The 72,089-nt window shown below is 40.2% G+C and overlaps 2 protein-coding genes across 2 annotated transcripts; both read left to right on the top strand.

Moving 5' to 3' along the window:
• Positions 1-38,806: 38,806 nt before the first annotated feature.
• PENK (proenkephalin) lies at positions 38,807-42,052 on the top strand (the record flags this gene model as incomplete). The annotated part of the gene is made up of 2 exons (XM_079533432.1): positions 38,807-38,944; positions 41,387-42,052. 2 exons carry the CDS (start codon positions 38,807-38,809, stop codon positions 42,050-42,052), a joined length of 804 nt encoding a protein of 267 aa, XP_079389558.1.
• An 11,985-nt stretch (positions 42,053-54,037) lies between these two features.
• On the top strand, positions 54,038-61,774 carry LOC306945005 (epidermal retinol dehydrogenase 2-like; the record flags this gene model as incomplete). The annotated part of the gene is made up of 6 exons (XM_079533686.1): positions 54,038-54,361; positions 56,879-57,010; positions 58,352-58,451; positions 59,945-60,089; positions 61,039-61,161; positions 61,681-61,774. The coding sequence occupies 6 exons, from the start codon at positions 54,038-54,040 to the stop codon at positions 61,772-61,774; spliced, it is 918 nt and encodes a 305-aa protein (XP_079389812.1).
• Between the last annotated feature and the right edge of the window lie 10,315 nt (positions 61,775-72,089).

A 72,089-nucleotide genomic window follows, 5' to 3' on the forward strand; every position in this document is an offset into this window, starting at 1 on the left:
TTCTAAACATCTTGGGTGGATTTGAGTTCAGACTCCCTGAGGGCTATGTGCAAGTTTCCTAGCACGGTCAAAATGGAAAAAATTAAAGTGCATGACTAGAAAGCTTGAATCAAATTATCAACAATTCTTTGATTAATACTGAAAAGCAACATCTCTGTTCATGAGAAAAAATATTAGTCTCAGTTGCAGAGTTTTGCTGCCCATCAGAGATTATTTTTTTAATTTTATGTATCTGGCAGTATTATGTGATTCACATCAGTGCATTTTTTCCTCAGGAATAGTAAATCAAAACAGTTTGGATTATTCTGGTGCTGGAATTTAAAAAATAAAAAGGGATTTTTATTTCACTACAGGGAAAGAAATTAAATGTCTAGGAACTATTTCCATCCTGAAATAGACAAAATTCAGTATCTTGAAAAATTTTTATAAAACTAATATTTTCCAAAATTCATATGAAACCAAACAAAATGGTGTGCTTAAAATAATGTTAAGATAGTTCACTTTGAGTATGACATGTTCTTTAGAACTTTGCCTTGCTTATAACTGCAAAGTCAAAAATATAGGCTGAACAAAACACAAAACTTCTCATTCTGAAAATATCTGAGAAAGATAGTCTGATTATTTGGAAAATCTCCACAAGTGTGAACCATGGGAAAACTGAGATTTCTTTATGAAGCATAATGGATTTAATAAAATTACATTTTACAGCAAATGGAACTTTGCTTCAGAAAAATTCCTGAGGGTAGTTCCAAATGTAGTAATGTAGGACAGAGAGGTTAAGACAAGCAAGAAAATTCACTTTTCTGGAAAGTTTTTGTTTGAATTTATGTTACAGTTCCCCTAGGAGTATTTAGTTGCCAATGAATCATACATTTCATCCATATCCATGATAGAATTGGTGCTATATCCCCCCTAAAAAAAAGAAGAAAGGAAAAAAAAAACAGATATCAAATACTTTTGAATCCTATGTCTGCATGCGTATCACACGGGAGGCAAAAGTTGGTGCTCCTGCCTCCCCCCACCCCATGCTGAATTTAAAGGTGTGTTTCAGTGCTTCTAAGATTCTAATTACAATCGCTAGATGAAAAGTAACTGCAGAAATTGCTGCCTCTGAGCTGGAGACAAACCCATTCTCCAGCAGCAGGACAGAAACAGATGAGGAAAGGAATCAGAACAGCACAACTGCAGTTCAGGCTACAGCATCAGGTGATCAAATTGACCAGGAAAGGAGGAGGCAGCAAGCATGAGAGCCCCAGATCACCTCAGCTCTCTGCTAGGATGGGTCTTATGTCACTGTACATGTTTGCATAGCTCTCAGCACAAGTCCCCAGCTCCCCAAGTGGAGTTTGGGGAGGTGAGAGAAGGCTTACCTGACATCTTGCCCTACCCTGCCCTGTTCCATATGACCCCAATATAAAGGGAGGCCCACCCAAGGGTGCTTGTTCTCACATCTCTCATCACACAGTTCAGAAAAAGCACAAATTCATGGCACATTTTGTCGACAAAAAAAGGACATAAATCCCACATTTTCTAGTTATAAAACATAGGAATGAAGGTACTTCCAAGAGCAGCAGGAGCATAAGCTGGACCAAAGGAGTTAGTACTGGTCTAAATAGCAGGTTCCCTCAGCTTTTTATTTGCTGTTAATTTAATATTTTCCCTCTCAATTTCAACATCTGCAGAACCATTATCCAGCTGAACAGTACTGAGACAACTGCTGTTTGACAGTTTATCTTCCATAGTCAAACACAGCTTTTATTTTTACCCTGCCCAAGATTAAGCACAATAATCCACATTAGAGATGGATTTCTGACATTAGCAGTCAGATTTGATAACTGTTTACAATTCCAGCTGGGCAATTAAACAGTGTTAAGTTTTGGAACCCCACTTCATTCAGTAATATAACAGGCACTTTTCTGATTAATAAGGAATTAGACTATCCATAAACTCTCTGCTGGATGCTAAAAGCTTTGTGGTGACAAAAATCTTTCACTGTGTGACAATTAATGCATCTAATTTCCTAGTTTCCAAATCTTCCATATAATGTTAGATTCTTTTGTCGTCGTTATGTCCACAGAAAGCACATAATGTCTTCTCATAGACACGTGCTCAGTATCTGACTCAGAAAAAGGCTCCAGGAAAAGTGTCATTACTTAAACTTCACTTCTGAAAAAAATATATATTTAACCCAATAACAAGGACAATTTACTTTGCTGAGTAAAATCACACGTAGGTACAAGGCTGCACTCCACCAATTTTTAAGGCTGCAACAGTGATCACTACACTCTTTCTCTCTTATCAGTTGGTCTTAATTTAACTGTTCTTGGTGTTCACGACTGACTTGATCTTACTCCTTATATGAGAAACTCCTACATGAAGTCAATGGTAAACAACTACAAAACAGGTAATTAATAAGAAATTATATCCCACTGTTTTGCATACGATAAGGCTCAAATGAGTTTTCTGTATGGAAAGCAGGTGGGCTAACAAGTAGAGCTGATCTGATAAAATAACCAAGTCCACAACTTACTAAGGTAAAAATTGTTCTAGTTTTGTTTTTTCGGTTTTTGTTTTTTTATTTTTTTTATGAATGGTTTTAGCTATTTACCTCAGAGTTCCTTCTTATGGCAATGAAATCTAAAATCATATTTCACTTCATTCAAGAAGAATGAGAGAAAATTTGCATGGAAAAAACTGTAAGTATTTCGAAAGTGTGAGGAAGTAAACATTCAGAAACAAATCATACAAGTTTCATGAGTTAAAATGCCCTTTTCTTTGCTGAGTATTCTCTTCTGAAAATTGACTTTATCATTTCCTAAGTATCAAAAATAAGTGAATTCAGAAACTGCCCCAAGACAGCATAATATTTTATTCTCACAGTTACTAGTTTTCATGTTTGTAATGGATTAATTAGGATTATTCTGCATTACTCTGTAAATCTTTTGCCACTAGGTCATGGAGCCATGTCACAAGAATCATAGAACCAAAGAATCATAGAAACACAGAATGGCTTGGGTTGGAAGGAATCTTAAATCCCATCAAGTTCCCACTCCCATCCGTGGGCACAGCTGCCCCCCAGCAGCTCAGGCTGCTCATGGCCCCATCCAACCTAGCCTTGAACACCTCCAGGGGTGGAGCATCCACAACTTCTCTGGGCAGCCTGTGCTCTGTGAGTAAAGAATTCCCTCATGGCATCCATCCTAAATCTCCCCTTCTTTAGTTGAAAACCACTTCCCCTTGTCTTATGACTATTAGACCATGTGAAAGCACATAATGTTGATTCATGTCAAGCTTTTTGCCCACCAGAAGTTCCAAGTCCTTCTCTGCAGAGATGCTCTCAATCAGTTCTTCTCCAAGTCTGTAGACATATCTGGGATTATCCTGACCTAGGTGTCACACCTAGCACTCGGCCTTGTTGAAGCAAGGATTCAAGGACTCCAAATGTAAAGACCTTGAGATACAAACCCAGATTTTGAAACAAGATCCATAAGTGTAGGCACGTCTCAATTGCAGCCTGTAGGCTGCATGCGGCCTGGCCCAGCCCATCATGGTCACCCCCTGACCCACACCATCATGGTGACAGCTCTGCCCCACCGAGTGGCCTGACCCGGCCCTGGGCATGCACCCATCAATCACAACAGCTGAACATCGGTGTGCAGTTGGCACTGACTGGGCAGAAAATGGGAGATGCTGGTGGTATGACAGCAGAGGTTGAACTTTCTCACCATTATCCCATTAAATTTTGTTTCCATGTGACAGATGGCAGCAGAGGGGCAGTCCAACAAAATGGTATCTGACATAGAAGTGGATATGAAGTAAAGGTGTGACATGCAGAAAAAATTGCGTATTCCATGCAGAAAAAAATGCTCCCATTGATATTTATTGATGCTTGCTGAACACTTACAGACCGAACAGTGGATGTGAACACAGTGAGGCACTGGGTGGTGCATTTCAGCAGTGGTGATGGTGATAGTGGGTGACCACTGCTAGTGCAGATTTTTACAAAGTATGGCATGCAGGCTCTTGTTCATCACTGGTAATGGTGTTGGATATGTTAAAAACAGTATTTTGTAGCTGAGAATTTGCTCTATCAAATAGCCTTATTGTTTCTGTGTAAATAAATAGGAGGCATTACTTTTGGTGCAGCCTACTTACATGTGGACCAAACAATTCCTCTTCGTTCACTGCAGCTCAGGCTTGACAAAAGGTTGGCCACCCATGCTTAAGTGCATCCAGAGGAGGGCTCTGGTAACAGGGCTGAAGGCATGTCCTGTGAGCAACTGCTGTTGTTACCAAACTAGAATAGCAAAAGAGAGGTCCATATATGAAATTAAAATAAAGACTGAAGCAAGTATACTAGTGATAACTTCAGTATAGCTTTGTGATTGAATTGGTAGTGAAGAATCAGTGGCGCATACATTAGCACAAGACTGTAGCCTCAGCTCTTATTCGGGGTTGCTCTTTTTCAAGGGAAATAAGGCACTGAGTACAGCCCAACAGAAGGTCTTGTATAGAGCATGGACTTGAAGTTCCCTGTGGTTACTCCTCTGGGCAGAGGTGGAAGGTTGGTCTCTAAAAATGTTTGTGTTTTACGACTGCAAAGGAAAAGCTTTTTTTCTCATAGTAGTAAGGTCGAAGAATTTCTTTTCTCTCAAGCTATGAAATAAATAACAAACAATAACGGAAGATCATCAAACTGATGTTCAAAGGAGAAAAATGGAGCCAACAGATTACTATCTTCTCAGCAGGGTAGACATTATTACAAGTCAAAACACTTGAAAATTCCCTTTCTTATGTGATTCATTAACAGACTTTCAGCCCTCTTTAATTTTGTAAGAAAAACGTATGTATTTCTTCAGTGGCCTGTCTTTAGGGAAGTTGGGGCTAACAGTGTAAAACCTATTGTCCAATTACTTGTCTCAAATGTGGCACTTCTGTAAATGTCAGTGCTAGATGGGTATTAAAGCCATCCATCTGTGCGCGGTCTCTGAGCTTTGCTAAACAATAAAAGTAAATTGTACCAATGCACTCTGGAAGAAAAAAGGAGGTTTAAAAGTTTTGGTATTTCCTTACTACCTAGTGTAAAACTAATGCAAATTCTGCATATTAATGTGTTCTCTAACACTAAGTTTATAGAAAAATTGCAGATGGGGAGAATGTCCATCTCCTTTTAGGAAACCCACCTAGAAATGATACTAATTTTACAATATCACTGTATTTCTTACTGTGGAATAGTGTTTTGTGACTTTGGATATATTTTATTTTCAAATAAAAATGTGTTTCTATGACCAAACTTGGACTGTATGTACTCCAAAGCACTATCTGAACTTGTTTGTCATGCCTATCACTGTAGGCCTGATATATAAACCTATCATTTTCATTTAATAATCATCATCACTTTCATTAAAAATGAAATTATTTCTTAATAATCTTGAGTATGCTAAAAAAAAGTTTGCTCGTAAGAGTATTCATGGAATTCACTCTCTGAAACAACGAATACCTGCTCAATGTTTGTAGCAAGTTCAGACCTGTACCTATGAAGATTCTTGCTAGCACTTTATTGTGTTACACAAATACAGATCCTCATGACACCCAGAGAACAGTGTCATAAATACATTCAAAGGAATTGTGATGCTAGTGAAATCACACAGCAGTACAGATTGCAGTCACACAAATCAATGTGGACACTTGCTATATTTGTGGTAGACTTAAAGATTGATTACGTGCAATACTAAATACTATCCTTTGGAGCTGACTTGACAGTAAAATCATTACTGGAGTGTTTGCCTGACACTATATAAACTGACTAAGAAAACATTTGAAATGTGTGGATGTCTTACAATAAATAAATAAATGAATAAATCATAGAATCGCCAAGGTTAGAGAAGACCTCCAAGCTCATCCAGTCCAACCATCCGCCTACCACCACTATTTCCCCTACTAAAGCATGTTCCTTAGTACAACATCTGCAGCTCCAGGGACAGTGACTCCACCAGCTCCCCGTGCAGCCCATTCCAGCATCTGACCACTATTTCAGAGAAGAAAGTTTTCCTGAAATAGTAATAATTAAAGTAGCAAATAAGTGAATTTTGAGTGAGTGTACGATGCATGTAAATCCTTCCTCCTGCTACCTAGTATATAATGATAGCGCAGTCTGTATTGCTTATGTGTCCTCTGATTTTGTTTCCTATGAAAGCCAATTACTCCTAGGAACCATGCCCAGTATATCCTTTACAATAATAAAAAAATAACAATAATTAAATGCGAAGAAGGAAATTGTACATAAATGGTTTTGATGAGTTCATGCCATGCAATTCAATTTTAAAAATATAAACATTACCTATTTAAACACTCATCATTTAAATTTATTAACATTGTAGAACAAGAAATTTTCCAGTCAGTCAAGCTTTGTTGGAGTGCTACATGGCAGAGTATTTTACCCGACACCTAAGTGCCCACAGGAAATCCATGCTGGCTTTTTGACTGTGCAAAGCTGAACTTCTTAGTTTTATGCTGCCTTTATAAATATTTCCGAAGATGTGCAGCTTTATGGTGTAGATGCTTTGGAGAGGACTTCATGCATGAAGATTTTGAAATTTCCAAGCCAAAGCTGTATCTAAAGCCTTAAATTTTTCCACAGGAAAATTTTAGAGGCAAATACAAATTTCTGATCAATGGAAATATTTTCATTTAATTTTCTTTTTATTTTGACTTATTAATTTTTATAGGATATATTTAAATTGACTCAATCCATCACTTCAAAGTCAAAAATTGAAATGTTTCATTCCAGTAACGACTATACTGAGAGCATTAATGTTTTCAAAACTTTTCCACAAGCTTTTCTTTCACGCAAATCTTCAATTACATCAAGATTTCATTACCATAGAAAGTTTTCAAGAGCTCTATTCTATCTTAGGAGCCTCATTTTATTTAAGTCCTCTGAAATACATTTCCCATCTGAGATTTAAGTCATGGAAAGAGCAACAGTTGTCAACAGTTGTGCCATTTATTCTCTTAGCCCAGGATTTCAAGCTTTGTGTTTCAAAACAGACAGATACAGCCATTGCTTTGTTCCTAAATATCAAGTGTCCAGCAGCTGCTGGCTGCATCAGGCACTGGCAGGTGGAGCAGTCCCTGGCAGTCAGGCAGTTGTCTTCAGCCTGTCTGCCCACCTGCCCCTGGTGCCAGCTGTAACTACACAGAAATCCAGAACAAAAATGGACAATGACTGGACATCTGGTTTTCATTCATCTAGGGAAAATGTTTACAGGTCTTGATTTCTAGAAATATGCAGTGAAAAGTCTTTTTCCTAAAACTGCTAATCAAATGTTAGGCAGCTGCTCAGAGTGCAATGGAACCCCAGACAGAGCAGAGATGGAGAGGCCTCCCACCTGCTCCACACCACAGTCTTCCTTTTTCCATGCAATTACAAGGGTACCATAAAAGCCAAGTCTGCTATATAAGTCACCCTGAAGGTCTCATAACAATTCTCAAACTATGGATTTTCAGAAGGAGATTCCTCCGGATGTGGGAGATAAGAAACCACCACTGGCATCTGTCTCAGAAGTGGATGTGCTCTTATTACATGACAAGATTATGTCCACATAACTGCCAGTCTCTTCCCTGCTATCAGTCTGGGTCTGTATCATACTTGACATCAATAAACAGATGCAAAATACCAATAGAAAATGAAGGATTTCATTGCAGGGGAAGGAGTGGTACAGCCTCAGCGCTACTAAATTCTTGATCTTGTAGTTTGGAAGGCTTAACAATTTACCATGACTAAGCCTGAATTCCTACTCCTATCAATGTGTTCACACATAAGTTAATTGCTGATACAGTCCTAAGTTTTCCCATGCCTGCACTACCAGGACACTGCACAGGGCTATGGCAAAGACATGTTGTGTAAGAAGGCTTTCCTAATCACCTCTGAGATGAGGGACAGAAGCAAGCTGGACCTCCAAAGAAGCAGCACAGGGGACAGTCATTCAGCAGTGTGCATGTAGCTGAGAACTGCAGAGAAGGAAAGAGACCATGGGTTAGGTTAAGAAAACAGTCTAAAAAAAACAATATAGGAAAATTACATCTCATTCAATACCTAAGGCAATCTCACAGCCTTCCTTTCTTACAATAACAGAACAGTGGTAAAAGCACCCATGGCTCTTTCAATTAGAAGTGCTGATGTGCAGCCAAGCCAGAAGGTCTAGGTGTCCAAGTGGGCAGGGTTCTGCCCTGGTCCCCTCGGAGAGCAGCAAACTGGATCCAGCTGAGCTGAATCTGTAGGAAAGAAGAGAGAGCTGTGATGTGGATGGACGACCGCTGGCAAAGTAGCAGAGCAGAGCTGCATCCCTCCAGGTCCCTCCTCTGTTACTGGTAAATCTGGCTGTGGCAGCAGTTTCTCTATGCATGCTGCATAGAAACAATTACAGGCAGAGGTGAGGGGTACTTACCTCTATCACCACAGTGCTTTCTCTCACCATAGTGCCCATAGCTGCAAAGAGCTGAAGCAGACACACTGAAATAGATTCAGATTAGGATGCAGCCGATTAATTCTGTAAAGCTCGGGGGAGCTGACTCTGTGGCATTCTTACATTGTGAAATTTGAAATGGAAGCGCACTGAGTTATGCAGTGCTGACATGATGCAAATGACATGTGACTGTATGTGCGTGAGCATTATCCAAAAATGAAAAAGCAAACAAAGATCTATAAAATAGCAGTTATCATCAGATTGAGAGGCTGTATCTTCACTTGCTCAGAGAAGCTCACAGGAGGAGATAAAATTCACCAACTAATAATTATCACAGCAATAAACAATAATTTCTAGCAATTCTCAAGGCAAACTGAAGTGTGTGTGGGCTTTCCCTAACAAAGAAACTTTGAGGCTACTCACAATAAAAATGCCAGCTTGTGGGCCCTCTTCATATTTGTACTTGTGCTAAGTGTAAAGGAGTGAGTTACATGCACAACACACGAAATCCAGCTGAAATTCAAAGAGAGATTTAAAAACAGGCACTGAAAGTATGCTTGAAAAAGGTGAAGAATCATTGGGGCAATGCACTTTATTTTAACCATAATCATGAAGGATGGCTTTAAGAATACAGACTAAAATCAATCTTAATGATCAGAAAATGTAAGAGAATTTTTTATGTTTTATCAAAAAGAGCTTTGAGGTAAAAAAGAGCAAACTACCAGGCTTCTGGCAGTTTGATACACCCCCTCACACTTCTAATGTCAATATCCATTATTAAAGCCACTGGGCACCAAATCCAGGGATTTAAACTGCTGTGATATCCCTGTATTTGTTCAGTCTGTCAGCTCTCTCTGCCTGAGACCATTTGTATCAGTTGGCAAAGGATGGAAATTGATAAGAAAGGGTATGTTACACAGCCTAGTGATCCTATTCCCTTCACAGCAGTAACACTGGCATGGATGCTGCAGGATGCTGCACAATGTCACACAGCCATAGCACATCTGGGAGGCTGAGGCTGTGGCTGATGCATCCTACCCTGGAACAGATGAGAGATAAAGAGGTTACAGAATATTTTGAATACAGCAGTCATGAAGCAAACCCCCCATTGTAGGGGGTTCTGTCAGCTCCTCTTCTAATCATAGAATCATAGAATCATTTCAGTTGGAAAGGACCTTTAAAGTCATCTGCTCCAACTCCTCTGCAACAAACAGGGACACCTACAGCTGGATCATGTGCTCAGAGCCCCCTCCAGCCTGACCTGCAATGTCTCCAAGTGCCTCACCACCCTTACCATAAAAAACTTTTTCCTTATGTCCAATCTAAATGTTCCCTCTTTCAGTTTGTAACAATTTCGCCTTGTCCTGTCCCAACAGACCCTATTAATAAATGATCACTTATGCTTCCTTCACTTAGAAAACCAAGCCAAGATGGGTAGAACTTTATATTTTTCTCACTTTGAGGATGTTCTGATGATAACTTTTCAAGCTGTCACTAAGACAGCTAGAACAATGCACTTCTTTTTGTAGCATGTAAGCTGGAAGTTTCATCTTTACTTGTAAGCACAAACCAGAATTTTACTGAACAATGCTGTGAGATTGCTGATAAAATTGCAAAGGTTGGCAATGTTGCTGCAGAGCAGAACTGGACCACCCTGCTGAAGAACACTAACAGAGGAGTAATATTGTAGCGATGCTGAGGACTATAAACAGTACAAAATAGAAGTCTTAATACATGAAATGAGTTCAGGAAATGTTGAATATGCGTTTATATAATCATCTGTAAAACAAAGTATCTTATGTAAATGTATGCAAACCATGCAGCAGGGGCAGAACATAACAGAAATGAAGGAGAGAGTGGAAAGACCTCCAGCTAAAAACTGACAAAACACAGAGCTTTTGACCTTCACAATCCATGGCTCAGCCTGGAAATGCAGTGAGCACTCTGTAACAGTGGCTCTGCTTGTTGTTGATCAACTCTCTGTAGAGTGAAAGAAAAAGAGTAAAGAGTGTAGGAATCCTTGGTGCTCCAACTTACTTGTATAGTGATTCATATGAGAGGTAAAACTGGGAATGTGTGAAAGATAAAAGGCTCACAAAACAAAAAATGTACTATGGTCAACAGGAAGACAAACAGAGGTTCCTGAAAATACAGCCCTGCACTAATATCTTCCTGTTAGTAGGTCACAACTCTTTAGACTTCTATTCAGTGAATAATTTGGGGAAACAAGTTCAGGGCTGATTCAAATAATTTTGACTTACATCTTTAGGAATGATTTTCTAGCCCACCAATCCTCGCTCTCCTATTTACTTGTAGTACATGTTCTGGGATGCAATCACTAGGATGAACCCATTAGCCAGCACTCTCAAAATAAAAAAAAAAAAGTGGCCACAAGATTTAGGGGCATTGGTGCAACCTGAAACTACCTCTAAGTCATTTTACAACAGACAAGCAATGCTGCAGATATATCTTTCTGATTGTAACCCATTTAACCCTTGTGTAATAGTTAAATTGTGTAATACAGAATATGACCTGCAAAACAAAGATATGCAAGAAGTGAACAGACACATACGTAGTGCTGACTGTCTTTCATGTGGTGCTTCACACCAACCTCCCTTGGCTATTATGTCCTGTAATTATCTATCTTGCTGGCAGAACTTACCCAATACTTGTACTGCCTTGTGTGTCCTCCTTTTTTAATGTTTAAGAGCTGAAATAAACAAAGAAATCTGAACAAATTAGAACATTTTCAAGTGCATCTGGACAAAAGCACCACTGCTGTGGTATTGTCTGGCTGCTGTATGTGGTAAACAGGCAACCAATCTCTTTGTGCAGGTCACTTCTCAGTTCATTTCTTTCATTTTGCATATTTGGATTATGCTGTGTTAAAGTGATTCTGAGCAGTTTATGCAGATCTTAAAAAGCTGCAACATAAAAGCTGCATGGTACCTCTGCTGTTAGCACAGTCTCTCATCTCTATGTATCTTCAAATAATAGCAGGACCAAAGATGCAGTTTCATTCAAGATGAGCTTCATAGGAAGGATTAAAACACTATTGGAAACAAAGATCATAGAACAGCAGCTTCTGGGAATTCCTTCATCACTGAACCCATCCTACAAGTAGTTCGGATTGTGTGGGTATTTTATCCACTGCCTCAAAGGAAATTCTGTTTTGTGCTGGATCATTATTGGTAAAAAGATCCAGAGGCAATTCTACAGAGATAAGGAGATGAGATTAAGCACACAGACATTTGCCTGCCCTTTCCCCAGTGGTCTTATCCCCTGTCACAGTACAAAATGCAGGGAAAAGAGAAGAGGCAGTTCTGGTCTCAGTGGGGAGAGGAGAGATCAGCAGACTGGCACAGCAGGGCTTGTGTTGAGCACATGAACAAAGCAATTCACCTATGAAGGAGCACAAATTAGGCGCATTATTACCTATAGCAATAAACTAACATGGGATATGATATGCCAAGCACAAGGAGAGCAAAGGAGAGCTCTCCATCACAAAATGGTCAGTAGATCTTCCCAGACTTCAGTCTCTTCACTGTGTTCCACAGTGCAGCACTGCTGAGCAACCCAATTGAGCAGGAGACAGATCACTGAGATGAGAAGCACAGCATCTACTCCCAGTAAGGCAGTGGGTTTGGGAAGCCACATCCAACAGTCACTTCAGGGTCTGTTTGGCAGTGTTACATGCATGACTGAAAGAATGTGGAAGAGTTTGAATTGAATTGAAATACTTATTTTTTTATGCTTATGTATTTGTTTCACAATATCTTAGGTATTTCACAACACTTTGCATGAGGCAGGTTACTTCTTTCATTCTTCTACTGAAGAAGTCTGAACTAATAAATTGCTGCAATGGGAGAAAAAAGATTTATATTAAGCTTCACTAGACCTTAAAGTGCTGAGATATTACAAAATCTGAATGCATCTCAGTAAACAATTATAACATCTCTTGGAGGATGAATAATTAATAATATGTTTTACTGAAGATTTAATACAGATCAAAACAAAAAATCATGATTGATATAGAAATGGAACAATTTAATTTAGGTATGAAATACAAACTGTATGTCACCTTTCCAGAGAGTTATTAGAAAGAGAAATTGATGAGCCCAACATGAAAATGGCAATAATATTACTGAACTTCAAGAAAATGTCAGGTCACCGTGGGCTTGGATGCTGTTTTACAGCTTTTCCCACACTGCAGTGGGAAAGTGTGCAATCCAGTGTTAGATAATACCACATACCCACAAACCCTCAGGGAAAAACTGGTTATAACTGCCAGTGTCCACATCCCCAAACAAACCAGACCTTTCAATTACACAAATGAGTATTAAACATGTAATTGTTTTTGCACTGCAATCTAAGAAGCATTCACCCATATTCTGTAGGGATCTCGCTGACCTGCTTTTTCTCCAGCTGCCAAACTGCATGAATGAATTAAAAAATAGACGAGACATTCCTGACAGTATTTGTCAGTAAACAACAGCAGTCATACCACAAGGATGTTATGCAACTGGGAGTGCAAGCCATGGTATATTCTCCATATTAACAGGAGGCTGATAATATGGAAAGGTTCATAAGTCCCATAACCGCAGAAAAAAAAGTGGAAGGCTTTGTCAGCTAACTTGGTTGTCTCTTGTTTCTTATCATTTTTCCTTGTGTTGCCACCATAGTCCAATTGTCATATTTCCTTCTGCCCACTTTAGCACAGGGCAAACCTCCACTGTAGGATCTCAGCCACCTGAGATCCTTTTTTTTCAAGAGTCAGCATAATGCAGTTCCTCTGCTCTATAGACCATCCATGTACGGTCAGGTATGTTCTGCATTCTGCATTTCGCTATTTTATAATTTCAGTTTCCTTAAGGGAGCAATCACTATGCTTCCCTCCTCTTTGTAAAGCTACTTCCTGTCTTTCATTAAATCTTTGGGATAAAATTTACAATCAACATATTTTCTTTCCTATTTTTTTCAGTTTAAATTTGAATGAAAAACAACCACAGTCCTTTTTCTCTGCAGTGACTCCTGGCTTTGACTGGAGGATGGACGGCTTTTACTGGAGGATCTCCCACCTTTGTCCTAAATAGAAGTGCTACTTTAGACTCTGTGATGGTCCATCACCATGGATTGCTTTGTTCCCCTCTTTCTCCTAATTGTACAGGTGCTGATTTCTGAGGCTCTCTCAAGACAACTCAAATCCCCATGCAAAATGCCCTAACGTGATCCCTAGCTACCAAAGCTAGTGTTTGTGGATCATGCTAAAAGCAAGCTCCTCTGGGGGAGAGTAACAAAAACCCTGCAGTAATTATTACTAGTTTCTAACTGTGTACAGATCGCAAAGGACACTAGATGTCCTAGATGCAGCTTCTAAATAATACCTATACCTTGAAGAACTGGTAGTTCTCTTGTCCAAAGAAGTTTTTTGCACAGTTTCCCAGAGAAAATTGATCACCATAACAATATAGGTAAGTAGGATCAGGAAATGGATATGAACAATCAAGAAAAAAATCCTTCAGCACAATGGAAGTAGGCTGCCCACAGATGTCATGTCTCCCACTGCCAAGTGGAGGAGCTTCATATCTTGACTGGACAAGGTCCTGAGCAAACTGATACACTTCTGAACAGGAGTCTGAATTAGATGATGACCAGAGATCTCTTTCAGTCTGCACTTAGCTGTGATTTGTTATTCTCACAGCAATTGTATTGTTGTGTTTTGAATGGAGACTACCATCATGAGAGCAAATGTGCCACAATAAGGTCCAACAAGACTCTTGCTGTGGCCAGCCAGTAAGGAGCAGCCTCACTCTTCACATACACAGGCAGTATGAGAAGACACATGGCTTTCTAAGAGACTCCTGATTCCTGCCCCAAAATAAAATATATCCTGCTGTGGATTGGGAAAAAAATTAAAAATCAAAGCTCCTGAATATAACAACTTTGGTGACTTGTTAGAAGAGGGAGATGCTTTGAAATCAAGTATTTCTGACTACTCTTCTCTCACAACACAAGGCCACTAATACCCAAAATGTTTTCTGAATTGTTCAAGAGGGATCCAAAATTGAAATACAGAAAGTATTACCAGTCTGCTAGGCTTATTTGAGAGACATCTGATTCCTACTTGGTTTTCCTCTTTTACACCAAATCATAGGTCAGTTTTAGGCCTACTTCCACTCAGGTGCTATTCATTTCTCTTGCCATCTCTTAAATGAGCAGGTCCTTTTGGCAGTTACTCTCCATATATTCATGTCTGCCCAAGACTTTGTTTTCTCCCTGTTAATGATCACCCTATAAAATAAGGCACACTTGTTGAATAAGAATATGCAATGTTTAATTCACAGAAATATGTTTAATTCACAGAGCAGAGGAGGATGGAGGGGAGGTTCAAGTCAATGACCTTTTAAGGTTCCTTCCAACCTCTGCAATTCTGTGATTCTGTGAACTTGTCATTGATGTGGGTCTGTAATATTGCATCAAGGTTTGCTGCTCCTCATTCTATTCTATTCTCTATTGCCCTCATTGAGACATGTTAATTTTTTTGGTTGTCACACACAGTGGCAGCAGTCAGCTTACTCATCTCCAACTTCCTTGGAGACCCACTATAACAAATAACTTTTGGAGTTCATTCCAACCTTGCTACTAATTAACTTTTTCAATACTGACATGAATGTGGCACACATTCTTTTTAATTGTAATTTGGTAATTGTCAAGAGTCAGTTTTTCCCATTTGGATGCTGAAAGGAATTCTTATAACAACTTCAGAATTAACTAAGCTTTGAAGGGCTAACACTGGGAAAGCTTCTAAAAACAAGCAGTTTGGTAAGGAGTGAAACTAATAAAACTCAAATTTCAAATTTATCTGTCTTTGCCTGATGTCTGATAGGACAAGGATGAGCTTCTTAGCTTTTCTATCTACATAGGTACCTATTTTCCTAATTCTACCTTCTGGAAGGTTTCTACTCTTCTATTAAATGGGGTTGAAATTGAACAAATTCAAAACTTACTATAAGGAGCCTGACACAGTCATATGTACACACAGTTATGACTGCAAAAATCTTGGTATAAACAAATAAGGTTTATGAACTACGGATGTGAAAGTAAGACATACTTTGAAGCAAAGGTGGGAAAAGAAAGCATTACAAATGAGGAAAAAAGAAGCTCAACAGCTCAAGCAATGATCCTTCTGCTGAGAAGTAACTATGAGAGTGCCTTCTAAGGCAAGCCATTTACAATACCCTTTTGGGGTTACACACCATGACCATATTATATTCCATTTTGTTTTGCTTAGTTTTATAATAAAGATCGTGAAAGTTACTGAAGGATTTAACATATTTCACATGTTCTATTGCTGTATTTTTCATAGCAGTAAAGATAACAGTAGTGCAAAAAAAAAAAAAAAGAAGAAAAGAAAGCAGCAGCACCCTATCAGCAATGACAGGTACATAAATCTGCCATGTCTCACTATGATGCAAAGGGTTAGGAATTGACAGCAACCACCAAAAGTCTTGCTGATTTTGTCAATTTAGTGGCAGCAGGTAAAACTGGCATTTAAAATAGTTTTGGATAGAGTTATACACATACATAAATATATACATAATAGCTAGTCACATTGAAATGTAATATGTCTTTTTCTTATTGTCTCACTGCTTTCTGAAATAAAATCCTGCTTTTTCACAGAGTAATGTGCTTGTGAGCTGTAGACCAAAAAAAGATGCTTATTTGATGAAAAGGAAATTTACAGAATGTGAATCAGGGCAATAATTCATCTTTCTTTCCATTGTTCTTAGACATTAGTCACTACCACAAGGTTTTTGTCCCTCCATATTGCATCCTCCCGACTCACTACACTGAATCACAGACCTTTCTGATTAGCTGCCTTTATTTAGCCACACCATAATCATTCGATTCTCTCCATGCAAGTCAAAAGCAGAGCTGCGATCCATCTGTTAAGTTGTAGACCATAAGCCCCCATCTGTCATCCGTGGGCCAGTGGCAGTCCCTCGAGCACTCTGTGCCTGTCTGCAGAGAGCTGGCTGCTCTCATGGCGCTGCCTCCTCCTCATCTCCAGCTGTTAAATCACATTAAAAGATGGGTGAAAAGCAGAGGAGAAAACAATGGGCGTAACATTGATTTTCCATGCAAACAAATGCTTTAGCTGCAAGAGGGATGTTACACAATTGCAGATGCGCAGGGAGGAACCTCGCAGCCACGTGCCTCTCCAGGCAGAGCTGTGTGAGCACCAGGCCCCAGCTCACTGCTGCACCAAGGCCTCATCAAGGCAGCAGGGTGTTTCTGCAAAACCAGAGCCTCGGTTGCCCTACTTTGGCCACACACACAAGGCAGCACCATCTGGCCCCTACCCCACTCTGAGCCCACAGTGGCACAGCGGCAGCAGTTTTCATCCCCTCCTCCCCACCTGCCCCAGGCTACCGACCCACCAGCAGCACATACTCCCTAACACCTCGCTCGCAGCCCAGCATGCAAGTGGAAGTGCCATCAGCTCTCATTTATTCCAAATGCTGAGCTACTGCCTGCAGCACCTCAGGCCTCTGCACTGCTGGTCCCTGTCAGATGGCTTGCTGGGATACATTCTTCAGCCAATACATCGTAATCTGATTGAGATCGTGAACCCTATGCAGTCCCAAGCTGTCTGACAGATACCTGAACCCACCAAACCATCCTTCAGCTAGCGCTCTGCAGGCACTGCACAAGAAATTGCCAGTACAGATCGGTCTGAAAACTAAGAATGAAAAAGAGCATAATCAAACAATATTTAATTTCATATCAGAGTACCTGAAGGGAAAGGAGGTGATGCAGTGGCTTTTTTATTTGGATTTTATTCATACCTCAAAAACATCTCTCATTTTAATTTATGCTGAAATCCTTAAAATGTTCCTGCACACCATACCGAAGAAACACAGGCAAGAGTGTCATGGCAAAGGCAGATTTTTGTGGAGTGGGCATGTGATAACTATAACTATGTATATATATCCCTGAACAAGGTAGATACCTCATACATGGGTCACCACCTCACAGCCATTTGCCACCTGAGTTTATTTAGTAAAGCACGTTAATGTCTGAGGCTAGCAGCACGTTGGCAATAGTGTAGCTGAGATCCAGCAGGACCAAACAGCCCAGTACCAATTCACTGCTGACCCTGCTAAGAGCAGCTGCATGTACAGGGCTGGGACAGAGCTGCAGGTCAGACACGTGGACTAACACCAATATGCAGCCCTGCAGCCAGTTCTGAGAGCCCAATTGTGTCTGAAAACAGGCTGATGTGGGCAAATATTGTCCTTTACTTCACCATCCCCAAAAGTATCAGTTTAAACCTGAAATCCTCATTTTTGGAGCACATGTGAATGCACCTGTTTGACCAGGACCATGAGTGCAGAACACCACATTTGTAACTGCACACAGCTGAAATTTCTTGGGGTCATTTGTGCCAGGCTTAATGTTCTTCAGTGTCTTCAGACTAAACACACAAGGAAGACATGGAGCTGTTGGAACAAGTCCAGAGAAGGCCATGAAGATGATCAGAGGGCTGGAGTATTTCTCCTATGCAGAAAGGTTGAGGGAGCTGAGCTTCTTCAGCCAGGAGAAGAGAAATCTCTGGGGTGACCCCACTGCAGCCTTCCATTTCTGGAGGGTAATTAGAAGGGGGACTGACATTTTACATGGTTTGATAGGATAGGATAACAGAGTTTACACTAAAAGACAGGAGATTTAGGTCAGATGTTAGGAGGAAGATTTTTTTCACACAGAGTGATGAGGCAGTGGCACAGGCTGCCCAGAGAAGCTGTGGGCGCCCCATCCCTGGCAGCACTCATGGTCAGATTGGATGGGGCCCTGGGCAGCCGAGATGGTGTGGGGCAGCCCTGCCCACAGCAGCAGTTTGAAACTGGATGATCTTTAACATTCCTTCCAACCAAAGCCATTCTATGATTCTATGTGTTTAGGCCCCTTTACTGTGCCTAGCTCCAGATTTATGGGGGTACAGAATACCCCACATACTAAACTTGTTAAACAGCTGACAATCAGGGCCCTCCATGTCTCTCAATTATTCATTTGGAACAAAATGAACTTTTCCTGGATCCTATGCTTTGCTAGTTTGGAAAGAGCATTTTTTCAGCCCCCAAAGTCCAAATCTGAGTTCATGCAAACTTTGAGAAGGATGGGTCTGGTTCCAGGAGCTTCATTTCAATTCCATCTTTAATCAACAGTGTTAGCAAAGGGGAGTTTTATGCTAATGCCCCAGTTCTCATCAACTAATATAACAAAAAGCAGAAAAACTATCTCAGTCCTAGAGATATCATCTTCTCTTTCTTTTGGGAACATATACATAATGAACTAATCAAGCTCTGAATGATAAACAACTGCTTTAAATAGATAAGAAGCAAATAGGCAAACAGACAATAAGGTTATTAAGGGATAACACTGCAAAACTGAGTGACATGATTATCTGAAATCAATTTAATTTCAAATTTAGCATTTCTCTTTATGTTCATTTCTACAATTTTTCTTTTCCTTCTGGTTCGTGTTCACTTCCAAATATTTTAGTTTTACAAGGTCTTTCTGCAGAAAAAAAAAAAAAAAGGTAGATTCAAAACAGAATATATCATCATCTAAAGAAAAATTAAACTGGCCTAAAACAGTATTTTCCTGTATGTCTCCAGGGTAACATGTAGACTTTTGCACAGGTCATGCCTGATTCTCCACTCTTGCACTTCAGACAGAAGCCAGCACTGGCTTATGCAGAGATAGTACAGTCAGTAGTTCCTGCCCTGCTGCTCTGGAGCATGGATAGAGATGTCATGTGGCTTTCCACCTCTGATTATGATGCAGGTATCAAAAACTTTTCTTGAAAAACACAAATGTAGAGATAAAAGGTTTTACTTCGATTTCTATTTTTTCTAACTGATAAAGAAAGGTAAAACTCATTTGTAAGCCATCAGTTAATTCTGTTGTTCATTTCCATCAAAAGAAATAGGAAACTTGATAAACTGAGGTAGTCTGCATAGTGCATTTTTCTCACATACATGGAAAGGGCATAATGCTCTTCCAAGCAGACTTGCTATTTCTGTAGCATACAGAGAGATGGAAGAGAGGGAAAACTGTGCACCAAAATCATCTCATAGAAGGAACTGCAATGCCTCACTCCTATTGAAGTTCTCTCACTTTAAACCTGCAGCCCAACAGCTCTGTAGTGTACTGCTCATATTAGAGATGTCATCAAACCATCACCAAAGCATACAAAAACCTTCATCAAAACAAAAAGTTCCCTCTTCATTTGGAGAACTGTCTTCACAGTCCCCAAATATCCAACAGCTTCCATCCAATAGCACAGATGTTTCTCCTTCTGCATTATATCACATCCTCTTAAACTTCATTTATTCTCTGTCCTCATCCTCTTCCACAATGTTTGGCTATTCAGGGATGAGTATCTTACAACTTCTCAGAAAAAAAGAAAAAAAAAAAAAACAAAAAAAAAACCCAGCAGCAATTTTCCTCTGTATAGTTTCATTGACTTGGAAATGTTACAGTTTTTTTACCAGTGTGAGTAACATCCTTTTAAATAATGTCTACAAATAATGTAATTTTACCATATAAAATAGCAGTTATGTGTCTGTATTGGTTTGAACACAAATATGACATCCTTAAATTGTTTGGAATGCTTTTATAATCACTGCTAACATGAAAGTATCAAAAATCCTGCTCTTATACTAAATTAAGGCCAACAGTTCCCGTAATAGTGACTTTATGTGACGTTATGTGCATGGGGCATACAAAATGATATAATAAGCAGGAATATAGTGCCGATGTTTTTCATCAAAAGAATAATTCAGTGTGCAATGACATCGGCGTTCGTACTAAAATTTCTTCGTTGGTTTTAGGCAAAAGATCAAAGAAATGTTGTGAACTGATTTTTCATTATATTTAGTTAAGGTACCCTAGAGACATTTCATGACTGTTCGGATTAGACACTAGCTAGTGGGAAATGTTGAGTATCACAGAATCATACAGGTTGGAAGGGACCTCCAGAGATCATCGAGTACAACCCCCCAAAGTAGAAATTGATAAACTAAAAAGTCATTCCCTAATGCCATGAAATCAAGTTTTCTTCTGTAAAAAAATACAAAGTATTCATATTGCTTATAAGGACTCAACTGATTAGGTCCTAAAAGCCTTCAGCGGGGTTTTATTTAAATTAAAATAAAAATTAATACCTTTTTATTGCAGGGTTTAGTGGGAGGGGGGTGGGAAGGATGCATCCAGCAGAGATATTTTATTAAACCATACTTGATTTCTTTTTAAGTGTGAAACAGTTCTCAAATTTGTCCAAACACTGCATTTCTGTGGACAAATAATCCCTACTGTGGTATTGGAGGACACCAAAAATAGCTGAACAGGGAGCTTTGGAGGAACACTCCACACGTCCGGAGAAAGACTTTTTGATTCTCATGTGTTTTGACTCCACGAGTTTAAATACTAATTGAATTCCAACAAAATCTTTACTGTGCAGAGTTATATACAGAGATAACACAGATATTTTCTAGTCATAAGTTGTTTCATCCTAGCATCTCTTGGGAGTGACAAGTTCTCTAGAATTTTACTGGAATCACTTTGTAGATTTTGTTCATAGAAAATACAGTGGAAGCTAAACATAACTTCTTTTGCCCTCTAAAAAGTGTGAAATCTGTGGTCCTTGGGGGACCTTCTTCCTTAACGCCAAATTATGGAAATCTGGAATCAGAATGAGAGAAAGACAGTTTCCACATCCTCAAAGTGGGAGAATAGAACTGAATTTGGATCTGAGCCTGTGTCCTTCTACACTGAGGAAAAGAGATGGACTACTGTCACAGCAAGAGAGACGGGACAAAAATGTGGAGCAGAACAGCTGCTTTAGAAGCAGTGAGACAAAACAAAGAAATTCAGAAAAGAATACAGAAAACTTAAGAAAAGAAAAAAAAGAATGGACATGAACAGCTTACTATTCATTATCCTCTTGGGAAATATGTTCAGCGCATCATACAGCCAGTGATACTGAAGAATCAGTAATGGTTTGACGTTCTTCTACAGCATACTGCTTAGGAAACAAGCACTGTTCTTGCAGCCAGTGAAGCCTAGAATTACATGTCCAATTATTCATTTTGGCTACCAATGAGGACAACAAGGTGAAACCTTATTAGTATAAAGCTTGCTTGGAATTAAATCTAGTGTAAAATTTAATCATATAACTATATAACGTAGATTACATTACTATCTGCTCCACACTGAGCTAATTAAAAAAAAAAAAAAAAAGTTTGCATAAATTTGTATTTGATAGCTGTATTCCAAAGAAAAGAACCTAGTTGGAAGAGGAGCACCACTCATACATGATCTTACACATCTTTATGTAGCTCGGAAGCAATGGAGTTGATAGTGACAATAGCATACAGCAGAAAGAATATTAATGAGGCTGAATGGTGTTTTCTCATATACGTAAAATGTGTTCATTAGTCTTTAAAAATATCTCATCTTAGAACAAAGATCTCTTCAGCTCTTAATCATATCTATAGCAGGTATTTCAGAGAACAAAGTAGATAAAAGAAAGTACGTAAAAGTTGCTTATTTCATGTTGTCAAATATGAAAAACTTTGCAAAACTTTCCCCCCCCAAACAGTTATTGTACTTCCTATCAGTATTCATTCCTATTCTTTCTAAAGACCAGTAAAATAAAAACCTAATGAAAATGCCCTCATAAATGTAATAAGATGACAATTTCATATATGAAGCCAATTTGAAGCCAATATGAAGGCAATTTAACTATATGGTTCACCAGCATTATTCATATGATGTAAGTTTCTGATCTTTTAAATATACATATAGCAAAACTGGAAAGCTTTCAGAGAAGGTCAGGAAGTGGAATCAAGTCACAAACAAGCTTCTGTCTGTGGAAACATTTCATGATTCAGTGTGTTTCAAAAGAAGTCTCATGGAGAATAGAACAGAGCTGCAAATTCATTAATGATATGGAATAGCCATATAGGAATCAACAACTCACTGTCTCTTCTCATACCCAAACTACAATGAAACTATGAAGAGGCAGTTTAAAAAAGCACTAGGAGGATGTTAGTCTCATACCTATGGAGTAGATCTGCAGAGCTCCTCCAGAGATGACCACACGGGTGCTGAAAATGGACAGGGCTCCCAAGAGTACCTACTCATTTGAAAAACATCCTCTGAAGTGGTGCACTCAACAAAAACAAATCTTGAGGTATCCTGAGGTACCTCAAATCATGAAGCACCTGTGCTGAAAATAACTGAGATAAGAAAATTGAGGGAAGGATTCCTTGTAAATTCTTGACCTGTTCTTGTGTTTTCCTAGGCTGTGATGTAATGAGGAAATTATGGACAGTATGGGATTCTTGAGTTGAACTGATGGCTGATTTGAGCCAGGATGGCTCCATGAAAAAAGAAAGAGGCAGTCTCTCCAGCAAGCAAAAATCACGTGTATAAGTAGTTTTTTGATTATGAATTCTTGCATCCATCAGTCAGGCTTCTGATTTTTTTGCCATTCAAATATTACCAGCATTCACATTAAAGACAGTAAACCATCATTTCATGACAACATCTTATCTTCAGCTCCCACTGACTTCAAGGGCTCCACAGTCATGAAAATCTGCCAGCAGGTTTGTAGAAGTAGAAAGGTAGTCAAGTTATTTTCTACAAATGTATTAGAAATAATGATAATGATTTTTCCAGTATATAAATCACAAAGTAGGAAGGTCAAAAAACTTCAGGTGTTTTTGGGATACTCTCTTTCAAAGAATATGTGATTCTGCAATCCTCTACAGGATTTATGAAGCAGTCTCCAAGAATAATTCCTTTCAGACAAAGAGGAGGTTAATAAGCATATGGGTCTCTGCGCGTCCCAGGCTATGAGATGATTATAACATTCAGATAAAATCAGTGAAGATTATATCCTGCAGAAGCCTTTTTCAATACAATGAAGCATTTATAAGCTTTCTGCTTTCAGTAAATACTATAGAATTATTTTGCTTAATATTTAAATAGCAGAACTTTATGTAAGCCCTTTTAATTTGAGACTTATATCTGAGAGTCATGCGGAGTAACAACTACTTGGAAAAGAAACATAAATCCTCTTGTTAACAAGATAGCTATCAGCTATCATGGTGCCTGTAGGTTGACATAAAATAGAGCTGGTGGGGGCTGGGGAGAAAGAAACCCAAGAAATAGTCAGGCTTGGTTCTAATTATTTCATTATTAAAATATCTGCAAAGGAAGACTAGCATGAGTCATTTTCTTTGGGGACAAATTTTTCTCATTCTCAATCATGCTGAGCAATACCTTGCTGCATGCGTGGTTCTGCAGAAAGCAATGCGACTTTCATGAAATATTATTCAGCGTTAGTCAGAATAGCTGCAGGTCGTTTCTAGAGTTTGGGAATTTTGAAAGAGCAATTCCTCCTCCTGCCCTGAAAAAATAGATTCTGACACACCTGATTTTAAGAAAATGGCAGGGAAGAAGGAGGAGATTAATCACTTTTTAAGGAAACCTGAAATCTGCAAATTGTTAAGCACTTTTATCTGCATGTGGGGGGAAAGTAAAATGCTAGTTATTTGGCTTCACATACAATTTTGTTGAAGTTTCTGTTTATATTAGCGATGGAGAGACTATTTCTCCAGGTATGAGCTGAAATAATTTCATATTTTTTAAAAAGGAAATTGCATATATAATCAATAGCATTTAAAAAGGAAAAGTTAATTAACATTTGTCAGTACGGTAAAGAGGTCTCATTTCCTTCTTTTGCATTATCATATCTATAAAGATCTGTGCTGGAATGATGTGTCCACTTCTGGATTCAATATTCCATAAAGGCACTAAGAAAATAGAAACTACATGAGTTCTTGGAGAGTTGAAGAAAATCCTTTGCTGTGAGAGACAAAGCAAAACAGATCTTTGTAGTTCATTTGAAAAAGTACATTTAGAAAGAAATCTGATTCCAGTACATAAATACTGCCCTGCAAAGAAAACATCAGATAGAAAAGGTTGTGTATTCCTGCAGAAGGATTATAACAATCAAGAGCTGAATCCTAAGAAAAACTAGTTTCAATTAAAAAATAGAGATCACTGCCTAATTATGGGAAATAAGTTAATTACTGGGGAAAAAACAAAAAGCTGTAAGCAGAAGCTCAGCATTCTCCATCTCTGAATATCCACAGAGGAACACGCGTCTTCTGAAGCCAAGACATTGGCTTCATAACAGGAACTAGATGAAGTTAAGTGACCTATGATAACAAGAGGATAAAGCTTGCCTTAAGAGTCAATTCTGGTCTTAAAATCAATGGAAAGTAATACAATTCAAACTTTAGAAAGCTGAAAAATATAGCAAATAATTATTCTGCAGACTTGATGGAATCCAGCCTAAGCTAAAGCAAGCACAACAGAAATACAACAGTACTTAGGAGCAGAGTCATTGCCTGAGGAACAGTCTACTACAGTAATACCACTTGGAAAAAAAAATAAGCAAAAATGCTTTGTTATCTTGGTACTTGAAGAAAAGGTAAACAATATCCCAAATATTTTGCAGTACTGCCTTACTGAATAGGAAATGTAAAATGAAACATCTTACATTGCTTATGATGGATTAATGTATCTGAGCTGGTGGATCATGATGGAACAGTGCACTCAAGAATGAAGCAGAATTTTAAATGGAATCTGAATCTTTCTGAAACTCGAGGAACTGGAGGAGGAAGTTTAAGTAGAGATTTTGTCCACAAGTGACAATATGCATGATAGAAACTCATTTCATGAACCCCTGCTTTAACATCTGAGGTTCTTAACAAGAAATAAAGAATGGTGGGAAATGGCAAATGTAATGCTGGAAATGTATGTTGATATTTATGTCATTTGACATTTAATGACAGATACTCTCTATTGTATTCTGCCTTCCACATTTAACTCTACTGTCTTAAACTCTGAAATATGGAAACTAACACCTTTGATTTAAATGTGAAGTTCTAAGAGGCGAAGTGTCAACCATATGGCAGAACAATTTAATCAAATATAACCAGTTTTACTCTTTACACATCCATAATCATATCAAAAGTGCTAATCTTTTTAGTTTTAATGTTAAATTGCATACTTTTTTCAGGTTACTAAAGTGCTCATTAAGACAAAATAGAAATAGAGCTAAAGTAGCAGCTGAATTTTAACAAGACTTTTCTCCCTATGTAAAACTTAATAAGGTTGTATCCAACTTAATTTTAACAACACATGATATATGCACTATTTTCATGAGAAATACTGAAGGGAAATGCCTCAAAAGACTTTTTAGACCTTAGCATTAACTTATATTTATTTTTAGATTACTTGAAATGTTTTTTCTATGGTAGTGAAAGGCTGGAATGTCATAAATGTGACTTTCTTATTATTCTTTAGATGCATATTTTCTGATATCAGTGGTAAAAGTACATTAGGTGGTGAATTTCTTCTTCATTTATTGATATTATTTCTCATTAAAGTCTTACTTTCACTCTTTAGCTGACAACAAAAACAAGGATACTTTTGCTTTTCAAAGCATGGAGTGTGGACTTGAAGAAAAAACTGACATCATCATTTTGCAATGGTAAGGACACAGACATGCTAAGCAGGGCTTTAACCCCTTTTGTTTACCAACTGCAAACACTCGACCTCTTTAAAAGCCATTTAGTCTGAGGTCATTCTTAGGTACATAGAGTTCAAATAAAAGCATAAGAAATTATTGCTTGTTTTATTTCTCATTATAAAATATGAAATATCTTTATGAATATTGTACAAAGATAATGATTGTAAAAAAACATTAGCTGAACCTGGGGACACATGCAGTACTTCTTCAAGGAAGGAGTAGTATACCACATACAGCAACAGATTAAATCCACACACAGCCAAAAATCCACACCTCACCCATGTATCTCATTTCTGCAGGAGGAAATAGAGATGCTTCTGAGCTGTGGAACTTCTTGCAAACAAAATAACAAAATTAAACATTACAAATGCCTTAACCCATTGCTGTACTTATACTTCCTTGGTGCCTGCAAGCTGCTGTGTGCAGGTCGGCATCACTTGGCAGACATCACCTTCAGAGCTAATTTTTTTTCCATTATCCTCTGCCATTTCAGCACTGCAGCTTGGCTAGAAGGTTCACTGGTGTTGGTTTGCTATTGGTGTGAAACACATAGCAGCCCTACTGAGTTGTAACAGCAATGCCTCCTCAGTGCTCCATTTCTCCAGCACTCCATGTGCCATGAGGATGAGCAACTGGTTTATTCCCCTGGGTTTTACATGTGACAGGCAGCATTATCTTGAAGACTTCCAGCACTATGTTTTGTTTTAAGACCTACACATGATGAATAAACATATTGAAAATGTCCAATAAAATAAGGAATATAAACATCTCTCTGCTGTCAGCACCTTCACCTGGGATACTAATTTTCTAGCAAGAGACAGATGTTTGTAACATACAACAACCCCAAAACATTCAAAAAAGAATCCAACACTGCTCCTCTATGATTTTGTTCATAAGAGGCAAACCACTCTTAGCTGCTTCTTAATCACCAGAAAAGTGGATTATATTTTACATCTAAACTGGCAGGATGGAAGTAGTGGGATGTAGAACTCATTTCAAAACTCTGCAAAACAAATAGTAGCTGTGGTTTCTTACAGGTGAGATTTTAATTATTAAGCAAAGCTTACTGAGATGATGTACTGCCCAGCTAGGAAAAACTCTTTTTCAGTATTAGAGGCTACATATAACAAACAGACTGTGATATGCAATCTGAAATGAAAGAAAACTATCCTTTGTGCAAGTAATCCTATCGTACCAAATCTGTCTTGCAATAAATCAAGATGCGAGGGGTGATGGATGAGAATTTACTGCTAACACAATCATATTCTGAATGAGCCTCTGCAAGTGCAGCTCCAAACTATTTATCAGAGTTTACAGAGTTCATGTTGAACTTGACAAATGTAGATAAAGCTATGATTGTTCTAACTATAATCCATAATCACATACCTTTATTCTTTACTTCATCTCTGTTTTGCATCCTGCTGCCTCTCTGCAGCGCCTGCTGAAATGGAAAAGGCAAATTTCTTCCATTTAAAATGTATTTTATGAAAAGTTGATATTCTCTGTCTCCTGTCCTTGAATAGTAAAAGACATCATTGTCAAATCAATGGAAACAAAATTTCATATCCATGGTGCTACCAACAGCTTCTTAGACAAAGCTCTCTTGTTTTCATAAACAATTCCTATGACAGGCAGTTAACATTTTCTGATCATTAGCTGATCCTTCCTACATTTTAAAAACTTGTTTACAGCATTGATTTGAAAACTTCAAGAAAATGAATTATTTTTTTTTTCCCCTATCGACTTCAGGCATGAGGAGATATATGCAGTAGAATCAGTAAAGCAATCCCATGACCAAGAATTGTCTTACTTGTTTACACGCGTGTATTTACACGATAAATAGGTAACTGAAATTCAGATGAGTTATAATTATTAACAAGAATCTATAGTGTATCAATGCTGTGGATAAGACAAAAGAAATCCTTGACAAACTGGTAAAACAAAACCAGAAAAATTGATTAAAGAGGAAGGAATTCAGCATACTTGGGATCCATAGAAAATTGTATGGGTGAATGCTTTGTTTCCTAAAGCACACAGAAAGTATATCCTTGCAGGGATGAGACTGACAGGCTTGAACAGTGCAAGTGCTTTGACATGCCTGGATGAGAAGTGCTGTAGTATTGATAAAAAATTAAAAAATAAAATAATAAAATAAAAAGGAGCAAAAATGTATCAACAATTTAAAAGAAATCTAATTTCTCTTGATTCTTCTTTGATAAGCTTGGCATTGCCAATACTAACAGAGTTACCACAGACTGCAAGGCTTATCTTGAGTATATGGATACTTATGGGCTTATAGGTTTCTCACTGAAATATGCTGTGCATCAATGCACTGAAATGGGAGATGGAGTGACCTTTCCTAAGCATCCTTACTGTATTGATGTACTGTTTCGCTACCTTACTGTATAATTACATCAACCTGCTGGAACTATATCAACCAATAGGGGAACCACCACTTCCCACGCAGATTAATCTGGGGGAGAAGTCTAAGCACTTCACTGTGTTTAGAGGCTTTCCTGAAAAGTGCAGGAAACATTAGTCCAGTTTAATGGCACTGCTCACAGTCGTGCATCCGTCTTCTTCCATTTTGATTGTTTTCCTTAATAATGAAGCAGTTATAAATCATTGCCTGTAATGGCGTTAAATCAAATGATGCACTGCAACTAAAAAGCTCAGTGCCATAAAAACTGGCAGACTGGAAAAATATTAACATGAGTACATGACATGCAGACAAGGAAAAGCAGTTTTGAACTTCATCAGAATATCTAATGTGGTATCAGTGTAGCAACATGAATTTGGAGTGGCAAAATACTGGCACTAAATTTCCAGAGGGTGACACTTTGTACTCCTCAGCCACTGAACTATTCCTCATGGGACTGAGACATAGGATTCTGATTTTCAGATAGATTATGTAAGATTAGGCAAAAAGACTGCTCTGAATATGCAGGGAAAGGTGGAGAACTGAAAATCTCTCCTGATTTCATGGGCTGTTTTACCAAAGAGACAGGTAAATACTCCTATTTCCAAGCTACCCAACCAGCCTAGATTACTGAGCCCAGTAAACTCCTTTCCTGCATCTCAGAAAAGCTGGAACAAAGAGGAAGAGTTACTCAGAAGGTAAATATTAGCATGAGTACTAATATCGTATTTTCTGTAAAATATGGTAATTGCTTTCTATTTTTAGTTGGTGTTAAAGAAGCAGTGATCCATAAAAGCATCAATTATTTCATTCTTAAATAAGTGCATTTCAGATACTGTCCCCCCACAACTTTCTATTTACTAATTTGTAACTCAGCTAACTGCTCAGTAGCTACTAATGACAATTCAAACCAAGGGAAGATTTGTATCTTCACGTGATCAAAGAGGGAGTACATGATTAAAACTGAAACTCTGCTTTAAATCATCCTGGAATGAAATATCACATAGCCACAGAGAAATCAGTCACAAACTTCTGCAAAGTTAAGTAACATTTTACAGAATTGCATTCTTTCTCTCTCCTTATGTTTGTAAATAGAGTTAAAAAATACCAGACTTTAAAACATTAAGAGAAAAAGGATAACAAGAAGGTTTTCACCCTGCAAAAACGTACTGACTGCTCACTTCTGCATAGGCACTGATGGACGTTACTGGATTTTGCACACTCACAGCAGAAAGACTGTGCAGATGATTTAAAAACAAACTTCAAACTTCAGATATTCTTAAGAGGTAAAGCAAGCACTTTTCTTTGAATTTCATATTTCTCCAGGCTACTTACATTTGATTTAGTACTTTTATTGCAATATATAATAAATGAAATCAATTTAATCCATATCTGATAAATTAAACATGTATTCATGCTTTAAAAAAATAAAATTTTGATCTCTCTTTATTACATTCAACCCATTTTTCCAAATAAATAAATAGCAGACTATTTTTAATGTCCCACATTACAGTTACCTTTCTTTGAGAGGTTATGAAATATTATAATTACTGTATTGTACTACAAAATATTCTTGTAAATACCTAAGCCATGTCTGTCAAACTAATTAAAGCTGCATTGTCCTGTCTTTTGTTTTCATTTTTTTGTCCTTGTTAGCCCACTATGATAACCCAGCAAGGATCTTCCAGTCATTAGTTAGCACTCTGTTGTCTAACCTCTGATGAAAAACCCTGGAGGTGTAAAACAGAAAATATACCTTCCCCATAAACATCAGCAGAGAATGCAGATAACACATGGCAGAAAGCAAGATGAGATTTCAACTCCAAAACTGAGATTCAGAAGGAGTGGGTGAGGTTCACCACAATTAAGCAGCCAAACCAGATCCAAAGCCCCAACCTTGAATTTCAAACATTGAGTTATCTCTGCATGTAGCACATTTTTATTAAAACAGACTGATATTTATTTTCCCAGACCCAGTTGCACATTTGGAATGTGCAAAAAAGAGAGCAACCATTTCTCCCCTCCAGCACAACCTTCAGCTGCCCACAAGAAAGGGTAACACAAACAGGGCTATCAGATCAAACCTGATCACAGATGGGAGAGTTTCAATGTAAAATAAAATAACTGGCAAAACTAAAACACATGATGTGCCTTATGCTTTCTCCTGTCTCTGGTCTCAGTTGCCACAGCTCCATTCTTTGTAAGAGCTAATAAGAGAAGATGCGCTTTAGGCCATGACCCCACTGCACACAAAGACAGGGAGCTCCAGCACAGACATAGAGAGCCTGGAGGCCAAGAAACAGCCAGGAAAAATTATGTCTGCAGGTATGATAGAGCAGCATGATGTGGGAACTGTATCTAATAATCTATCTACAAATGACAAAATCATCATATGATCACAGAATTGTTTGAGTTAGAAGGGACCTTTAAAGGCCATCTAAGCCAGGCTACCTCCACAGACACTTAATATGAAAATCTTGGAAATAACATGGACGAAGTATTTTTGTCTGATGTTTTTCCTCATGTTTGAGTTTTACAACTACAATTAGCTGATGTACTGCTATCCTTATGTATTTACTCAGCTTTAGTTAGTTTACTTTACAGACCCTCTGTTCCTGAATTCATATATAGTTTTAACAGAAAGAGAACCAGAAGCTCAGCTGCAAAGTGCACCAAGAGAATCCATCTTTGTTTTATCAAAGACAGAAATCTGAAATGGAGAAGAAAACTGACATCTCCAAGATATTCAGAAGGCAACCAGCTTGCCCATTCTGTCAGTGAAGAAACCAGCCACAGGCCCCCTGGGAATCCCTACCCCTTCAGCAGGTGTTCCTGCACACTCATGTTCTGCCCAAACAGGGGTAACAACAACAGCTAGGGCTCAAAATGACAGTGAGCTCCCACAGGTGGGAATTCTTTCGTACATCCCACCTTTGATGGGAAGAAAACTTCTGTCATCACTCCACTGGCACACACAGTACCAGCTTTAGTACTTGTACATACCGGGCTGGTACCAAACATTCTGGAAATGGCAGCATAGTTTGATTATAAAAAACCAAGATGATTAGACAAATGAGTCATTTATATATTGCCCTGGGAAAACAGCAGAACACTCTAGTCAATCTCTTAGCACAGAAAGTTCACTGCAACATTTTTTTAAAAGAGTAGTCCTCATTTCAGTGAATAATTTAACTCTACACATCCTGTCAATCATAAAGTTGCCTCATCCTGAAAATCTAGGCTAAGCAACAAGGCAGTTAGAGGAATGCCTTTACCACTGCTGTCTGTAGGGAAAAAACAGCTGAAAAGACAGTGGAAGACAACTTGAAAAAGGTTTTAGGAAATAAAATATCTTAATCTCATAAAAACTTGTAATCTATGAATTTCTCCCATTCAGTCCTAGATACAGTTTTCTTATCTCTTCTGACCAGATGCAAACTGCCTGCTTACAGTACTCATTCTCTATATCAAAAGTGCTAATGCATCCCAGTAAAACTTATTTTTGCTTAAAGTACATATTTTCAGTATTGTTTTTCTGAACTCTTTGCAACCATTAGGCTGTTTATCTTTGACGTATCTACAAACATCAACTGATAAAATCCTAGGATATCAGCATAGATAACAAATCATCCATAATAGATCATGAAATCATAGAATGGTTTGAGTTGGAAGAGAAATTAGAGCCCACCCAGTTCCCACCCCCTCCTGTGGGCAGGGCTGCCCCCCACCTGCTCAGCTGCCCAGGGCCCTAGCCAACCTCACCTTGAACATCTGCAGGGATGGGGCACCACAGCTTCTCTGGGCAGCTGTGCCAGCGCCTCACCGCCCTCTCAGTGAAAAATTTCCTCGTAATATCTGACCTAAATACAGTGACAGCACTGGGGTCCATGCTGGTCCTGAAGGACAAGGACCTGGCTGAGCTTCAGACTAGGAAAGACACAAACTGAAGTATCTTCCTCTTATTGAGTTGGAGAGAACCCTTAAAGGTCACCTGGTCCAACTCCCCTGCAGCATACCAGATACCCTATCATCCGGCATCCCACCTCATACTTTGATTAAGCATGCTGAACACATGCTGGACTGCTGTGTGACAATGCCATTCTGACCACTTTCATATTGTAAACAACCTTTGTATTATACATGCACACTAGCAGTGGCTACCACTGTGATTTCATCCACTTTCAAACTGATGAAGAAAAAGCCAGGTGTTGCCATATAGCAATCAAACTGTGAGATGCATTTCTAGGACACTGGAAGGAGTCAGGCACAAAGCAATCTTGTGCAACTGATGTATGCTCTCCCAAAATAATCAGATCATCTTGCCACATCTCATTTTCCTTTACCATGCACTGTCACTACATGACGTTTTCACTCAAAGTGATAATTCTTTTCCCTCCAAAATCATGCAGGATATGCTCAGCTTTTGCATAAATTCAGATCACACCTCGTCCCCAGGCAGATCCACAACTTTCCTAAAATATTTTTGGTAGTTCTTCACAGGAAAAGCATTAAAGGTGCAGCTGGCTGAGGTGGCTTGTTAGTTTTTGGAGTGTTCATCTATGCAGCAGGAGAAATGAAATGATTTTCAAGCATAAATCAAGCAGCTTTAAAGAAAAGCAATGCAGACTGGCAAGCTGAGAAGGGGAAGGTCAGAGTTCCAGGTTTTTAAATAGAAATACAGAGAGCAAAGAGGTACAAACAATGGGCAATGAACAGTTCAAATATGTGTAAAATGAAAAAATGTGATGGTGATAATGTTACTTATTTCATTTTCTAATGTCAGCATCTTCTTCCGTGTCCTAGCTGTATACATCAATTAAACATCCATCCTTCCTTCCTACAGAGCAGGCTTGTCAGAACATAACTGAAGGCCCAGTCCCTGCAAAGCAGATGAAATGATTTACCTCAAAAGAAAAATGGTGCAACTTTAATGTGGTGTTTCTGAGAACTCTATCCTTTATGCAACTTTCCCACTTCATTTTTTTGCAAGGACATCACCTGCTGAGCATTTTCAGTTCTGCAGGGATTACAGCTGTGGCTGCAGCTATTCTAGATCAAGCTCTTCTGTAAATGAACAAAGTTGGTTTTGCATCTAGGGAGGTGAGTTTAGCCAACCATTGCATCAAGGGATGTGTGCTTGGTGCCGCACGGAAGATAAATTCCCAGTGTGGGTGAGGGAATTTCAAGCAGAGGTGTAACAAAATAAAGTATGAGCCACTTTGCTATCAGCATCATCTCTGGGGATCCCCTTTAGGGCAGAAGTAGATGAAGGAGAGCACACGTGGCCCTCACTGCTCCCTTTGTAGTCCCTGGCAAGGTGCAGGAGGCTGCAGGCAGGACACAGCTGGAGCAGGACAGCATTCACTGCCCTGCTCTAAGATGCTTCCCATTGGGCTGCTGGCAATCAGAGCAACCACTGACATCATTGTAAATGACGTTTGTGAGCTGCCCAAAACACAGGAATTCCAAGCCAACTCTACCTTCCCTACAGCACCAAGTGAGGAGGAATCCAGCCAGCATTCAGCTGGTCTGTATGCAAAGCATCCAGCTCTCGTTACAGCGTGAGTCTACAAAAGCAACTTGTTTGGAACATTGTTCTAAAGTGTGAACACAGCACGCGCCAGCTGGGCAATGAAATACTAGCAATGAGAATGTGAGACTGGGAACGGGCGAAGTTCTACTGCCTGAATGAGAACGGTGGGAAAAATAGCTCAAGCTCACACACCTGATACATTATTTAGAATCTGTTTTTCTTAATATTACCGAAGTGATCAAAATCCTTTTTACAATTGCACCTAATCCTTCCACATATGCATCAGGCACTGTAATCCTTTCCATAGATGGAATCTAATCCTTCCTCAGTAATTCAGGGGTGTGTTTTCTTAATTAAAAAAAATGAGGATAAATCGCTCCACTCATGTGGAGTTCTTATTGTTTTAAGTAATAATCACTGTGCCTGGATTCCATCACGATATATTTTGCTACTGAGCACACTCTTCCTTCTTTATTGCAAATCCCTTTCCCCTGGTCTCTGTGGAAATGAGCAGCATAATGCCTTTCTAACAATACAGTTTTTGCACAGTTTGTTCTGCTCACTCTGCAGCACATGCTACTTACTGCAGTTCAGGCCAAATTCAGGAATCTGTGAGTGCACAAACTCAATGTGCCCATGAGAAACATTAGAAAGCAAACCTCTGAATGACTCCACTGAACAGTATAGAAGTCTCTGCTTTGTTCTTTCCTCGTCTTACAGCACTGCAGGTAAACAAATGCAGCAAAAGTTGTATTTGCTGGATGCTTCCAGTGAATGCGTGTCATGTTCATTTCACTCTGATAAAAGTAGTATGAAACCTCCTTCCCCCTTAGAAAACTGAGTATCATCAGCCAGGAGAAAGGGCCAGAAACTGTCCACACTACTTCAGCAAAAGCATCTCACTGCAACTAGACCAGTGCGTGTGTTTGCCTTCTAAAGAAGGTTTCATTTTTTCAGTGGTGAAAACATTACTAAAAAGATCCAGCCCTGTCCGGGGTAAAGCAGCAACCCAGCTCTTCATAGAAGATTAACTTGAATAGCTATAGCAGAATTGGTTTTGTGGGTGTGCTGGAGTTGGGTTGGTGGTTGGACTTGATGGTCTTCCTGGTCTTTTCCAACCTTAACAATTCTATGATTCTATTCTATGTTTTTGTCTGCATCACTGATATCTTCCCTATTTCTGCATATCTCAGGTGATACACGTACTTGTTTATGAAGTTATACAGAGAGGTATGGAAAGTGCTGGATCATCTCAGTCCTATCAAGGTGCATAATTTGGGCAATGCCATTCTGACTGTATATTGAATATCTCTGCATTACAATTCCTCACTTCTTAATTTAGACATGCTTTAATAATGATATTGCAAAAGTATCAGTGCATGCCTTACGTCTATGTATTAATAACTCTGCTCTGTAAACTACCTTGGTGATGCTTGTTTGGTATAGGAGAGTTGTCCTGCAATGCCCTTCTCAACTCTGATATCAGTTATCCATTTTCCCATTATAAATAAAGCTAATTTAAATGAACTAAACAGAACCTGACTGTTTGGTCTTAAGAAACACTGTGAACTTTTGCACTGAGCTGAAGAAAATAATCAACATAGCATGCTGGTTTATGTTCACCAGTCCTCATTTTGACTCTATCAGAGGGGCTCTGTGTTACATGGAGGGCTGCTTGGGGTGCTAGCAGTTTGCTCGCTCCTTTCTCCATAAATCTATCTTCATTCAGTGATTTTGAAGCAGCTCAATTAGCACAATAAGTACAGTTTGGGAAGGAAAGCTGTTCCCGCAGTAAAGATACCAACGTGAAATTCAAGAGTTCCAATTTCTAACTCTGCTGCTCACTTTTGGCATAGTTTTGTAAAGTCATTCAAATTATGTTCCTCAGTTCTCTGCCATTAAGATTAGGATTTCATCTTCCCTTCCTCTCTTCCTAGCTGAAGTCTGCTGTCTGGACAAGCCTTAGGACGACGGAGCCCTTGGGGCCTCAAGAACTACTGCAGCACAAACATTTTGCCTTTGTGTGGTATATTTAGATGACAGATAAAAAGCAGTTGGTGTCTGAGGCAGTTCTGGATGTTATAAAAGCCAAAGCTTTTATCAGCAGCAGGACTCTGTTATTACCCAGTTAGTAGGGAGCAACAAGTTATCATCGTTACTGCTGTGAAAAGTGCTCCCTTTCTCTTTATGCCTCTTTATTTCTTTGTTCCTCAGATCTCTGTTGCTGAGGAAATATTATTCCCCACTCGTACAATAAGTAATTTTTATGGAGCTTTTGCTCGGTTTTCTTTTGTCCAAACAGCCCAAATTCTCTCCTGCTTTCATCCTCCCTCTGCCAAGAGGACTCATGCACAACCCCACCCATAAGGACTCAGGATGAGGAGCAGCAAAGACTCCACCAGCAGAGTAAAGAGAAAAGCAGATGAACCAAAGAGCGCTGGGTACAGAATTACAGAATCATAGAACCATTTGAGGTAGAAGGGATCTTTGAGGTCCTCTACGCAACTCCCCTGCAATGAACAGAGACATCTACCTGCCTTTTTCTCAGACAATGTATATGCCTTACTCCTTCCTCACCACATCTCTTCTGCTCTTGAGGTCTGAACACTATCTGCAGGACTTATCTGCCTCTCTGTGCACTATGAGATGCCAGTCCTGGCTGGCTTTCGTCACAACCAGACTGCATACATTTGTGACATTAAAAGTGTAGCAAATGAGGATGCGGACGTAGCAGCTGAGTGGGCAGGCTGAGTACAGATGCCTGCATGCAGAACTGTGGCAGTAGGAGCCAGTCAGCCCCAGAACGTGGGAAGGAGAATAATCATGATCCTAGTGAGGTATCTGTCCCACCACAGCATGCTGTTAGAGCACAAGCCAATAGATGATGACAGAACTGATGGTCAGAAAGGGAGGGTCAGTACTTGACCCAGAGGATTCATCTGATATGTCCAAAACCTGGGGGAAAAAAAAGTCTATTTTTAAAGAGCATCCTAACAGCAAAAGAGGCAGTGAATGTGTCACCTCTGGAGTTAGTCAGAGCCTCCCCAGCCATCCTACCAGGGCAGAGCCAGGAGGCCACAGTGTACCTGCCCAAAGCCCTGCAGCACACACGCTGACTCAGTGGCACAGCAATTAGTCTGTTATTCCAAGTGCTGAAACAAGTACACACATGCAGTGGTTGCTAAAAGGCTACCCCATCTCTTGAGGGTTCACTAACCAAGTCTGGCTGAGACTACTGAGGAACAGAGAGGCTGGCTTCCTTTTCATATGATTTTATGATAGTGATTTTGTACAAGATTTTATAATGATTTTATACAAGAGCTGTCTTTGATATACTTCTGCCGCTCCCAGAATGCACTTGAGCCTCCTTAATCTGAGTATCTGATGGACAGGCCAAGGTGGCAGAAAGCACCACTTCCATACAGTGACAGCACTGGGGTCCATGTTGGTCCTGAAGGACAAGGGCCTGGCTGTGCTTCAGACCTGGGGAGGCACGAACTGAAGTGTCTTCCTCTTATTGAGTTGGAGAGAACCCTTAAAGGTCACGTGCTCCAACTCTCCTGCAATGAGCAGGGACACCTACAGCTACATCACGTTGCTCAGAGCCCCATCCAGCCCGGCCTGGATGGAGACATTCAGGGATGATGGGTCATCCACCACATCTCTGGGAAACCTGTTCCAGTGCCTCACTAACCTTAGCATAAAAAAACTTCCTTATACCAGCCTAAATCTCTCCTATACCCACTCTAAATCTCCCTCTTCCCCTGGGAGAAGGGTACCCTTATGGAATTTCATTCAGCAGACTGTGTAAAGTCCCTTCACTTAGGCCCAGAAATGATGAACTCAAAGGGCAGCAAATGCAGAGAATGTTTTCCACTGTGAGGGTCTACCTCGAGGCAGAGAGCTGCAGAGCAGCACTTGTTTGCTTTGGCAGAAAGAGGGCTGGGAAGGAAAATGGTCACACTTAGAAACTCCAGGAGAAAAAAAAAAAAAAAAAACTCTTTAAATTGCTCCGCAGGGCCACGCTGCCCCTGACTCACGCCGATGCTGCACGCTTCCGCCGGAGCCCCCTGTCCCGACGGCCGGAGCTCTCGCCCACCCCGCCGGAGCCACCCGTAAAGGGGAGCAGCGGTACTGGGGGGGTGGAGGGGGATGTCGTAGGTGCTGCGTCAGCGGGAGCCCGGCGGCGATTGGGGGAGACCGCGCTCTGCCCGCGTTCCCTAATTATAAAGTGCCCGCTCCTCACACATCGCACCCGCTCCGCTCGGCTCGGCGCGGCTCGGTTCGGCCGGTAGAAGCCGCGGGCTGTCCGTCCCTCCCTCCTCTGGAGTTGCTCCGGAGGCGCTGGCCGCTCAGCCCCGCTACAAACACCCGCGGCTCGACGCCGAGGCTCCAGCAGCGAGGTGCTGCCCAGCGACCGCCGCGAGTCCCGAGGGGAGCGCTGTGTGAGTGCCCCGCGCCGTCGGGGCGGCTCTGCCGGGGATGCAGCGCCGGGCTCAGGCGGGAGCCGAGGCTCGGGCTTTGAGGGGGGTGCGGCGAGGGGTTTGGGACGAGCGCTTTCTTGGACGGCAGCCGTTCTTGCTCTTGCGAGAGTTGCACGCGGAATGCAGTTGAAAAAGCGTCGGCAGACCTTTTTCCAGCCCCGGGAAGGGGGGGGGGGGGGGGTGCCAGGGTGCCGCGGCCACCGTCTGACCTCTCCTTCTTGCAGTCCCATGGCGTTGCTGCTGCGGCTCGGCTGCTCGCTGCTGGCGCTCAGCACCTGCCTGCTGCCGCGGGCGCGGGCGGACTGCGGGCGGGACTGCGCGGCCTGCGCCTACCGCCTGGGGCCCCGCGCCGACATCCACCCGCTGGTAAGCGGCCGGGCGGGAAGGGACGAGGGCAGGGGATGGGGTAGGGAACGGAGCGGGACGGGGCGAGGGGGACAGCGGAGTTGGGTTGGAAGGAAACAGCGCAGGGTCCCCTCGCCGGGCAGCCTCGGGCAGCGGGGGAAGAACCGAGTTGGGGCTGAAGGGAACGGGATCTCGCGACGAACTCCGAGTCCGCCCGGAGCATCGCTGTCTCCTATTGAGCTGGTGATGGAATTAGCAGCGTGCCCGTAATCATCCCTCTGACATTTCAGCTCCTCCCGAGGTAAATCACGTTACAAAGCTCCAGAATGTTTTTATTATTATTATTTCATGACGTTGAAATTATTCGATAATGCAGTCAGAGATACAGCACAACTTGCAATGTAAGCACAGGCGGACCGGGGTCCGGTGCCGGTGGTACCGCAGCTCCCGGCCGCAGATTGCCGCACTCTCAGCACCTCTCAGCGCTCAGGAAAGTTTTCGTCTTAAGGTCTCACAGGTTGTTTGGGAGTAAAAAGAAAGGACTGGGGCTCTTCTGTGCAGAGTTTGGAGCACTGAGCGCTTCTGCTTGAAGTGCTTGCTCTGAAAGGAAGGACTCGCTGGTAACCACAGTGGGTTTATAGTATTAGGATGGTTCTGAAGAAGTTCTGTTTACATTGTATATATTGCTCTGCATTCAAATGTTTCAGATTTCAATGAAGCTTCGACTTTAATGCTAACCAGAAAGAAGTGGCAGCTTGCCCTTTTGGAAGGAGGGCTGTGTGTTTGTTGTGGGTGTCTATGTAGTGTAGACATTCTCCTTTGCATACTTTCAGCAGTTATTCGAGAATTACATTTCCACCCATTAGCAACACTTATTAGTTTAAATGGGAAAAGCAGCAACGTGCCCTAACATGTATTTCTTATCCAGGTACAGTTTCTGGAGGCAAATGTTTCTGGATACTGGTGTCTGGTAACAGCAGAACTGATTTTATCATGTTGTATCTGTAAGATATAACCTGGTTATTCATATACATTCATTTGGCAATAGGCTGTTTAAACTTATTGAGAAGGGAAGAACAGATTTATTCTTGCTTTGATTTAAATCAATTTCAAAGCCAGGCTGAAGCTGAGATCACATTCGCTTTATTGCACAAGTATAGCACATAGAAATAAGCATGGAGTGTGTGATAAAATAAATCACTGTGATGCAAAGTACAGAAGTCTATTTCATTTTCTTGTAATCATATCAAAAATTGTGTGCCAAGTTCTCAGGATAAAAGTGAGCTCAGTAGATAGGTAAGATCAGAGGTAGTGACTTGGTCAGAAAGATGTTAAGAGAAAACTGTGCTGATATTTAGTTTCACACTTTTCGAACAGTTTGAGATCCTTAGAGAACATCATCCAGACAAAATAACTGTTTCCAGTACTGAAAAACTTGATGATTTCTTCTTTTTGCAGCTGAAGAGTATTCACAAGTAAACTCCCCAAGACAACAGAGATGGGAGCTAATATGTATGTTACTAGTAACTGGATACCTGAGATACGTGCAAGTGCTGAAAACTTTGATAACTCTTGCCCTGAAAAATTTTCTTTACTGTCAAACACAGCTCAGGATGTTTTTCCCCTTTCTGATGATCACTGCCTTCTAAGTCAAGCCAGCAAAACCAGATGTTTGATTCTGCCTAAGAAAGTCTGTAGTTCTTCATTAGAATTGGCACACGTATGAAAGATATGCTCCATAAATTAACAAATTGTGTTATACAAAAATACAGCCTTTAGAGCCATGCACTGCATTGAAGGTGCAGAACAGTGTGCCACAGCTGGCGTCTTTGCAACAGTGATGCTACTTGATTTATTCCAAGTATCATAGAATCATAAAATGGTTTGGGTTAGAAGGAACCTTTAAAATCATCTCGTTTCAACCCTCTGCTATAGGCAGGGACACCTCCTTCTAGACCAAGTTGCCCAAAGCCCCATCCAGCCTGGCCTTGAGTGCTTCCACAACCTCAAAGCTTCACAGAATCATTTGAGTTGGAAAAGATCTTTAAAGGTCATCTAGTTCCACTCCCCTGCTTCTTTTGTAACATAACTGAGTGTTACTTTTAATGATGCACGTTCATTATGCAGTGAACCACAACTGGTTTATAAATTCCCACTATTAAACACAGTAGCTCATAAAAATTCACCCTGGTAATGGAGAGGTAAGGGTTGTCTTTGAAACAGAATCCTAAGGATGGCCTTGGAATTCAAGAGCAATAACCCAGCTTGTATCCCCTCCCTTGAGTAGGTATTGCAAGTTCCTTCACGAAAGGATATGAAAAACTTCAGGCACAAAGAGTAGTCTTTCCAAGGCACTCAGCTTCTCTTTAGAGAAGCTCCCTTGTGGTCTTTTAAAAAGAAGAGGAGCTAAGACAAGGTTTGTTACTATCGAATCACCCTCAGTAAACCACATCCGTTTTACAGGCATGTACACTAGAATGTGAAGGAAAGCTGCCTTCTGCCAAGGCCTGGGAGACCTGCAAGGAGCTGCTGCAGCTGACAAAACTGGACCTGTCTGAGGATGGAAACGCTGCTCCAGGAGACAAAAAAGAGCTGGATGAGAACCATCTGCTTGCCAAGAAATATGGGGGCTTCATGAAAAGATACGGGGGGTTCATGAAGAAAATGGATGAGCTCTACCACCCAGAGTCAGAGGATGAAGCTAATGGAGGAGAGATCCTGGCTAAGAGGTACGGAGGGTTCATGAAGAAGGACTCAGATGACGATGCCCTGGCTAATTCCTCTGATCTGCTGAAGGAGCTTTTAGGAGCAGGGGATAACCCTGAAGCGGCGCATTACCGAGGAATAAATGAAAATGATGGAGACGTCAGCAAAAGATACGGCGGTTTCATGAGAAGCATAAAGCGCAGTCCAGAACTGGAAGATGAAGCCAAAGAGCTGCAAAAGAGATACGGTGGTTTCATGAGAAGAGTGGGCAGGCCAGAGTGGTGGCTGGATTACCAGAAACGGTACGGCGGCTTTCTCAAGCGCTTCGCTGATTCCATTCTCCCTTCAGAAGAAGATGGGGAAACTTATTCCAAAGAGGTCCCAGAGATGGAAAAGAGATACGGTGGATTTATGAGATTTTAATACCTTTCCCTTTATCCCTTTTGTCCTAAATGAGAGAGACTGCCTTATTGGTCATAACTTATTGTAATGTGTGCTTGTATTGTACAGTTTTTTTACCGTCCTGGTTAATGATGCAACCTGTGATCTATTGTTCCAGGTCCTGTGTTCTTTCAAGTCAAATAACTAATTCCTGGTTTAGTCAAGTTTCGGTCTGTGCTGTAGTTTCCATGCTAAAATGATTTTGATTACTGTATTCATTTTCTTTAAACAGGAAGTACGTCTACAGTAGAATTGCTTTACCGTATATATAATAAATTCTTCATCCTAATTGCATCAATTCTGAAATGCTTTTTTCTCTGTTATTTAATCAAACATATCATTTTTTTCTTAATGGTGAGCGTAGTAATGCCAAACTGTTCTGTAATTACAGAATTTGTACTGCACACACAACACCTGAAATGAATTTTTGTTTTTAGTTTTCTCAACGACTTAGAATACCAGAATAATAAATATACGCTCTAAAGAGGATATTATTGTATTTTCTCTATCTGCTCTCATTCTAACCAATTAGCTGTATTCATTGTCCTTAACCATTTCACGTGAAAACAGTTCAGAAACATGTTTGACTTAAAGCTCTAAAAACATTTCTCTAGTTCACAACACAATGCCACAATTGTTTAGTGACAGCTGTTGCATTCATCCCATGTAAGACTGTGTGTTTGGCCTGTAAGTTACAGACACTGACTCAATCACCAATAAGTGAATTGGTGCACAATAAACATGACCAAAAATTTCATTTAAAAAAATCGAAATTCTGAATTTACGGAGCACCTGATAAATGATTTCCTATGGAGCAGTTTTCTGTTTGATTCCTCAGCTGGTATAAAGCACTTTTACATTACTGAAATATGGGAAATTGCTGGTCAGTCTTGTCTATTTCAAATGAAGGCAGTGTAAGTATGTATGAGAATAAATGGGAAACCCATCACCAGTCTTCCAGCATTTGCAGTGAAGGGCAGCTCCCACCCCCATTTATGCTTCCTTGTATATTTCTGCCTGACTATTCTCTTAGCTTCCTAGATCAGGTGTCAGCACTTTTCCCCCACCTATGGCTGCTCGTTACCTCCCACACATTAGTATGATAAAAATCTCCTTATCCACTCACACTGACAGTAATTTCAGGCCATACGGTCAAGACATTTAAAACTACAGGTCTTACACTTAACATTTATATAGACAAAATTCTCAAAGCTGTTTAAATATCTGACTACTACTGAAATAACCTGTGGGAGCTAGATGTCTAAAACCACCCCTGTCTCAGGGCTTGGTATCTGTACCTTAGATTTGCACAGTAATTCCTACTGGCATAGGAAGCAGCTTAAAGGTCTGACTTTAACTTCAAGACAGCAGGGTTTTCTAGGTACTCAGTACTTTCGAACATTAGTCTGAGTGAAGTGTCCAAATACACACTTATAAGCCTAATAGTTGTGATAACTTTTGCCTTGGCCTTCAGAGCATTCTCTGAAGCAGCCAAAATCCTGCCCACTCACAGGTGAAGAATGTGGAATGGGCTCCTGGAACACATCACCTTGTAGGGTTTTGTTCAGAAGGACTTCAGGCTGTGCCACAATGCAAGCCAGGCTGAGGGGGGCATGCAGCAACAGGTGTGCTTGAAAATCACACTCCATAAAGAACTAAAATCACAATGCAGTTTCTCTCTTATATTCCAACATTTATTCACTTCTCCCTAGAGCTCACTCCCAATTTAGTTTAAGAGAGGCTCATGCCAGTCTTCTAATTGAAATGAGCACTGTAATGTAATTGAAACTGTTGCACTGATTTGGCAGTGGCCAAAGGTTTACCAGCTGTTGTCACCCATCCCTCATAGTTAACAATTTTATGATTTAAGGAGGAATGAAACTCCCAAAATTGAAGTGATCTAGCATGTACCTTGCAGAATGAAGTATTTTGGTTTTGTATCTTATTTTATTTTGTATCTTATTTTACATAGTAAGAAAGTACATTAAGTACACCTAACTGGATACAGGTGTGAGAGCATCTCACTCTTGGTCCATGTTCTGTAAGGATCCCATAATTTTCCTCTCATAGAACATCCCCGGGATTGTCAGTTCTCCAAATGATTATTGAAACAGCTGTATAGCTTTACTGAAATGAAAGTAGAAAAGAGGAAAGCCTGGTATCTGGGAAGAACATTAATTACGAGGATATTCTCAAAGAAGAAATGTCACCCTGAGACCAAAAACCAGATTCTACCTTCCCTCTCCCTGGCTTTTATCACTGTTCCCGGCATCTTTACATGGCAGTCAGTATCCAGAGTTAAGCCACATATGATATCACTGGTCTGAATACTAAGTATAACAAAAACTGAATATGAATAACAATGTGTGGAAGGATCCAGTCCTGCCAAAGGGCTTAATGCTTCTGCATTAGGAAGAAATTGAAAGAAAAAGATAGCCTAGTTGAGGTGGAGCAAGGATGAGTTGGGCTTTTTAATAGGTACTAACTAGAGCAAGGATGCAAAAAAGGATTTCCTGAATCAAATGGAATTCACATAGAGAGGTAGATCATGAGTGAGAGAGAAGCTAATGCACAGAATGGTTTCTGACTGCAACACTGCATGCAGCTGGAGCTCTGCCTTAAAGCTTAAGCTGAAATCTTGAGACAATGAGGAAAGGTCACTGTGCTATTCCCACATCTTACTTTGTGCATTCTCAGATGAGCCTGGCAGATTCTATAGATGAAACATGCAAAGCACAACTTTGAATTTTCATTATATTTACTGTTAAACTATATTTAATATGTAGTACAATATACAGTAAATATAAATAGCTATTAAAATGTCATTACAAAAATTACTTTGTAATTATTTGTAGGTATGATTATAATACTTTATAATTGTTTATAAGCATTTCATAAATACAAGAAATTATAACATAAATGTTCACTGTTTCAGATAATGGCTCCCCAGGTAGAATAATCGTAAGAACACAAATATGTTCTAATTTGATATACTGAAATAATTATTATTAAACTACTAAGTATTATCAAAAAAAGACAGGGATCTCCTAGAAGGAGTCAAGTGGAGGGTCACAAAGAAGATAAAAGGCCTGGAGCATCTCCTCTATGAGGAAAGGCTAAGCTGAGGCTGTTCAGCCTGGGGAAAAGAAGATTGTATCACAGGTGTACTGCAGTTATAGTCCACTACTCCCCCTGCCTGCTCAGGCTGGGGAGATATCCTGAACCCTGCTGTAAACAACAAACAGCACAGCAAAGCCAGCTGTAAGTCATTAATCCAAGCATTCAATTACTAATCCCATCAGCCTCATTTAAAGCACACTGACAGTTACATATCAAATTAACTGTTGCTATAGAAAACAAAATTGCTTAGAGATATTTGACAGACAAATCTTGAACAGCCCAGCAGGGATACAGAGTGAATTTGTTTAATTAGATCGTGACTTTACCTAAATTGAGCATTTACTGTAAGCCCTGCTGAAAGCACACAATGAAATCTCTCAGAGTTAACAGGTCATCGCAAAAGCACATCACTGTGCTAAATGTTTTGTTAAAAGCACTGCACTCTGCTGCTTCCCCAGGGAGAAGTCTGGCATACCCTTGTATGAAGATTGTCAGTGCTAAACATTCTCATAGATATCAATGTCTTTATGTGTATGAATCATAGAATGGCCTAGGTTGAAAAGGACCACAATGATCATCTAGTTTCAGCACCCTGCTGTGTGCAGGGTCACCAACCACCACCACACCAGGCTGCCCAGAGCCACATCCAGCCTGGCCTTGAATGCCTCCAGGGATGGCGCATCCACAACCTCCTTGGGCAACCTGTTCCAGGGCGTCACCACCCTCTGAGTGAAAAACTTCCTCCTAATATCTAACCTAAACCTCCCCCATCTTAGTTTAAAACCCTAAATCTGTCCCGTAAATCTCCCGTCTCAGTTTAAAACCATTCCCCCTTGTCTTATCACAATCCACCCTCTTAAACTGTCATTCCCCCCCCTGTTTATACGCTCCTTTCAAATATTGGAAGTCTACAATGAGGTCTCCCTGGAGCCTTCTCTTCTCAAAGCTAAACAAGCCCGGTTCCCTCAACCTTTCTTCCTAGGAGAGGCTCCTATATGTGTATGAGCATATGTGATCTTTGCCTCTTGCCTTTCTGCTATTCCTTTTGTCCTTCCACAGTCTCAGTGAGTGTTACTAAAAGATTGTGCAACAGTTTGTTTTCTGAGTACATTACAATGTATGCATTGATGTGCACCCAAATTTGCAGTGGGGTCTACATGCAGACCTCTGACCAAAGATCTTTGTGACTGCAGTCTCTAATTACAGCATACTGAATTATGAAAGAAGTTCCTTCACTCCTATGAGAATCTGTGTCCTAAATCTTTGATTTAATGTCTCTGCAAACATTCTAAAACAATTATTTGGGTAATGCTTTTTTTTCTCTTTTGTGAGAAGAAGACAATGGCAACAGAAGTCTAAATGACAGGTGAATCTGTCTCATAAAAGCAGTTGAGTCAGATAAGACACATAAGCATTTCTTAAAATACAGACAACAGTATTTTTCTGCCATGATCTGCAGTGTAAGTAGATTTTCCAGTAGGCCTTGCACATTTCTCCAGAATTCCATTTTCATTTCTGCAAATAACTAGCTGAGAAGTGTGTAAAATGGGGCTGAAATTTCTGCTGCACCACATTTCCCCATCTAAAAAACTATTCAGAAGAAGAACGGGGTTGTATTGTACTTCTTGTTAATACAGCGTGCTGTGACAGCTAATGACACAGTTAATGCGACAAACTCATTCTCAGAAAGCAATTAACTCATTCTTTTCCTGTCAGTCAGAAAAAAAAGCTGTCAGCTTCCATTTGAACAGGAGTAGTAGAAACTAGCCGAAGCACAGAACCTTTATGGGAACCCATGCATACTTAAATTTTGGATCAGCAAGATCCAGAATACAGGAGATGTCTTGCTCATAGATATCTACCATACTGAGTTTTTCCATAGCAGAAGAGAGTAGAATTTATTGAATGGGGTTCTTGGACTATATGAAGAATAGTGCCAGTTGCTCCCCCTGAATTACCCAGTAATCTCTTAGACACAAGGAGTTTCACCAGCACTACATAAAATAAGTCTGCTCACTGCATCATGACCATTCACAGCACATAGATACTGCCAACACCTTTTAAACATAAAGCTACCAGCTTTCGCTGTTCTAGCACAAGCTAGTCTGTCCTCAAGAGGTTAAATTCACTGGTGAGGCCTGGCCAAGAGAGACAGGTCATGCTGATGTAGCTGCTCTTCTACCTTGTTCAAGGAAATGTGAACACCATCATCAGTTTTCTCAACATCATAATGAAAAGAGCAATTAAATCACTAACTGACATTAATCTGAGACAAAATAGCTAAGCATAGCAATAGGTAAAGAGAAATACTTCCCAGATAATTAATTTTCTGAGTAATAGCCCTCACTACTGAAGATACCTGTCCCTCAAATTACCGTATAGCTTTGAAGAGATCTGTGAATCCTAACGCTGTTAGTACACTCCAGTTGTCCTGGTCTCCTGGTTTCACTGCTTCCTGGCATCATCATTTTTTGTTTGGTGATTTTCAGGCTATTTGGTAGTTAAAGGTCATGCTTTGAGAATGCTCCAACTACTGTAAAACATAGTAATAAGTCTTCCTAAGTGCCCAGACATCCATCAGAACATCCCCTTTGCCTTCTTCTCTGTACTGTCTCACTGTTGTTAGAGTCCAGAATCCAGCTCAGAAATCCCAGTCTCAAAAGTGAAGTCCTCCCTGAGCAGCAATACTCCTCTGAGCATTCTTCTCCAGGCTAAACAAGCCCAGTTCCCTCAACCTTTCGCTAGCCAGAGCTAGCCAGACTGCATGAGAAAGGAATCTGTATGTCTGACTAACTTATAAAAGACACCATTCTCCTCCCCAGTTTCTCCTCCTGGAGAATGTAATCATTTCAACCTGGGATATAAAGCCACCTTTATTTTTTACCTGCCTGTATACATGAGAAAACTTCATAATTTTCTCCTCTGCTCATTTGCCTAAACCTGTCAGCAAGGCTTCTGTTCATTTTTTTGCTTGTGAAGAGTACAGTGAACAGAAGCCACATTTTTCCAAATGGCATACATTTCTAGGGATTTGGAGTTCTGTAGCTTGAATCCTTGAAATGCCTTCAGGGACAACACTGATACAATTACACTATCATGGATACAACATCTGGGTAGTACCACGTCATCAGGAGCACAGCCTAGGTACTGGGTAGGGATGCACTGCAAGCATCTCAGCCATGGAATGACATTACCCATTAGCCAACATGGTAATTACCAATTGGCAGAAATTAAGCACCTGCATCATTATAAGAAGGTGCAGATGAGCAGCAGGTGGCACACGTGGGTCTGCCAAGGTGTGCTTACACTGCTGTAGATATCTGAGAAACAAAGTCTCTGTAGGCTCATAGTAGAATGGCTGAAACTCATCTTTACAGTAGTAAAAGCCTTGTTTTGTTCCTATGAGAAATACAAATCCTCCCATAACTACAGTAGTCTGTAATTAACCCATCTTCTGGATCATGCCCCAGCAGTATTGCAACAGCAATTTCATACAGCAACTCATGGTTTTCACATCAACATATGGATTAGAAATTAAATTAGTTTGGTTAGCTGTGTGATGAAGTATACTGAAACTGCTAGCAGAAAAAAAAGCGTACTGGTCCAGTAATTTCCTATTACTGTTGGAAGGATCATGCTTACATCTAGAATAAAATAAAAAAGTTATGTGAGTTTTGTTTCTACGTTTATAAGGTATGGAGACACCTCCCTCCTGTCCCTATCAACTTCATCTTGAGGCAGAAATGACTGGCTTCACTGTGGAGCTTAGTCCCTCCTGGGTGCTCACTCATAGTCTTGAGTTTTGGTCAAAGCTGTTAGAAAAAAAATAGTTACCTGTCATACATTAAGTTCATGCCGAAGATTTAATTTCATTGTAATGAATTAATAAAACCACTACTTTGATTACTTTTAGGTTAAGCCTTAGATGTCTGGTGAAATTTCAGAAAGACGCCTTTTACCTCTACGGATTAGAAGCATGTTTTGATGCTACTGGGGAGACAGTTTGAGTCTTCTCTACCCTTCTGAAAGCTAAAATATCTGGAGAAGAGCTAGGGAGTTAAGGTTGTCAATATTCTCTGTAATAAGGGCATCCCATATTTTACGTTATATCCCATCCTGAGTTACTATTAAATCAGCCACAGATCGATGTTATATACTTCTTGTTCAAGTCCTACTGACCTGGACTTTTTCATTTTAACTTCATTCCACAAATATCACTGAACACTAGTGGCCTGCTGAAAGCTCCTTTTCCTTTTCCCAGAAGGCCAGCTCTGTTCTTGGCTGCATTAAAAAAGGGGTGGCCAGCAGGGAGGTGATTGTCACCCTCTATTTGGCTCTTGTGAGGCCCCATCCGGAATACTGTGTCCAGGCCTGGGCCCCCAGTACAGGAAGGACATGGAGCATTTCAACCAGGTTCAGAGGACAACTAAGATGATCAGAGGGCTGGAGCACCTCTCCTATGAGGAAAGGTTGAGAGAACTGGGCTTGTTCAGCCTGGAGAAGAGAAGGCTCCATGGAGACCTCATTGTGGACTTCCAATATTTGAAGGGAGCGTATAACCAGGAGGGGGAACGGCTGTTTATGAGGGTGGATTGTGATAAGACAAGGGGGAATGGTTTTAAACTGAGACGGGAGATTTACGGGACAGATTTAGGGTTTTAAACTAAGATGGGGGAGGTTGAGGTTAAATATTAGGAGGAAGTTTTTCACTCAGAGGGTGGTGACGCCCTGGAACAGGTTGCCCAAGGAGGTTGTGGATGCGCCATCCCTGGAGGCATTCAAGGCCAGGCTGGATGTGGCTCTGGGCAGCCTGGTCTGGTGGTTGGTGACCCTGCACATAGCAGGGTGCTGAAACTAGGTGATCATTGTGGTCCTTTTCAACCCAGGCCATTCTGTGATTCTTACCAGCCCTTACTAATAGTTCACCATAGTTAAATTGTTTTTTTTTAATCTCCATATTACTTTATGACATGATCTGCACATTACTTGTTGATGCTGACATAAAAATAATTTTGACTGTCTGAAATAATATTTTTCCACAAATTCAGCAGAGATCCAAGGCACTATTAGTGTTTGCAAAAATAAGTTTTCATTTTGTTTGTCTATATTTATCAAAGCACGTTTCTGATGCAGCACTTTGCAGCATGTGAATGCTTAAGTCCTAAAAAGACAAATGCAAGTCATCCAGCTGTCCAGTAAACTGACTATTTATCAACCACTTTATTAAAGTAATTTCATTCTACCTTTTCCTTTTCGTTTTGAATTTACTTTTGGCAGCACATTTTTAAGTTTTAAATACTTATAATATATGAATGCTTTACTAATATGCTGATACATAATTAATAACCAGGCATTAAGAGCTGCTGAATATAATAATCATTATTCATTATTAATATTTAGTTAGAACGTACATTGCAGCTCAAAGGTCAAGATACATCTTGTTACCATTCACCTCACCTGTTTGCAAATAAACATCTTCACTTTCTCAATAACACAAAGATTAAAAAATTAATGCTAGCCTTCTGAAGTTTAATTACAGGAAAGTCAATCAGCACCTCTCATAGAACTGTGTACTTGGCTTCACTGGCTGTAGCATTATTTGTTTTGCTTTGTTTTGTATTTTAATGCAGTTAAATATTGTAGAAATTTTAATCGTATTTTTACAACTATTTATGAACTGGAGCTTTTGCTACAAGCCATTTGAAGTTCACTGCACAAAAAGGGAAGTCTGAAACTATGGAGAAGTTGCCATGCATATAGCAGCCAGAAGAATAAGTTTCTGTTGGACAACAAAGTTCAACATTTTGAAAAACTGGGACAAATGGTGACAAAAAGCCTTATGTGTTCATGGTTTCCAGATGTTTAATCAGTTTCTAAAAAAGCAATCAAGTCTACTTGGTGGTGAGTGGAATGCAACCTATTCTAAGAATGCAGGGTATCCTCAAACTTCCCTGTCACTTGTATAACCCTCCCTTACTACACTGAAGCCTCTAAGTTAGGTATTAATTAAGTTATTAATCATCAGATGACAGAGTGACAGAGCACTGGAACAGGCTGCCCAGAGAGGCTGTGGAGTCTCCTACGAAGATATCCAAGACCCTTCTAAATACCTACCTGTGTGACCTACTATAGGGTACCAGTTTTAGTAGGGGTTTGGACTCAGTGATCTCTTGAGGTCCCTTCCAACCCCTGCAATTCTGTGATTTTGTGATCATTCCAGTCTTGACTACATATGGAATGGCAACTGGATGGTCAGGTCAGTATAAGAGCAGGAAAGCTGTGTGTTTGCATACTTGTGAAGGATATGCTTTCTAAAAGGTATACTGCAGTTACCTTGAGGCTTGCAAAGTTCTGGGTGCAACACAATTCCTTAATGATGCAGTTTGCTTTGAAACCTTGTCCCAGTAAACAAGTGTCTCCACTGGTTTGTTTCATAACTGGGAGTTCAGCTCTGAATCACTTCACGTTCCTGTCCCGTAACCGGTTGCATTTCTTACATAATTGCTGGTTACAGCAGAACATGTGCTTCAAGTTAGCTTACCCACTTACACTGCATTCATTAGCTTCTTGCTGGAAACTACACTGCACTGAATCTTTGAGATTCTGCTTTCAGCCCTAAAGACTGTACTTCAGTTTCACCTTTTTGTGCGATCTAAACAGAATATGCAGCGACTAATTGTGCATTTAAGTACAAAACTCCTATATAAATGGTGTTAGCAGTGAAAGGGTAGAATTCTCTACCATACTTATCAATGTGACTTCAAATTACATATATTTCTGTTACCCTCAGTGGCAGAAATGAAGGATGTCCGGTGGCTACTCAGAAGCTGTAATCCAAGTTTTGAATTGCATTTGCAACAGAAGTATCTGAATGAGAGCGCTCTGTGACTCTCTTCAAATCCATTTGAACAGCTTCCCTGTGAGCAAGACCTGTGGTATCACTTACTCAAAATGCAAAGTGCAAAAAGTACTGCCCTCTTTATTTGCTTTTTTATATAACCAGCGTGTGGAAAATGTCACAGTGATCATGACAAACTGAGATGATAACAGAAAAAAGCACGAGTGTGAAAGCTCAGTAGAAACGCCAATTTTTATTCAGTCTTTCACTTCTTGTAAAAAAAAAGAAAATAGTGACATGACAGCAGTGCAGGATTATGGGCTTAAAGCTGTGTGAAAAACTGAGGAACCACAACTCTCATCTTGAAAGGGTGAAGCAATGGCAGTCAGTTTTGCTGTTTTACATGGAGATATTTATGATTAGCATCCCCCTTTTTATTCCCATTCCAGCGAACACTGAAGCTGGAAATCAGTCATTTGCGTTACAAAAGAAGCAGTATTTCATTTCGCACCTACAGCCAGTCCACAGTAGAGGGAGGAAAGGCAGCAAGTGGAAAGGAATCTCCAAGCTCTTGACCAGGACTGTCCCCAAGCCCTGAGCAAGATGCCATGACTCAGGGCCATCCATTGCATTTTGGGCCAGGAAGGCTGTGTGACAGCATGCTTGTGTATCATTAGGACAGGATGAGAGATATTCATTCTCACTGCTAGCACCAGGCCAGCCTGCCCTAGGCTCATCCATCTCCTCCCAACTCACCAAGCCAAGCCCAGGAAGGTGGGCAGGGCTTAGCTGAGCCATGGGTCTCAGGGTACAGCAGACAGAGGGTGCAGACAAGGCAGCTGGGCAGCAGCGGTGAGCATTGGGCGTGGGGACAGGGCCTGGCAACAGAGGGGTGCGGGGTACATGGGGGTACACCACAGCAGACAGGGCCACTCTGGGGTTGGCTGAGGGCAGGTGGGAGGCTGGTGAAGGGTTTAGGGATGAGCTTTGTTGTTCCAATTGAAAACACAGCCATCTGAGACAGCTGTCTTGTTAATAAGTTGAGCCTCGGCAGTGCTGGCGCACTGAGTGTCTATCACTGGGCAGCCCACGGGCTGTGGAAGGTGGCATGGCGTGTGCCTGATCAGCTGGGGAAAGGCCCGAGCCATCCGCCCTTCCTGATCCTGGATGATTCCTAGAAGTGACTCTCTGGGGACACAAAGGTTTTTGTTTTTCTCAGTTACTGCACGGTTCAGTCTGGCAACTATTTTTCTTTTCACTGTCTTGAGGAATATTTGTGCAAATACAAAATTCAGCATGGATCTTGGACCTTTTTTGCCTGTTTGACAGCATGCAACCAATATGTTTCAGTAATTTAAAGCTTACCATGAAAAGGATGTGTAAGCTACTGAGTGCCATACATGAAAAGGTCTGGTCAAAATATGAGAAAAAATACCAAGATTCTAACCTGTAGGGTCATGCTTTCCAGCATGTTGGTCATTTGCTCACAAATAAAAATATGGTATGTCATTTGCAAAATATATGCTGCATGGATACATTCTTATTGCCCAATTTATGAAACAGCAAATCTCATTTTATGCTAAAGAGCAAAATTGTACTTTGTAAGGCTGATATCATTCTAGTGTTTTCAGTCCTCTTTTTCTTCAGTTAAATCAACTCAGTATGAAAACAAACTACTCTATAGCTGTTGCCACGGCATTCATGTATAAGATGCATATTAATGAGCCTAAAAATCTGTAATAATATTGAGGACTCTGGAATGAAGCATCTGGAGTGTAGGATCTAGCAGATGATACTTATCTTAATCCTACAGGTAAGAAGCTGCCAGCTTTTGCAAAAACAAGTCTTTAGATATATTTTGTATTTATGCAAAAGAACGATGTAATTGAAATTGCTCTGTGAAACTCAATTTCTTTTCCTAGGCGATATCTCAGTGCTTTTAAGTGCCACTGTGATGTTGTATCTGTAGATTTTTAAAACAGAAGAGCAATCTTTGTGCCTGAAAAATCATGTTCAGATGCATCCTGAAGACGCTGAGGTTCCTGGCATTATCCGTGTATATACTCTTCAAAAGTTTCATCCAATGCATATTTCCTCCATGCAAGAAGTCTTTTGCTGGGGAAATAGTGCTTATTACTGGAGCTGCAAATGGGATTGGAAGGCAGATTGCCCTACATTTTGCTCCTCTGGAAGCAACCTTGGTTCTTTGGGACATTGATGAAGAAGGTAACAGAGAAACAACCAGATTAGCCAAAGAAAATGGAGCTAAGCAAGTGTTTGCCTACTACTGTGACTGCAGCAATAGGGAGGAGGTCTATGAACAGGCAGAAAAGGTAAGTTACAGCTTCTGGTTTCTAATTTTCCTTCTTGCTTGTGATTTTCTGCTTTTTTTAGACCTGGAATCTTAGAAACTATGCATTCAGTAAAGGGAGGTAATCATGTACGATGATGACTGTTCTCTTATTGACAAGTAACTTCTAGATTGAACTTAAACTATTTTGTTGTAAAGTAACTGGGTTTAATCTGTTCTGTTGAGACTTACACATTTCCAGTATTCCTTGTAAGGTGGCAACTTCTTTTATATTAGAAGTGTGGTATATGGCAGAGATTAACACTATGAATGAATTTACTAGCCTTCTAAATTTCTGTAAGATGTCAAGAAACAGCAACAAAAAAGGAATAGAACACTGTAAGGGGGGAGGTCCCTTTGTAGCAAACTGCAAACACCTTACCTCATTCAACCTGTTCTATCTCCTCCTCTGAGCAGGATAGGGGAAGAGGGAATGTGAGTTGTGGTCAATCCCTAATGCTTTGTTTCCGCCATTCCTTCATGGTCACTCCCTTCCCCTGCCCTGCATGTATCCGGAACTGCAGCCCTCATGCTCAAAGTACTCTTTTAGTTGTACTTGCTAGCAGCACTTGGGGGCACACACAACCAGCTTTACGTGGAAAAATAATTTCTGTTGGAGCAGTTGGTGGTAGAGGTTAAGAAGCACAAGTGGCTTCATAATACTACTTGCACAGTGTGATCAAGGACGTATCTGTCATAATAACACACCTGCAGAGATGAACACACTCTGGCCTCTGCTGACCCACAGTGCTCAAGGAAAAAGATCTCTGCAAATTATTTCAGTATTACAGGTCAGGTTATCCTCACCATGTGTGTCTCTTATTATTACTCCTACAATTGCAGTCCATAAAAAGAATTCCAATTATTTCAACATTCTTAATATCAAGATCTTAACATTATCATCTCCCAGCAAGTTGCAGGATCGGTCGAGCAACTTGTGATCAGCACTTCAAATGTGATACTTGATCCTTATTCAAAATGATACTAAAATCAAACTGCCATTCTTCCAGAATGCTCTTCTTGAAAGAAAAAACAAACAAACAAACAAAAAACACTTAAGAGTTCACCAAGATCAAATATCTTTTAAAAAATAACATTTTAAATTGGCTTTAATTCCCTGTTGCCATAAATGCTGACTGCTTCCTGTAATGACATGCATCAGAATGACCAATTTAAGTTAATGTAAGTAATATCTCTGCTGGAATTTTCCATTGATGGTGTATATTTTGAAGTAAGTGATCTCTGTTCTCAGTTTAACAGAGACTCAAACTGTTTTGTGCATTCAGACGATTCTCAGCCTCCAGACACATTAAAAAGGGCTCAACCTGCAGAACTTGTTGTGTCCATACTAGTGGTGAGAACTCTGACATGCACAGACTGACCTACAAGTAGAAACTCAAAGAGCTTTTTCAGAGTCCCGAATTGATGTGAAGGTGTTGAATTATTGTTAATTCTACCAACATCTTTTCAGGTATTTCTGTGAATTGAACAGTCATATAGGGGCCAGAATTTTATTTTCTTGAAGTAAGATCTATTCAGCCAGGAGCATCCTCTACCACTGGAAATACATGTAACTTTTTATTAGTAATATGAAAAGACTTCAGCTTGGAAACAGGAGATAAACCAATAGCAGAAAAGTTAATTTATTTGGTTTTGTTTGAGAAATTCACTGCAGAATGACTTGGGTACGTTCCTATAATGGAATGTTCCTATAATGGAAGCTTTATTTCTAGCAAGCAAATCAGTGTACTGAAGGAAGAGAACTTAGAAAAAAATTGATAAAAAAAATATTAGCAGATTTTTGGAGTCAGAAGTGTCTACCTGGGAACTCTGAGGGAAATCTGATATACATTTCATGAGCTACAAATGCATAGGTGATGTATTGCTTACGACAGGTTTCAAACCCAAGAGCAAAAATAGCAAATATGCCAGTTTTAAGTGAGAGGACACCAAGAAACTACAAACCTGTCATACAGAAAAAAACTGATAGAAATGATAATGATAATTTTAAAAAATAAATAAATAAGAATAGACACCTGAATAAATACATAGCGAAGAATAATCAGCTTGAGTTTTGTTCCTGCAGGCTCCTGTGAAATATTTTGGAGTTCAGAAAGCAATCAGACAAATTCGGGGGTGGGGGGGAGGAGGAAATAATCATCAGCATATATTAAATAGAAAGATACAGGCACCATATCTGGCTCAGAAGGATCCTAAGCTGCAGAATGCAAAAACCTGTGGAGTGCACTGGAGGAGACCTTAGTGTCCTTGTCCTTTCTTACTGCTTTCCCCCATGAGCCAAGGGCTGAGAGCCTACAAAGACCTTTGATATGGCACACTAAAACAGTTCCTATGTACCTATGTTTCCAGTACAAGCATAAATAATTGTAACTGTCACTAGACTGCCGTCATAAATGAAGCACAGAAGGCAAGTACACTTTCTAATATTTTTGTTCATCTTTTTTTTTTCTTTCTTTATTATTATTTTTTTTAAATTCAGGTTAGAAGAGAAGTTGGGGATGTTACTATTCTAATCAATGATGCTGGCATACTGCACACCACAAAGTTTCTTGACACTCCAGATGATGTTTTTGAAAAAACCTTGAAAGTCAACTTCCTGTCTCAAGCTTGGGTAATGTATATTTTTCTTTCCCAAGGGCCTGAAATGCACAGCCAAATATTTCAGGCAGATTGGAACGCCCAGTTTGGAAACGGGTGGGAAGGGCCTTGACTGGGGAGAATTCATTTTTTTAATCATCCTGTCGTTGGATACACACCACATTGACAGTTTGTCCCACCGTCTCTCAGTAACGTTCACAAAAACCTACCTGTTCAGTGTGCTAAACACAAAGTCTTTGTGCAGCTCTACTGTGAAACATGTTCTTTCTGTATCAGCTGTGGCTGAAAATACTGCTATGGCTGCTAACTTTTCTACTCCTGATGCTTGCAGACATAAGACAGCACTGTCTAGCATTAAGGACACATACCCATGCTGTTTGTGTTGTGTCAGACTTCAGGTTGTGCTTTCATTCCTAGTCAGTGTCTTCTTGATGTATGCAGAAAACTGATCTAAATAGTATGTGTTTGCTTTGCTTTGTTCTCTTTCCTCTGGGGGAATTTGATGCTATCTGGGGTCTCAGTTGTCCCTTACGTGTCTCTGTGAGGGAGTGCTACCCTTGCCCCTCTTGCAGTTGTACTTCACATGCCTGAGCGCGCAGCCTGCATCAAGGAAGAACACAGTGCTGCAAAATGCCTCACCAAATGGCACTCCTCAGTGGAAAATCATTGCAGGCAAAATTCTCTAATCATTTTCCAGCCCACAGCGCCTCATTTTTCCACATACCGGAGACAAAGGTGCTGTGGGAGATGTTCTTCTTGGCAGGTCTGAAGAGACACAGAGCAGGAGGACAGCGACTGTGGGCCCCCTCACTGGAAAAGTGTGTGCCAGGCAAACATCTGCAGTGGAGAACACACTGCAGTACAACTCAGCTATTGAAAAAAAACCTGTAACTGTTCCCATCTTTTTTCATCTCTTCTGTCTCGTAAAACACTGGTGTCCTCCTTAGATAATTAGTAGTAACCATCACGGCAGTTTGAAGTAGTGGAAGTAGCCAGGAAGTAGTTTACAAACAGGGCTTGTAGCCAGCTGAAGTGTGCATTGATGTGTTGGCTTCTAGCTCCCTCTGGTGTACACATCTTTACTAATAGTCAAAATACTCGAACTGTGAGGATCCACGCGCAGAGAAAACAAAAACTTCATCGTTTTTAATAATACAGTTTTAACGCTGACAGCTGAAGCTGGGGACCTGTCATTCAAAGAAATGTTGCCTCTCCTTTATGAATTCTTACTGCAGGTCACCTTGGTGCCTTGCAGAATTACGTTCTAGAAAGTAAATCAAATTGTAAAATCTAATTTGGAATGCAATAGTTTTAATGCATCTATCTGTTATGGTATTTTTTATGTCTCTCTCAGACTTGCAAGGCCTTTCTTCCTGCCATGATCGCCTGCAATCATGGACACCTGGTCAACATGGCTAGTGCAGCAGGACTCTTGGGAACCTACAGATTGGCAGGTTAGTGTCAACAAATGCTATTAAAAATTATGTCTTTGTGACAGTACCTTCTCCTAACGATCTCAGAAATGCTTGGCTTAAGCTGTTTGTACCGACGTATTAGCACTCAGGAGGAGCATGGAGATAGAAAGGTGTATCAGCAGGTAGTGGTATATGGAAGGGGAATACGGTGATGTGTTGCCCATTTGGCATGGGAGTCACTGCTGATTTTACTAGCTAACTGCAGCCTGTCTTATCTCTGCAGAAGAAGCTTGTACATGTGCAGCAGGAGGGAGCCCTGCCTACAGGCTGTCTAACAACTTCTGTTACTAGTTTTTCTGCTGATGGATGTTTAGAGTCCTGAAAATATGTGGGTTATACCTGGAACTACACACCTAGCTGGAAAATGTTTTTCAGGTTCAGAAGACACTTGGGAGAATTTGCAATAAATTCTTTCAAATTAATTCTTTCAAATTAACTGTGTTTTAAGCTATGTAACAGCTCCGTATTCTCAGCTGTTTCCTTCAGGAGAGCTGGCTGCTACATCCTGACTATTTCATCAGCATGTGTGTACTGCTCAGACTCTCTCAAGCCTTTCTGACTGTAGCTCTGAAGTTGTTCTGTGAGAATGTGAATTTCACATCAATAAGTGTATTTTCTTTCTTCTCCTAGTTGATGGTGTTGTTTTGGTGCATATTTGCCACCTATTATCATTGGGTCAGATTCTGTGTTGAGAAAGGGACAAGTCTAGTTTTTATCATTTAACCATAAGGCCTATGATGTAGGCCTGTGACTTGCCTATCCAAGTGTTATAACGTTATACACAGCAGCTGTGCATGTTTAGATTGTTTGTTACCACCTTCTGTAGGCAAGTTCTGAAGAAGAACAAACCCCCTGATAAAATCAGGCCCAATGTAGGTCACACTACACAGGACCTTGCATGTTCAAGTTTTTATTGTCTCAAACGAAGGAGATTCAATGTGTTCATCAAGCAGTAAAAATTAGACAGGATTCAGCCTTCCCAGGCAAATAAAATAGTATTTATAGTTGCAAGGCAATATCAGAAGGAGAAATAATGTGTTGAAGCAGTATTTGTAAGTAGGGTATTTAGGTTGTACCACGAGAAATAATTTTTACTGGCACATAATATATGATATCAAAGAGTGAAGACCGTTCTGAACTAAAGCAATGCCTGGCTTGCATATGAGTGTCTGGGAGTGGATATAAAATGTTAAGTAAGGCCATCTTATATCCCTCTACAGTTCACTGGAAAAGTCTTCAGGAAATTATTAATCTTATCCTTAGACACATCTACACCAGTCATGGTCAGGACCATTGACATTAAAAGTTAGTATCATCAACATGTGTAGCATCCCTAAAACACTAATTCAAATCTTCTAAGTCATAACAAATTAGTACAAGGTTGTAAGTAGTATTACAAAGCATTAAATTCAGTATATAATACTATGGTGTTTTTGAGATATTTTGTATGTTTCTTTGTTTCTCTGCTTCAGATTATTCTTCTAGTAAATTTGCAATCATTGGAATGATGGAAGCCATTGATTCAGAACTGGATGAGGCAGGAATACATGGCATTAAAACTACAATTGTTTGCCCCTTTTTTGTGAATACCGAATTAATTAGAGGTATTGAAACTGAGTAAGTAAAACTTACATTATATATTGTTTCATAAGTAAAAAGTCATCACTACTCTTATAAGGTTGACTTGTTTTTAATTTAGTATTTGGTACACACACAACTGTATCTCTTTGCTAAGAAATCCAAAGTTTGCCTGCAATTAATAGCTGATATGCGTCAGAGACTGTGCAACGACCTTGAAATCAGGGAATGGTTAGGGATACGTGGCAGTATTTTAGGCAAATTCACTTTCCAGCAGAATGGGCACTGCTGATGTTATTTGCCCCATGTAATTTTGGTACTGTCATTGCTATTATGGCTGCTAGGATATTTGTCACCTGTCAGAAACAGTTCTCCAGTATTAGCAGATATTGTACTCCTCTGAGAACAGCTGTGGTATAAGTATCTATGTTGCTGTATTGTTCTAGTGACAGGAGAGGCTGCAGGCACTGATTCAGACATTGCAGCAGTGAATAGCAAGCATCCTTGTTTTTTCAGCACTCTGTTCCTGCACCCACCACTCATCATCCTGTAGAGGCATGTATTATGCAGAGCTTCTGCCTGGAAACAGGCCCAATCCTGTTTATTTAGCTGCCAACCCAAAATCTAAACTAAGAAAGAGGTGTGCAGAGGGCTGAAATCTGATGCGTAGAACATCATAAACCACAGACGAGCTGGAATTTTTCAATGCCACAGACAATGTGGGCATTAACTTCACTAGGGTCTGAGCTGGCCTTGCACAAAAGTTATTCATCTGTCATTAAAATTTGCAACATCACTAAACTTTTTTCTATTTGCTATGATTATAGAAGCAGGATTGAACAAGCAGAACAAGCAGGATTGGACACTGCTTTCCAGGGCTATTTAAGGAGGAGGAGAGAAATTCTTGCATTAAATGATTTCTGTGTTAGAATACATCTCAAAAGTAAAATATTACAATTCCATAATACTGTATTTCTTGTTTCACTAGGCACCCAATTTTACTTCCTATTTACGAGCCAGAGTATGTAGCCTGCAGGATCATAGATGCAATTCGAAAGGAAAGGATGTATCTGTTTATGCCTCCAACTTTACACCTTTGTGGTTTGAGAACGTAAGAACATGTTTCCCGTCTTCTATCATTTCCTTCTTTCCTTTCCCGTATGCCTCCAAAATCAGCAAGGTGGTTTAGTTAAAATCTTCCTTTACTTAGCATCCTTGCAGTCATACCAGCTATAGGTATATCAGTTACAAAGAAACAGTTTTGATAGTTTTTAATAATTTAATGGACTGGTATTCCTCTGACACCTTCTGTCTCAAATATACTTCTTAAGCTACAGTTCAATGTAGAAATCAAAAATTTCCATGGGATGGATGGTACACTGGGAGCACTGCCTGGACTAGAACTGTCTGCTTACAGTAACTACCCACACCAATGCTGGGCTTTCCACAAAACTGCTTGTTTTTTATTTATTTTCCCCATTTCTAATATGGGAGTACCAAATGCATTATTGCCAAACGTGAGAAGTAATGTGCATGTGTTATGAATTTATATACTAATATACAGTGCATTTTTATTTCACTTTATTATTATATTTTTTAAGTGAGGCTAACTTGGTGTTTGTCTCATCAGTTTAATTCCCAGAAAAATCATACTGCTCCTGCAATCTTACCTGGGGGTCTACAACAGCTGGGACAAGGTCATAGGTCGGAAGAAGAAAAATTGAAGCCATAGTATTTTCAGAACCTCAAGTGCCATCAAACTGGTTTTTTCGGTAAAATCAATTTTTAAGCTCGTTCATTCTTTGACAGAAAAATTGCTTCTTGTATAATCCTTGACATCACTCAGCATACAATATAATTCTAAATAATTGTCTTTTAATCACTGATTCTCAGCCACAACCCTCTCTCTCATTTTGTGACAGCATGCTGCTTACATACTTATCTGAGCTCTCAAAAATAGTCAGTAAAACCAGGCATAGATGCTTGACTTCATTTCTTACTCTTTGAATTCTCAGTTTCTGAGCATCATTTCAAAGCACAGGAAAAATACACTATTGTTCATGCGTTAAGAAAAGTTTAACATCACTCACATTTTAGGAATCTTAGAAGACCTAAACAAGGTTTAGTGAATGCCCCCTCCCTGGAAGCATCCAAGGCCAGGCTGGATGGGACTTTGAGCAACCTGATCTAGAGGGAGATGTCCTTGCTCACAACAGGGGGTTGGAACTACATGATCTTAAAGATTTCTCCCAAACCATTCTATGATTCTGTATCATTAGTTAGAATAAACAAACCATACAAAATTGTTCTCAGTAGCCCCAGTGTGCTTTATCTTATATTAAGCAACCAAGACACCTTTCATGGACTATACTGCTTTCAGAGACTGAAACTTCAATGAGATAACCTGTTTGTTAGTGTGAAATCTGTGAATCCTAGAAGAAAAAAAAGTTCAGGTAGAAGGATTGGTGCAGTTATGGGCTGACTCTTGAGAACATCTCTTCTTGCAACTGAATGGAAGTCACTCCATCTCCTTCAGCCATCTCTCCATGTAAATGAAGCCAGAGCAAAACAGTCACAGGGGAAAAAACATTTAAGGAGAAGAAGATATGGAATTAGTTATGCCAAAGTATGCTGGTACTTAACAGATAAAAATCAGGTCTTATACAAGCTTTTGGAAAATGCTAACAGAGTTTACATGACAGAAGATAAATTTCCAGCCCCAAAGAAGCACAACTGTATGAAGCACAGTTATAGAATTCCACACTGAGGAACTAAAGACCCCCCTAATTAATTATCTACTGCCTGGGTTTGTCACCATATTTGTACTTATCTAACCCCATGCTCAAGTGCTTCCTTTCAGCTGCAGGTTTCTATTAGAGGACACACTTTCACTAAACTGTACTTTCTGAAATCTCGCATTTTTCAAATCACACATTCATTCAATACATCCTTTGAAACACCCTGTGGATATTTCCCCTATGAACATTTTGTCTGAGAGCAGCAGAAAGCTGTCTGAAATTTGGCTCTTTGGAAAACTAGGTTCACTGATTTGAAAAACTCCCCATCGTTAAGATAAATGTCCTTTTCTTCTGACTAATGAGACAGGAACAAAGTCTAAATTGCTGCCTATGAATAATGATCCTATTTCCTCAGCTGAAAATAAGTACGTGAATATTGGGATTCCTTTAATCTGAATGAGTGTTGTAATTTAGTTCTCAGTCTATGACTTTGTTTCAGTAACAGTATGAAATAGCATGATGTGTTGCTTGTGAACTTATTGTGAACCTGCACATGTTTGATATGTAAATTCATTTCTTGCGTGGAGAGCATGAATGGGGTTTGCAAGGTGAGAGGCAAACAGATGAAAACCTTCTGTAAAATGAGGCTCCCACTTGAAGTAGTGTTCTGTTAGGGACATTGAGATTTGGTGGACTGCTGCTTATTAAAAATCTGGTGTGTCAGAATTAAATGCTTGCAGCCAAAGAACACATTGGACACAATAAGAATGAAGAATAAGGTATAGGAAACAATGCTTTATTTTCTAAGCTGTATTCCACCCACTCTGCACAGCCACTCTGCAGAGCCCTGTCCTCCATGGCTGCACTCTGAGCCAAGAGCTCTCTTTGGCTCCATTTCTCCTGGCTAATCAGCTTGGCTCAAGAAGGAATTTATAAAGCTTATGCTTTCTAAGGCTCACAGTGATTTGTTAGATCTTCTTATCGGCCTTAGAAATCAGTAACTCATTCTTTTCTGTGAAAATATTTCACTACATATTTGTACAGAAAAGAGATGTGATAGATGATGTCATACAACCATAAAACTGCAAGCCAAAACCTTTCTATTAATGTCCAGAAGACACAATGGGATGCTGTTCTGGGCTTTTAATAAAAAATTATCAGTTTGTGTTTTGAAATACAGTCTCATGCTTGAGAAGCATCTCTGAGATATTGGCAACTCGTCAGAAACGTATGCTTTCCCCTTTGAGGCTTTTGCCTGGTTCACTCCACAGACAAAGAACGTCGCCGGGGAAATGCTGCTGTTACTGAAGCTGCAGCTGGGACTGGAAGGCAGCTCATCCTGCTCTTTTTCTCCCTGGGGAACAATCCTGGTGAAACTGTTGACAAAGAAACAAACACAGTACCCATAGCAGCCCTAGACTGAATCAACCTATGTAGCTGCATCAACAGAGAGGTGATTTGCTATATCAGATAAGATATTGCTTTTCTCTCTTACTTCATAACCCTTAGTGAAATATTCTTTCTTAGAGCGTATTTTGTGTATAGAGACAGTTGTAGAATCATGTTTCTTATAAATATCAGCCATATTCTAATTACAACCTTTCTGAGTAAAGTAGTATTTAAATAATTGTAGGTCATTGTGTAATGTTAGAAATCCTTAAATAAACCTTAGTAGCATCCACACACAAATGTAATTGTGATCTTTTGGATATTTTACTGTCACTGAAACATCTGACACTGCCTGTGACACTGCCTCAGACATGGCTCAGCTCTCCTGGCCATACACAGCCTGCTATCAGAAGCTTGCAGTCATTTCAAATAGTACATTATTTTGCCTTCTTAGAAAGGCCTCAGGTGACGCTGTACCCCCAAACAACATAATGCTGGACAGAAGTATTCTGTTAAAATGGCTAACTCAGTGATTATATCCATTTCCATTTAAGCTAAAAGGGTCCCCATAGTTCTGACACATTCCCAACCTCTTGCTGATCACCAGCTCACTTTTCCCAGTATAATCCTGAGGGAAAGGGAACAAGGGATCCAGAAAAAAGAGAAGTCCATCTGAAGTTGCCTGCTGCCATCCTTAGCACAACTAAGTTAAAACTGTTGCTTTTGTTTGGAAGCAAAGACTCCTTCCCTGAAAAATACTGCTTAGTGAGCTGCTTGATCACATTAAGAGACAGCCTTCTCATATCGCTGCAAGATTCCCTGACTGGACCCAAGGTAGGAGAAATGCAGGGAGTTCTGCTGCAGTTTGTGCACATTTTAATAAGTAATAGAAGTCTATGAGTGTTTGGCACTTATTCCTAGATATCTCAGAATCACAGACTGATAGGGGTTGGAACAGACTTTGGACGATTGGACTGGATGATGTTGGAGGCCTTGTCCAACCTTGGTGATTCTATAATTCTATGATCTGTGGGGATCACCTAGTCTGATCTCCTGTTACAGCACCTTCCCTACAGTGAGTTCCTCACAGAATCACAGAATGAAGAATACCACTTAAAGTAATTAGAGCCTTTCCCAGTTTTCACTTCTAAATATTATGAGGCTATGTGTTTATTAACACACCAATATAATAAGTTCTTTACAGAGGGAGTGGTGAGGTGCTGGAACAGGCTGCCCAGAGAGGTTGTGGATGCCCCATCCCTGGAGGTGTTCAAGGCCAGGTTGGATGGGGCCCTGGGCAGCCTGGTCTGGTATTAAATGCGGAGGTTGGTGGCCCTGCCTGTGGCAGGGGGTTGGAGTTTCATGATCCTTGAGGTCCCTTCCAACCCTGGCCATTCTGTGATTCTGTGATATTCCTTTTCACCACCAGCTACAATCGAAGTGCTTTCCTGAGCTTAAACAGCAGAAGACCTTCTCGATGGCACTTGTTTAAATTCAAGGTGTGTGACACAGAATTATGGCACATGTTGCTAAAGATCTGACTGCACAGCACTTGTTTTTATTGATGTGTATTCTCTCACCTGAGTGGTCCCACAGCACTCAGTGCTTTTTGTCTCACTTGGGCTTGGCCAACTGAAGGCAAAGTGGCAGACTCAGTCTATTGGCTTGGTTGCCCCACTGTTTTATGGTGGCATGAATTATAGAATCATAGAATCCTTAGAGTTGGAAGGCACCTGTGAAGGCCACCTACTGCAACTCCCCTGCGATGAACAAGGACATCGCAGCTACACCATGTTGTCCAGGGCCTTATCAAGCTTCAACTCTAATTCTAGAGAATCCCTTTAAAGCAATTTATTTCTGTGAGCAAATGAGGAAATTTGAATGAATTCCCTATACTGAATGTCTGCTAAAATGCCTAAAAATGGACTGCGGAGCCCGTGGCCGCCTGCAGGTGGCAGCCCCGTCCGCAGCGGGGTTCGGCGCGCTGCAGGTGGCTGCAGCAGCCGTGCCAGGGGCTGAATCCGCGTTAATGCTGCATTAACGGCATCAGCTTTCTATTCATTACAAACGCACCAGTTGCATATATGATTCTATTAAACCGGTATTTTCCACTAACGTAATCTCTTCACGCAACATCAGACAGGCACGTACTCCTCCCATCTGTGCAGCACATAACTGCCGGGATGCACGCACAGCCCCACGGACACAGGCGCGAGCCGCCCGCGGCCGCCTCCTTCACTTCGCTTCGGGCAGGCGGCGGTCCCTGCAGCCGGGGGGGATACAGAACTGCTGCCCCCGGGCGCAGCGGGGCTTACGGCAGCCAGCGAGGAGCGGGTGTCTTTTATCCCTTTTTTCCTCTATTCTACCTTTTTTTTTTTTTTTTTCTCTTTTCCTCCTTTTCCTTTTAACTTCTTCCTTTTCCCCCTTTTCCTTTTTCTTCTCTCCATTTCGTTTTCTTTTTTTCTCCTCTTCTTCTCTTTCCCTCTTCTTTCTTCTTGCATTTTTCCTTTTTCCTCTTTTTCTCTTCCCCCCCTTTTTTTTCTTTTTTCCTCTTTGTTTTCATTTTTCTTTTTCCCTTTTTTCACTTCTTCTCCTTTTCTCTTTTCCATTTTTTTCTTCTTTTCCTCTATTTCTCTTCCTCTATTTCTCTTCCTCCCTTTCTTTTTCCTCTCTTTTTCCTCTCTCCTCTCCTCTCCTCTCCTCTCCTCTCCTCTCCTCTCCTCTCCTCTCCTCTCCTCTCCTCTCCTCTCCTCTCCTCTCCTCTCCTCTCCTCTCCTCTCCTCTCCTCTCCTCTCCTCTCCTCTCCTCTCCTCTCCTCTCCTCTCCTCTCCTCTTTTCCAGCTGTCAGTGGTTTCTATTTCCCTTTCCAACTGAGGCACTCATTTTTACCACGTGAGTACTCACCACTGGAAAACACTGAGGGGGCAGTTATAAAATGCAGTATAGATCTGTACAGCAAGAAAGCAATTTAAAGTAAACGTATTTCTCTTGAACTATTACAACCCTGTAAGATCACAAACACAGCTGTTGCTTCAATGGTCTTGCCTGAGTGTCACTATAAACTTGCCTGAGTGTGCCATATAAACAGTGTGCAGAAGGGAGCTGCTCTCTATTGAATGAAAACATCTTTACCTTGAAAGCAACACCTCTTTGTGAATATTCAGAGTTTCAGTTTTTTTTTTTTTTTTTTTTTTTTGTGGGCCGAAAGAATTTGGAAATCTGTTCTGTGTGTCAGGAAACTCATGCAGACCTTATAAAGTAACTCACAGCCATTCGTGCTCCTGGCACTGTTCCCCCCCTGATGTGTTTGAGGGCAGCCTTAATAATACCCCCAATAAACTGCCAGCCTGGCAAAAAGATAAGACTGAGCACAGCAGTGGAATCAGATGGGCAAATTGTTACAACAGCCACGTTTGAAGTGCAGTAAGACATTTAGAAAGATATGCCCAGAATGCTAGGGAATCTACAAGATTAGACGCAGTTCAGAGTCAGGTTTGGAAGTCCTTGGTGACATGAAATACCAGGAGCAGATGAGGCTGCTTGGCACATGCAGAGAAAAGAGAAGGATGAGCACAGGAGAATATAAGGTGAGCTCTGAGCATCAGCTGTGCTAACAGTGAAGATACAGTCATGAACACATAACATAGTGTCCTTCAAGACATGCTCAAAAAGCAAATTACTGCACTGTAATGTCGTGTGTGTAGGCTCTACTGCAAGAGACAGTTCCTATCATGCTTATTCCAATGCAAGTACCCATTGGATTACACACTGAGGTATCCTGATGTGAGATTTTCACCTGCTGTAAACTAGAGGATATCCAGGACATGGAGCAGTGCTGAAAGATAATGATGTCCCTGTGGTCCATATTCCAGTGCTCAGGAAAGCTTTGTTCTTGCTTCTCCTGATACAGATGAAGCTTGTGGAGAAGAGCTACTTTACCAAATCCTCAGAAACAGAAGGAAAATACATCCTCATGCAGTTAACAGTGCTTTGGTACACCTGCCTGAGGTCGGACACTGAGACAGATGCAGTCATCTGTAGGCTCCAAAACTCTCTGTACAGTATGTGGATATATTTTACTGTCAGATCCAAGCCACAGCAACCATGCAGATAGCCTGGAACTAATGTGCAGCTCTCCGGGGCAGAGATACCCACTGTGTGCCTGTGACCATAGGCAATGAAATCTTTGTACACTACCTATCTGCTCCAGTCTTGAAGAATAAGCACTTTCTCCCAACCAAATTAGATCCAGTTTGAACACCCCATCAAATAGCTTTGCGATTCTTCATGCTTTTACTTCAATTTCCAGTTGAAGGCATGAGGATTTCACAGCGCGTTACAGCTCCTGATGCGCATCATGTAGCACAACAAAGAGAAAGGGCTTTCCCAGAAACTCTGGCATCCTTTGCAGTTGCCCAGTCAGGTAATACTGATATGGACCAGGTGTTGTCAGACTGTCCCAGCAGTACTTCTCATCAGCCACGAGCTTTAGCATGTTGGATTTAATGAATTTGCTCAGCACTGTCAATCATAATTGGAGGAATGTATTCCCTACGCAGCCAGAGATAAGCCCGAGGAAAAGGAGCTCGAAGAAGGCAGACAGACCGAAGTGAGACTGCTGAGACTTTGAGCCCTCCCTGTGTATGTGAGTGCACGAACTGTCTGCCTTCCCAGCACAGCGTCTGTATCGCTGCAGGAAACATCACGGAGAGCCGCCTTCAGCTGGCGCGCATTAGGCATGCACTTACAAAAGCAGAAGTCGGAATATTTATACATAGCATGAGTTAGTAAACTCCTGAACAAGTCGGTTACTGTGGGAAAAAGTCATATAAATTTCATCGGGCTCTGGTAGTAGCGCTGCAGAAGTGTTATTTATTCATTGTTAAAGTCTCACAATGTCTGCAGCTGTTCTTACATATTTTATTGAGAGGAAACTGCGAGACTGGAGAATCAATACGGAAATAACTTCTTTTAAAGGAACGAACTCCAACGACAAACTTCGCGCACGTTTGAGATCCACATCTCTTGTTTTATCAGCAGCTCCCTTTCATTTGCTATTTTAGACATAGAGCACACCACCAGAAAGATCACAGTTGAAGTTTAAGTGGAAAAACGCGTGCACATTTTTACTTAAACGCTTAAGAATGTGTCCTTTCTCTTCACGGTCTCTTTCTTCTCTCTGCCAAGCATCAACCAGCAAATATCGATTGCTACAAATCTAGTAAAAATGTGCAAGAAGACAGGCTGTGAAGTCCACAGTCATTTTCAATCTGATTCACAAGAAGTGTTTTTAAATCTTGTTATGTTTTAAGTGAATAGGATTCCTATAGAAACACACGCTTCGTATATATTTTTCCAGTCCCATGCATGCATACATTTAGTCCAAGAATTTCCATGAGTCTCAAGCAGAATTCTCTGGCAAAATGCCCTCAGAGTGAGAAAACAACAATTCCCCGTTTCTGAAGCCTCTATTGCTGCCTGCTCTGTGACTCAATGCCTCACTTTAAGTGAAGGCTTCTTCATTTGCAGCATGAGAATGTGAAATACATCATGAAGAACTGTGTCAAAAATACAAAAGCATCATTAAATCTATTGCTCAACAGAGAGCATTAGAGAATATCTAAAGAGAATATTGCAACAACTTTATATTTATAAAGGTATTGTCAAAGTTTGTTTTGGTTTATTTTTTAGAAATAATTAAGGTTTTTTTTAGATACTGTTAGTGATGGGAACATTATGTACTCAAGGCTGTGTAACAATGGCTCGTCAGCCCGGCACCTTCAGAAGCAATGCTAATCTTCCATTTGCCTTGCAATCTTCCATTGAGTGAAATTTTTGTTGAAGATTCATTCAATGAATGAGAAAAGACTGAAAGCAAATGGCTCTGCAGATCTTCAATGCCAACAATTTATCAATTTCTATTACTTCCACAGCTTGTTTTCTTGGTCATATGATTCCATCTACTTTTGCTGCTTCCTGTGCCACCTTGCAAGCATAAAATGAAAACAAACTCAGAGATATAAAGAAGCACTCGCGAGGTAGGACTTAACCAATTTGATTTGAAATTGAATTGCAGGGGATAAGGAAGGAGACAGTAACTTCTACAGGTTTGAGCTAACAGAAATTCTGTATTTATTTACCTCTGCAGTTTTGCACCTGGGAAAACAATTATGCTCATTCTGACTTACTTTGGGATTTTCAATCAGCTAAATAACAACAGTGTTCAGGAAGGAAAGGACTTGGAACTGCACAGCTTTAGAAAGCTGTATACCAGGAATCTGATCTTCCCAAGTTACTATCAGAATTACACAGTAATTTAGGTTTACTCCTTCTTTAGGTAATATTCTGTGTGTGATATTCAACATTTTCTAGCTGTTCTTCTCGATATCTGTTAAACAAAATGTTACTGTGAAAATTGCTCTTTTTTCTTTCACATATGCAGTTCTATTCATTATTTTTCAAGAAGTACATAATTCACATTGTGCCCGGCATCAAAACTAGCTGGGCTCTTAGCTCATGGTTACAAGACAGTAAAATAAAACACATGATTTTAGAATGTATTTACACGTTGTGTGTAAAACAGTCAAAAATACTTTCAGACAAGGTTCTTTTTAATTAATCTTTTACAAGTTGTGCAAACCATGTATTCTATTTGTCAGTAAATAAGACAGATTTTTTCCTGTTGTAATTGCTTGCCTTCTGTTTGATGAGGTATGCAGCTGTGTACTTTTTTAGATGCTGCCTTCAAACAATGCGCTATGAAAACATTTGAATGCAGTTAAATAAAGAATTGAAAAATGAAAAAAGACATTAAAATATGCTATTTGGGAGTAATTATGATTTCTTTCTTCTCTTATAAATAATTTTCTTGTTTGATTTTAATATAAATAAGAAATAAAACGCATATTCTCAGAAAGGATTCGGTGCTTTAGAACTTTCTCTATATAATCAGTTATCTTTTGTAAATTTCTTTTCAAGTATTCTAAACATTTGTGTTTTTTCAGTGACACATAACTTCTCAAATTAGGGTGTGATGGAAAGAAATCACAAGGAGAATTCCTTGGGTTATGGCATTCAGCTGTAAATTCCATGTCATTGTGTGCAGATACACACACATTTATGCAAAGGGTCAAATAACATGCACAGTAATTTCACATTTGAATACAAAGAATGTTAGTTCTGTTCACACATTATTCTAGACACAGAAAATTAACAAAAGACAACCCCAGTATGACTTACTTTTCATCCCAGAATAGAGAAACCTCACTCTGGCCAACTTCTGGAACGGATTTCCAGTGTCTCAGTCTTTTATTGATCTCCAAAAACTGTAGCAGATGGATGCCTGCCTCTTGCAAAAGCAACATCTTGCCTCTAGGAAGGGCAACAGACAACAGATGAGCTGTATTTACCTCCTGCCAGCATATCTCTCTGCTTCATCATTCCAAACTGGCGCACACATGAAGAAGCGGGAGAGTCGAGATGGCATCCAAATGTGATGGTGTGGCTCCTAGATCATAAAGCAGCTGTAGGCTTCATAGTAGAATGCTCTTGGATAGGGAAAGAACATACAAAGAACAAGAAGAGTGACAGGAAAGATGCTGTGCTGACTCAGAAATTTAGAGTCAAAAAAAAAAAAAAAAAAAAAGTTGCAATTAATTGTGGTCACACTTGTTACCTCCTATACTGCCTAAGGCTCCAGCAGCGCGATCTTCTGTCTTCTGTTAAGATAATTAAGCAAATGAAGCTGAGAAACTGTCAGCCAAACTGCAAATGTTATGAGGGAGAGCTCAGTAATACTTTTGTTGAGAAAAAAACTATGTTTTTGTAGAGAAGGCATGTCAAATGTCAGTTCTGCCTCATGTTTGCATGGCAATGTCTGCAGTGGACAAAATCACAGACTCACTGAACTGTA

Source organism: Tetrao urogallus, assembly GCF_951394365.1.
Source record: "Tetrao urogallus genome assembly, chromosome: 3".
Lineage (NCBI taxonomy): Eukaryota > Metazoa > Chordata > Aves > Galliformes > Phasianidae > Tetrao > Tetrao urogallus.